The 72089-nt window shown below is 46.2% G+C and overlaps 1 protein-coding gene across 2 annotated transcripts; it reads right to left on the reverse strand.

Moving 5' to 3' along the window:
* Positions 1-13570: 13570 nt before the first annotated feature.
* On the reverse strand, positions 13571-53718 carry LOC138503198 (uromodulin-like). 2 transcript variants are annotated; one of them, XM_069622753.1, is made up of 9 exons: positions 53489-53718; positions 52529-52546; positions 50046-50234; positions 41426-41527; positions 38046-38266; positions 36258-36415; positions 31195-31422; positions 24830-24992; positions 13571-16899 (listed from the first exon to the last, which is right to left on the reverse strand). In XM_069622753.1, the coding sequence occupies exons 1-9, from the start codon at positions 53535-53537 to the stop codon at positions 16801-16803; spliced, it is 1227 nt and encodes a 408-aa protein (XP_069478854.1). In that variant the 5' UTR covers positions 53538-53718; the 3' UTR covers positions 13571-16800. The 2 variants fall into 2 exon arrangements, with proteins under 2 accessions (XP_069478854.1, XP_069478855.1); XM_069622754.1 differs by lacking the exons at positions 13571-16899; positions 24830-24992 and adding an exon at positions 28073-28272.
* Between the last annotated feature and the right edge of the window lie 18371 nt (positions 53719-72089).

The following is a 72089-nucleotide window of genomic DNA, read 5'->3' on the forward strand; positions in this document are numbered from 1 at the left end:
TTGTGCTTCATTTTTAATATTTAATTTCTGGTTTGGTTAAACCTTAACTTTATTTCGCAGAATGCAGCTGGGAGCCCAAGCCAAGATGGTGGAAAGGAGCAGGAGCCATGATTGGTTGAGAGGGAAACAAAGGTGTAATCCTAACATTCTAAACTGCCTTTCATTTAGTAATCTCTGTGAGTAGGTAGTGTTTTTGTGTTCCCCTGAATTTTAGGCCAAGATTCATCTGAGAAGAAATTCGGAACTCAGAAGAATTCTGATTAAAGTTCCAGTTTTGTCTCTGAAGCAAGAATACTGAGTAAAGAGTTTTTGAAGATTCAATTCAGTTCTTTTAAAGAAGAAATTTCAGCGTACTTATTTTAGAAAAACAAAGATGTTCCCAGTCTCACTGCGCCAAGAAATTATAATTAGTTGTTTGTGCAAAGAAAAGCCTTTATTGTTTGTGCGAAGAGAAGCCTGACACGTGTTTCAAGCTGTGTACAGCTTTTCATCAGAGGCTTAAATTGCATAGTACATCATTTCCATACAAATTGGGTAAAGTTAAAAATAAAACATACACATGATTGTTTTGTGAAAAGAATTATTACATAAAGAACGTGGGCACAAGTTGTGAGCAAGCAGTCCAGGGCGTGATGCAACCACAAAAAATATAACACATGTACATCACATGTAGGAAGAGTAAAAAAGTAGAAATGAAGTTACCACAAATTAACCAATTTCATTCGTAGTAGTCCGTTGACAGACAAACAAAAAAAGAAGAAAAAGAAACATGATTTTAGAAACAAAAGTTGGCCATAGCAGCGCAATCAAGTTCCACTTAGTAAGCTAAGTCTTAAATCAAAGACTGTAATGTATTCCAAAAATAAGTACCTTAGGTTGCAGCAATAAGAACTCCACATTTAGAGTAGGACAATGCCAGATACAGTTCTGTAGGCAGATAGATTAAGTAATTACTGTATTTTGTATTTGTATTTGTATTTATTCATTTGTATTGCGCACCAGACCCGAGGGTATGAGGGCGCATGAGCAGCAAGGTGATTCAAAGCTTGGTTACAGGTTGCTTATACTTTACATTACATAATTATACTTTACATTACATAATTACAGTGTGACGATGAAGGAACATGTGTACAGTTTGGCAGGAGAGAATGCAGTAAATGTATTTAAAGAATTACAAATATATACAAGTTTAGTATTACAAATTTACAGATTCACTTAAAGCATGCAACGCGGGGAGCAGCCGTGCGGTGTTAGAGGTGTTAGTGGTTCGTGTTCTTTATCCAATGGATGTAGTTGCGTCTAAAAAGTGAGTAAGGTTGGGGAGTTCTGAGCGATGGTGGTAGGGAGTTCCAGTGTTGAGGTGCTTTCACCTGGAAGCTGTTGCCACCCATTTTGGTGCGTTTAAACCTGGGGACGGTGAGCAGATTAGCATTGGAGGTTCTGGTGGGTCTGATGGGGGTGTGTTTGCATATTCTGTCTGCCAGATAGCGTGGGGCAGCATTATTCAGGCATTTGTGGGTGAGCGATGCTACTTTAAGCAGGATTTTGTCTGTTGTGCTGAGCCAGTTATGGGATTTCCTGATATTGGAAATGTGTTCCCTCCTGGGAATATTGAGTGCTGCCCTAAGGGCGTTGTTTTGAAGTGTCTGAATTTTGTTGGTGATTTGCTTGGTGGCTTCTATGTAGAGGGTGTTACAATAGTCCAGTTTGGATAATACCAATGCTCTGGCTAGTGTAGTGCAGCTGTGAGTGGAGAGGAAGGGTTTGGCTGCTCTTATGAGCTTACATGTGTAGGCCGTAGAGGATGCCATCGAGCTAACCTGTTTGTGGAAGGTTAGGGAGGAGTCAAGGTATATTCCTAGGGTTTTTACTTCTTTCGAGACCTTGATTAGGTTCCCATCTATGATGAAGTTGGCATAATTGTGGTCGAGTTTGGTTAGGTTGGACGTGGAACCAAGGATGATGAGTTCAGTTTTGTCATCATTCAGGCATAGACTGTGCGAAGCCATCCATGCCTGGATGATGAGATACACCCTGTTCACCAAGGCCAAAACCTGGTTGTAATCTCCCGTCAACGGGATGAGGATCTGTGTATCATCGGCGTAGTTAGTGTAGGTGATACCCAGGCCATCTAGATCATCAAACAGGGGCTTTGTGAACACGTTGTACAGAGTGGGGGAGACGCACGAGCCCTGTGGGACTCCACATGTAATGGGGATGGGTTCGGCGGCGGCAGAGGAGGAGAAGACTCGCATGGATCTGTTGTTGAGGAATGACTCAATCCAACTGATGGCTTCTTGTGAGAAGTGGGCAGCTGAGTCTAAATGATTACATAGGATTTTATGGTCAACTAGGTCAAACGCCGCAGAGAGGTCTAGCAGGAGTAGTAATGCAGTTTTCCCGTTATCTCTAAGGACGTCTATTTGGGCTTTCAGATCTATTAGGGCTGTTTCAGTTCCATGTTGGGGTCTGAAGCCGGATTGTCTTATTCCTAGAAGGTGGTTTGTTTCAAGATACTTTTGGATTTGTTGGTATGCTGTCTTGTCTAGTATCTTGAGCAGGAATGGGACGGTGGTAATCGGTCTGTAGTTGGTTGGGATGGACGGGTCAAGGGAGGGTTTTTTGAGGAGAGGGAGGACCCAGGACTCTTTTTAAGGTTACTGGGGACTGTTCCTGAGGAAAAAGAGGCATTGATGAGTCTGGTGATGAATGGCGAGAGGTCTCGTGCCGCGTCTTTAATGATTTGTGGGGGGCAGAGGTCACCTTTGCAGTTGGAGGGTTTAAGGCCAAGAATTATTTTTTCTACTTCGAGAGAAGAGACTTTGGAAAAGCTGAAGCGAGCAGTGTTAGGTGTGTGGTGTGAGGGTGGAGGGCTCGAGTGGGCGTTGATGGGGTTGGTAAGATTGGTGAGGGAGTCTTTCTTATTTTTAATTTTTGTTTGAAGGCCAGTGACTTTGTTGTTTAGTGCATTTTGGACACTGGTGCACCATTGTTTGTTTTTAACGCAAGTATCTGGGATAGTTACCGGGGTTTCCAATTCTTTCAGGATAGTAAATAATTCTCTGGAGCTGGAGTTGGATTGGGAGATTCTCTGGTTATAGGATTCTTGTTTGGACGCTATGATTTCTTTTTTATAGTTGGCCGTTATTTTGTTAAGCAATAGTTTGTTGTGGTCAGTCGGAGATTGTCTCCAGACTTGTTCCAGTTTACTCTTTTCCAATCTAAGGGTTTTAAGATGGCTGGAGAACCATTGGTTGAGGTGCTTTTTTGGTTTGGATTTTCTAAGTTTTAATGGTGCAATGGCGTCTAAGGCTATGCGCATGGTGTTGTTATAGCCTTCTACGAGGTCATAGGGATTAGAGTCTTGGAGTTGGCTTAGTGTAGGAAGAATGAGCGGGATCAGTTTTTCTACTGTAATATTTTTTTTGCTTCTCGTGTGGATGGCTGGGGCTAGTGCCATGTTGGTTGTAGGGCTTGAGGCCTCAAGTGAGAAGGAGAGGAGGTGGTGGTCGGTCCAGGATTGGGGAGTGTTGTTAGTGATTGATACGGCACAGTTATAGTCTGCTATCCAATCAAGGGTTCTCCCTTTGTTGTGGGTGGGGCTGGTTACTTTTTGTGTGAAGCCTAGTTCAGACAGGGTGTTACTGATGAGAGTGGCTTGATTGTCTTTGGGGTCTTTGTAGCCTAAATTGAAGTCTCCTAAGAGAAGGCATTGTGAGGAGTTTTTTAGGTTGTCGGTAAGGATGGCATTGAGGTCTTCCTCGAAAGATCCCGGGGGTCCGGGCGGTCTGTATAGTAAGTGAATGGATATTGTTTGGGAGTTAGCGATGGGTAGCTTGGCTGTAAGTGATTCACATGATGGGAGGTGTGTGGCGGAGTTGAGTCTGATGTTAAGGTGGGTCTTGGCAATGATGGCCAAACCACCGCCTTTAGCTTCAGTTCTGTCCGCTCGGATGATGGTGTAGTCAGTGGGGATGGCTAGCGAGAGGACTGGGCCTGCGGCTGCATGAAGCCAGGACTCTGTTATGGCTAGGAAGTCTAGATCTTCAGCTAAAATGAGATCAGCGATGTCCGTGGCATGGGCAATCATGGAGCGTGCGTTGATCAGGGCACCTTTTATAGGTAGGGTTTTGGCTTTGGCAGGGGTGGGGGTGGTAGCTGTGCTGAGCGCTCTATTGTTGGTTATAGTGGAGTTGATGGGTTTAGGTTTGGTTTTTTTTAGCGTAAGGTTAGCGCAGGAGCTAATGGATGTTCGGTGTGTGAGTATGGATTGTGTGGAGTCCCTGGCTCTAGGCTCGTGTACTTTGGGAAGTCTGGCTCGTAATCTGGTCAGCCTGTCCGAAAGGCATGGGGGAGCGAGTAGGGTAAGCATGATTGTGGTGCTGGGCTCTGTGAGGGTGGGTGATGCGGTGCCTAGGCTGGTCAAGTTAAGGGGTGAGCTGTGCAGGCATGCGGAATTGGTGATGTGGAGAATGGTTCTCAGTAGTATAGAGTAAAGGCCCGGGAGGAACATTGTGTGAGGGGGGTAAGGTGCAGTGTGTGTCCTGTCTAGGGTCGAAATCTAGCAGTAGACAGTGCGGCCTGCTTGGAGTAGCAGAATACTACCTAATCCATGTAGCGCAAGGTTAGCACAGCATTAGGTTTAGAATTGTGCCAGTGTACCAATTAACATCTTGGATCAGAGTAGCATGTATTCAGAATAGCGCCTGGATTGGGAATAGCACCTAGGTTCAGAGTAACACTAGTTCAAGATAACACCTAGATTTGGAACAACCCCTAAATTCAGAATAGCACTTAGAGCAGATTAAGCACAGCATTGAGTTTAGTGGCTATGAAAGTATGTTGCGCGGGGACACATTGGGCAGCAGGTCAACAGATCTAGAGGCAATTGGTGAGCAGATCAGCAGAGCAGAGCAGATGGTCACAATGCGGTTAAAAATGGCAACTAGAATTGCATAGGGTAGCCGAGCAGCAGTGAGGCACAGTGCAGTTATATGTTACAGGGATGACTAGCGACACAATAGTCTAAATACGACTGGAAAGCCAATTGCAGAAAAATATTACGTAAGTTACCAAAACAAACCGTAATGCTGTCAATAAAATCAATAAAAACATACCTCAAAATGCCTCGCAGTTGTGGAAAGCTAGTTTAGCCAAAGAAACCAGAAAAAGAAAATAAATCTCAAATTAGTATTAAAAAAACCACCAAAGTACCCATTAGATTAACTCCAATTAACTCGTGATTCAAAAGGACTGCGGACAATTCCTGACTGGTTAACCAAAAAAGCCAATTAAAAGTTAAAACTACAACATGGGGAGAGCAAAATAAACAGACCTACCTCAATGACCGCTTGTTTCAGTCTACTCGTGTTACCATTGCACAATGCACGAAAGAAAGGTAGGACTAAATATACTGGAATGCAGTATAGCACAATGCATGGCCTTCCAAGTAAGACAAACAGAAAGGGGCAAAAAGGATCGCCATGTTGGGTGAACTAAACACACCTTTAGAAAAGCCTAACTTAGTGAAACCGGTCCATAAGCCCAAATTAGCCAAAAAATAAAAAGGAGAATTTAGCAAACAATTATTACTCATGTTTTGCTGATGAAATTATTTTTTTGTTTTTTGTTTAAATGTATTTATTTATTTAAATATATTTATAATTTTATTTATTTTTATTTTTTTATTTGTTTTATATTTTTTGATATATATATTTTTTTTTGTATTTTTTTTTTTTAGAGACAAAATTAATTTAAAAGTAACAAGCCACCGCTACTCATGAATAATTGAAGTGGTATTTAAATAAGCCAACAATTCCAATGCACTAAAAAAAGTGTGGGGCCTGAGTGCGCTGCTATTGAACAACATTACAAATAAAGGCACATTGCACAGTAATAATACACGTGGAACAAGAATATAATTACAGGAGGGGCCCCCCCCAAGAGGATAATTAAAGGCACTTGTCAACCCCAACAGAGGAAATATGAATTATAAAAATATGGCAAACTCATGATCTGAATTAAGTCCTTCAGAAACAGTGCGATATTTACAAATTAATTTGGCCTCCAATTGTCGTAATTTTAGTGTAAGGTTACCACCCCGTGTGGGCAATGACACTTTGCACAGCCCCACAAAACGAATGTCATTTTTGCAGTCCATTTGATGAGATTTTTGCCAATGATAGGCAAGGGGGTATTTAGCATCTTGGCTCCCAATGGAAGCCAGATGTTCACGAATTCTAATTTTAAGTGGGCGAATAGTGCTCCCTATATATTTCAGGCCACATGTGCATATAATGCAATACACTACAAACTTAGAATTGCAATTGATGAAAGACTTGATTTCATGATTACCTCGTAGCCCAAAAGAGACTGCGGATGTTTCAAATGTAAAGTTGTACATATTGCAAACACCACATTTATGAAAGCCAAGGACTCTGGCGGAATTGAGCCAAGTCTTGGGTATAGATAAGGGGCTCATAAATGATGGACTCAATACATTTTTAAGGGATGTACCTTTGCTGTAAGTCACACTGACATTAGTGTCCAACCAATTTGAGATGTCTTTGTCGAGATGTAACAAGTGCCAATGTTTACTTAAAATAGCATGTATTTTGTGACTATCAGAGTTATATCTTGTGATAAACCTGATATTTTCAGAGTTTAATGATTTAGACCGAGTTTTCAGCACCAATAGATCCGCTCTCTTAACCTGACGTACTGTGGCTGATGCTTGTTCGACACACTTCTTATGGTAACCTCTATTCAAAAACCGGGATTTGATAAGAGCACATTCTTGATCATAATCCACTGATTGGGAGCAATTTCTCTTAGCACGAATTAATTCCCCTTTGGGAATATTGGCAATGACATGTTTTTTATGGCATGATTCTGCATGTAACGTGGCATTCACTGAGGTCGATTAGCGAAAGGTTTTGGTAATTAGGCCGTTAGGGGTTAGTTCTATGGAAAGGTCCAAAAAGTCAATGTGAGATTGACTAAAGGTTGAGGTAAATTGTAATCCCCAATCATTATCATTTAAACAGGATACAAATTCAACAAGAAGATCTTTTGTACCAGTCCACACTGAAATAACATCATCGACATAACGTTTCCACAAATAAATAAAAGGTGAATACATGGATTTAGAAAACACACATGTTTGCTCGAAACAATGCATAAAAGCATTCGCCAGTGCAGGTGCAAAGCTTGCACCCATGGCTATACCAATCAATTGCTTAAAGTACATCTGATTGAAAACAAAAACATTGTTTTGCAAAGTAAATAATAATAATTCCTTGACCATATCTAGATGCTCAAAATAAGAAGCAGAAAATTCTCGAAACAAAAAATCAACACTTTGTAATGCTTTGTGGTGAGCTATTGACGTGTACAGAGCTTTGACGTCTAAGGTAACCAACCAACAGTCTTGGTTAAATTTGAGGTGATCTAACATTTCCAAAATGTGCATGGTATCTCTAATAAATGCTGGGGTCCGCAATACCTCTGGTAGTAAAAATTCATTAATGTAGATGGATATTGGCTCAAGTACCCCACCGCCTCCACTAACTGTCGGTCTCCCCTCAGGTATATCTGAGACAGCCTTATGGATTTTCGGAAGAAAATATACAGTGGGCATGATGGGCCCGTCAACTGTGAGGAAATTCCTTTCAACATCAGTTAAACAACCTAATTTATGCCATTTCAAAATAAGTGCAAAGAACTGTAACTTTAAATGAACTTTCTCTTGTGCAGCACTTTCAACTTGAGTACATTTTGAAGCAAAAGATGCAAAAGAACTGTAACTTTAAATGAACTTTCTCTTGTGCAGCACTTTCAACTTGAGTACACTTTGAAGCAAAAGATGCAAAAGAACTGTAACTTTAAATGAACTTTCACTTGTGCAGCACTTTCAACTTGAGTACGATTTGAATTAAAGATGCAAATATCTCTGGTGAACTATTAAGAGAAAGCAGATATGAATCATTTTGAAAGGAATCTAATATATCCTTGTTCCATTGTTTTGATGATCCCTTTGTGTATCTAAAAGAACAGAACTATTGCTAAACAAGTATTTAAGTTATCTCTAAAGAAAGGAAGTACTTTTTACTAATAACAAATCCATCTTCTCAAGAGAACAGAGTCCAAGGAGAAAACTGATGAACTCACTAATTCTTATGAGTCTCAAATTATGTCAGCATTTGGAGGAGTTCTCATTTAGAATTAAAGGGTGCACACTTTAATTCAAAAGAGAATTTGAACTCATTTTAGAACTTTCTACATCTTTATCTCTCGAAAGAAGTTAAACTATGGTTAAAAAAACAATAAGAGACCTAGAGATATTTCCTCTAGGCATTTGCAGAGGATTTTCAGGTAACCTGTCAATGTTAGTTTGATACAAGAACTTGAAATGTGTGTTTAAATGCATACTTATTTAGGTTAAACTTGTTGATCTCTCATTCAGGCAGATACTGTCCTCCAGCAGGAAATTCAAGTTCCAGTGTCTGAATTTGTTATTTTATCCAAATTCCCCTTTTCTCCCGGGGTGTCACGAGCTCAACTGGTTTTGAAGTTAGTTGAGAACTCTACGCTTTGGTGGGTCTGTGGGTTTCAGCAGCTCCTGCGTTGGATTAGAAGAATAGACATGACACACAAAATGCACGGTAGTCGCTGCATTCATGTCCCATGACCTTGCCTTTGCTCTCCTGTCTACTTCAAACAGTCTCTGACATAAGCTGTGGTGAAATATAATTACTATTTTCACCCTCGCTTTTCGTACTGCAAGAATCTCAGTGATTCTTAATATAAACACGCAAATCTCTATCCTTTATATTTCTTCAAAAAGGACCAACTACTCTTATGTCCAGTGTCAACTATCATTCTAAATGTAAAACAAAGAAACATCCTGTGTGTGCGTGTGTGTGCTTGTATGTGTGTGTGTGTTTTTTAAATGCATTGTGCAAGGTGCACTGATCACCTATACTTCCATACAATCTCATGTGCATCTGTGTACTTGTGTGTGGGCTTGCATTTGCATGCATTCCCGTGTGCATACATCTGTGTATGCATGCCCTACCATCTCAGTGCACCTTCATTGTTCACTCATTCCTTAACTAAATACACATTTTCCATTTTTTTACATGTATTCCCAAAAATGTTTTCTCATAAAGTGTTTTTATTTCATTTATCCTTGTCATCCCCTATAGATATTCACTGTGCCTAGTTCAATAACATCCACCAATATATGAGCCTGCTTTTTACTGTAATTTGCACTCATAATTTTATTTTAGATCTCGGAGACACTTGTGACACTGGACACTTTTAATTTTAATTTTGTCTCTAAGTCTTCATACTTTACAGACATGATGTACAGCAAGGGAAACATAGTTTTGCTGCTTGGCATCTCTCCACGGTGCTTTTAATTTTCTGGTGCACATTTTTTTGAAACTTGCATGCATTGCACCTTGTGCTACCTCTCTTATGCTGTCTCTCTATGCCATACTCCCAGCATTATCATCATTCTGGTTACCTGAAGAACTCCTCTTGTGCTTCTATTTGGCAATCTGCCTTTTTTCGTCTTTTCATTGCACATTAAAAACCATTTTAATAAAAGAATAAATGCCTCATTCCCTTCTCATTTGCAGTCGACCTGTGCATATCTCAATAACCCATGTCCATTCTAAATGTCCCATTGCTTTCGCAACAAGGGACAGCTATTTGCCACACATAAAATCAAAAAATCAGGGCCACTCCTAATGTGTGCCATCAAGAAAGCCTCCATCATTATTTCATCAAATGACCAGCCAATCTCTTTATACTGAGAAACAGCTCATGCAATTTTTTAAACAGTGTCTCATTGAAACTTTCTCTAGCTCACACTCTAGCTCTAACTCTGCCCCACCGCCGTGGACAGCCTTCAACCACAAAAACAATATATTTCAAAACAAGTTTTCACTCACCTCATGCTTCAGTCTAAAGCACCAACTCTTCAAAATGCCCACCACTAAGGAGTTAAAATTGCCTTATACATCTCAATTAAAAATCAAATGCTTTGCTCAACATCTGTTTTTTATTTTACAACAGTGCACTGCTGTTTTCTCCTGCGCAAGTTTGTCTAAATTTTCATTGGGCTCAAAGAATTATCTCTGCAATTATAAATTACCCTCTAAAATTTGCTATCTTATCTCTTAGCCATTGAACGGGGCATCGTAGCTTTGTCCAGCAGCGAGTGAATCATTATTTACCGTGTATGTTCTGCACTGGCTGGCTGCCAAGCTACGCACTTTGCACTAAGAAAATATCTCTATTTCTGTAAAGTTTTACTTTCAAGACATATACTGCATCTCATTAGCTCTGCTTTTCTAAACAAAAAAGGAATGTAATGACAGATGTACTCCCTTTGCTTTGCAACTACGTAGCTGACTGTTAAAAGCCAAGTCAACATTTTTAATTTCTGTGCAAACTTCTGCCTCCTTTGTTCCTTTGAAGAAGGATGCAGTTTTCTATGGTATAAAACATTTTGAGAAGCTAAGAATGTTTACTGTTCATGAATACAAAAATTAACCCTGTGTCTACAATGGTCTGGCTACTGCAAGGATTTAAAGACACTGCATTTTTCAGGCTATTTTCTTCATTATCTCACCTAGTGTTTCTTTCTACCGTAATTTAAATGGCACACATAAGTGCACTCTTATCATCAGCTCACTCTTACATATTTTATTTTTCACATATCCTTCACTTTATTTTTTGGATTGGTGCCAACGTTTTTCTTAAATAAATAATGTATTTTCTTTACCTTTTTTAATTTATTTACACCTCATTTTTACTTCTCTTTACATAAAATACATACAATACACACACAGACAAACTGGCCGGACCCAACACAAATCTCAGCCTACGCTCCTCAAGGCTCTTCTGCCCCTTAATGTCTCTGATCAGAGTGTGAATTGTTCTCTTTAACGATCCTTGATTGTTCGTAGCCTAGGAATGTCCACTTGGACTCTAGAACACCTCCTTCTTGATGCCCCTTGGCAAAGGTTACAGGCTTATCATATGGATCAATCCACATCTATAGACCTTAAACTATGACACTCTCTGTCTCACCGTCTAACATCATTACTTCATTAATGAAACACTAAATCAACCTTCCTGTTACATTTCTAAAATTAATACAAAAAAGAAAACCCATTGATTACCTCTAAATTACCCTTAAAGAATACCTCCCCTCATTTTCTTCCTTCCTACCACCCCACCCATACATACCCCAATCAATAGGTGCCAAAGTGCCCTGCGCCCTGCCATGCTGTGAGTTCTGGGAGCCCCCTCCTGGCAAGGATGTGTGGGCATACTGCAGCTTACCGCCTCATCCTTACCAGGTCTCCTCTCCCAGCCCTGCCAGCACATACCTGTCTGGATCCATGACCCTGGAGAGAAGGACAGTCTTCAAGCAGGGCGCATCATCTCAGGGTCACTACGTGGTCAGCCAAGTGAAGAGTAGGGCCCAGTGCCCTCTTTAGGCCTCTGGCATCTCTGGATCAGGGAGGACAGGCTGGTCAGCAAGCAGGAAGGCACCAAGCCACTCAAGCTGGATTGCAAAAACATATTTTATTATTCTCAGGAGACAGCAGACAGCATACAGCTGAAAACCCAACAGCAACTCTGAGCCCTCTCTTAACTTCAGTACCTTACATACTGTTTCAAGGATGACGTAATTTAATAATGTATGTAATAAAACATTCTGATTCGCTCTGGCAACTAAAGACAACCTCTTCTCCAGTCCAGGGCTGGTTGCTAGGCTGCCACTCATCAGTTCCACAAAACAAGTCTGGACATATCTCACTTAGCTTAGCACAGAGCAGTGAACTTTCTATGAACTGCTATGAAAGAATTATTTATTTATATCAGCATGACTTGCAAGATTCCACCATCTTAGAATCTGCCTGACCATGTCTCATTCTAATGCCCGGTTATTTAAAAATGGTTGCCCAATCTTCTTTTTTAAGTAAAACAACTTTTTTGCTCAGATTCAAGCCTAGATTTTTGGTACCTATAATAAAGGTATGCTACCCAACATGCCCTCCGCTGCGTGTGGCATTCTGACCCTAAAAATACATGTCCTGAAATGTGCTTGTTTGGCCTAACAGGCGCTATAATTCTGATTTTTACAACACTGGAACTATTGATCAGCTTGACAAGTTATCTGCATTCAGTATGAGGAGGTTGGGGTCTAGCCCTTTAGCACCTCCTATACAGTTGAATAGAATGTTGCTCCAAAATCCAAAAGAAAACGAGTTGATACCTTAATTGGGCTAAGAAAGTAATTAATGTGCTTATTTGCGAGCTTTCGTGGAATTCCTCTACTTCCTCAGGCAAGGGTGGGATACTTGTCTGCGTACCTGATTTGTATTTTTGCTCAGAGAGGCATGTATTAGATGATTAACTCCCCCAGAGATTGCAGTCTTCAAGATTTAACTGGCACACTGTGTAAAGTGGGGCAAGGTTCAGTGGAACTGAAGAGCAGGGAAAGGAAACACATCCCAACCAGTTACAGTGCTCTTAGGAAGGCAGGAGGGGGTGGGCTAGTATCAATCATAGTAGGTGCAGTCTGGTTGAAGTTCAGTATGACAGGCCAGTCCCTTTGCAAGATCAGTGGTAGCACAATCATCAACATATCAGGCTTGTGCCTCTAGATAGCTGCTGAAAGAGGGGCTACGCAACCAGTTATGTGTTAGGCCTGTGACTCATGGAGCCCAGTGTGGCAACCTTGTGTCAAATACCATATCGGGATTGTGTTGCATCTATTTTTTCTTTCCCTGCTCTTCAGTTCCACTGACCCTTTCCCCACTTAATGCAGTGTATCATTTAGATCTTGAAGACAGCAATGTGAGGGGTTGTTCAACATCTAATACATGCGTCTCTGACCAAAAGACTATAACTCAGGTACACAGACAGGCACAGATGACAGGGTATTTCCAGGAGGGGGCATGCAAGGTGTAATGCTGTAATGTTTTTCAAAGGCTTCATTCCGTCCCTGCCTGAGGAAGTGGAGGAATTCCACAAAAGCTTTCAAATGAGCAAAATAAATGACTTTGTTAGCCTAATCAAGGTATCAGCTTGTTCTTTCATATACATCTTTAAACATTTACACACGTGTATATTGATAGCAATGTGGATTCAGCTGCGACCAGGTACAAGTACCACTCTATTTGTGAGAGACATGTTTTCCGGTTAGTTACTGTAGTCTACAAAAGGGTGCGGGGACTCGAATCTTCACTAATGGTCATTACCACATGCTTTATTTACCCATAAATTGAAATATAATGCATGTGAAAATTGACAAGGTTGCAAATTAAGCATTCATGTAAGTATCTTACTCATTGCAGATTGCACACCCCTAATTCAATACCGTTGTGAATCTGCTTCACTTTGTACTAAAAGACTATTTTGTGACTTTTGTGTAGAGGAGGTGTCACTTTCTGTCTTCAGACACCTTTACAAGGAATGGTCGAATTGGCACAGGGTTGGGTCCTGTGAGCAGTAACGCCACGTCAAGGCTTCGACCCAGTTACTGTCCATTCATACATCAGTCATATCACAGGCACAGAGGAATTCATTCACTCTTCATGCTTGGGCCGTGTGAGCAGTAATGCCCTGTCAAGCCTTTAACCATGCAACTGTCCATTCGTACAACAGCCATGGTTCCATGGTATTTTGCCGACGGTAATTACTTTGAAAGATCACTTTGAATGTATTTGTTTTTTAATTTGAGGGCTTCCCCACAAGCCTCTCCTTCCCCGACACTAGTACCCCTACCCCCTCCCCAGCACTTTTAAACACATAATCTACAAACCTCTACATAATTCGAAGTGTTTTCTAAATAATTACTTCAAAGTAATTACTGTCAGAAACAAAACATTGGATGCCAACAGCCATATCACAGGCACTCGGGAATACACTCACGTTTGAGCCCTGCCAGGTGTGATGCCACGTCAAGGCTTCACCCTTGTTATTGCCCATTTACATACCAGTCATACAACAGGCACTCGGGTATACACACCCCCTTCGGCCCTGTGAGCTGTATTGACAGCCCCGTTACTGCCTACTCGCCAACCAGCCATATCACAGGCACTCAGGAATGCACTCACGCTTCATGGTTGAGCCCTGTGAGCAGTAATGCCTTGTCAAAGCATCAGCCTTGCCTGGCCATTCAGACAACAGTCATAACGCAGGCTTTCAGGAATTAACTCACGCTTCACTTTCTCCTCACATTCCTAGTAACATTCTAGCATTCTATAGGCCTCTTGCGGGCGGAAGGATTGACAGTGGCCACTGGCACAGTATCTATTTTCAGACATTCACCGCAGCCATTTTATCACCTCCTTCCAGCCATTTCAGGACTGCTTCAGCGCACTCCTCTTCTGGCAGACACAAGCACTTCTCAAACACACATAGGTAAGAAGTGTTTCTGGATCAGGCGTGAATCGTCAATAATGCTTTCGTGTTTTTATTTTTCTATGCGCGGGGCACCATTGGAATGTGTGCTGTATTCAACAATGCATCCCGCACACAGAAGCAGCAGTGCTTCGCGAAGAAAATGAGAAAAATATGATGTTGCAGTCGTGCACACACATCTACACACACCAGTGTGAAGTTTCGAGATGGCTCACACAAGAGTACGCGCGCGCGCTCACACACACACACACGCGCACACAGACGTCATTCTGAAGGTAAAACATGGATCCACTGTTTTCTCTTTCCATGCACGCGTAGAAACCCGTGATGTTTAGAATACGCAACGATTGCAGTGGCCTTCGGATATGAATGCGCAAATATGATTTCACTGCACATGCATAATGTGGCATTTTACTTCGCATATGCACACTTGCGCGGTGTGAATTTATGCACACAGTACTTAACCTTCCATGTGCGTGCTTGAAGGGGGGGTTGTTTCATTTTCCACATGCACATGTATGCATGACAGTGAACTTCATAAATATTGTATACCCAGTGTTTCGTCCCGAATGGATGTATTTTACACCCGTGTTTTTCTCTCCTTTTCACTCGCGCGTTTTTTTCTTTCACAACGCCCTGTGTGATATGATCCTCGTTTTCACACGCATCATTAAGCGGGTCCCACTTGTAGCGCATTATGATTAGGGAATACCTACAGTGTTTGCTCAATATAGTAGCTTTGTAGGTACACAAGTACTCTTTTTGTGTGCAAAACTGTGTACGCATTTTGCGCAAACCAAGGCCAGTACACCCTTTCATTTCCATCAGGATATACTCGTACGTCCTAATTTCCATAGGAAAGCATCAAGGTTCCGGCAGTGAAAGGGTTAAAATACAAATCACTTACACTTGTGTGAACTGCAGAGGTCCAGCGGTCATTCACTCAACATGTCATGGACAAATGGACAATCACAGAACTGCAGCTGCCACAGATTAAACATGTTGTCATTCCAACTTTGACCAGGGGTGGGATGGTCACTTGGGAAACAGTGAGGTTCCCAGAGAGGCTGGTTCCTCTGGCAGTGACGTTTCTGAGGCAGGAGGACTGGTTTCTCTAGCCTCAGTGGTCTTTTACATGTTTGCCAATAGGCCAGCCCACCCCTGGCTTCCCTCTCTGAACTACTGCTATCACTAACAACTTTTAACATATGCATCCAAAATGCTGGCAATGCTGAAATAATGCATGACTTACCTCGGAGGCTGCTCACTTACCTGACCCTGAGTCTAACATCCTAGATACTGGAGTCTGCAGTGCAGGAGCAGTGTTGCAGTGTTGGCCCAGGCCAGGCTTGCATCGTGTCTACCTAGGCTTGAGTTTCTGGGCAGTGGGAAAACTATGAAACAGCATCAGCCAAAGAGTGCAAACTCGGAGCACACAGAGAGGATCACGCCTTGCAGGGCGACGCCACAATAATGGGGGTTGGCGCTATGAGGGGACACCGGAAACACTCATCCCATGTTGACGTGTTTTCAGAAATAGTGCTGTAAATGTCCCTGTGACAGTTTGTCAAGTGTCACACAGACCGATAATCATTCATTATAATTCAAAATGAACGATCTAAAGTGATTTAAAATGCCCTAAAAGTCTTTGAAAGTGTACCCCTGGGCAATTCTTTTGTGTATGTTTATGGTTCAGTTTGGGTGCTGCTGTTATAGATCCAGTGTGTTCCAACACATGCGAAAACAGCCTCGCTGATGTAGGGGTGTGGAGTACCCAGATGCAAGGGTCACTCACAAATCTACACTCATCTCATTTAAAGAGGACTTTTCACATATTTTGTTAAAAATGTAAAGATGATTTTGCCTGGTTTTACTCTTCAGTTTTGCACTACGCTTTGTAAATGTTTACATTGGTGGATTCCTGCATCCAATTAGCATTTTATTAAAAATGACCGAGAGAGAGAGAGAGAGATAGAGAGGGGTGGAGGCCCTGGAAATAATTACTGGGGACCAAAAGAGGCCCTGGAAATAAAGTTCAAAGGGGCCCCATGTGACACATTTTCAGCAAGCCCAATGCTTTTCCTATGAGAAAAATAGGAAATACCACACAAAAGAGGCCCAGGGTGCAGAGGCCCACCGGGAAAACTCCAGAGTTCCCTACAGGCCAGTCCATCCCTGGAGGTGTGTGTGTGTGTGTGTGTGTATATAGTGGGTGAAAATAGCTGGCCTTGATGTTGGTAGGCTCTTTATTGGGGAGCCATTGTGCAGTGAATGGCTATGCTACTCAGAAATGGAGATGCAGCGTGCAGGACAAGAGGGCACTTGATATGATACGCTATCAACAGGGGTTCAGGCCTGAGGGTCGTAGACTATGGTAGACACATGCATCCTCGCAGGACGGTCCGCCACCTCCACTGCAGGAAGGCTTGTGAAACAGCACACATTATACTGCAAGGAAAGAGGCAAAAAGCAGATCAGTGCAGCCCCTCCACAACGCACAACTGAGGTATGTTTAAAGAGGCAGCATTTTGCTAACAAGAGTTTTAAAAAAAAAATGTTGTTCGGGTTTCACAATTAACAGTAAATAAAATACAATACAAAGGATTAAATATAAAAAGAGCTTAACATTTCCTCGACAAAAGTTTAAAAACTTCAACATTGTACTTACATAAGTCATTAATAAAACACGCATCTACGCATGACAGAACAAAATTCATAGCATCTGAGACTTGCCTGATGTTATTAGCTTTAAAGTGGTTTTTCCACCTTAGTCGTCTCAGGTCCACCAATTTTGGGCAAATAAATAAACATGAGTTAAGTCCTCCGTAGTCCCACAACCAGACGCACAGAGCTTTGAGTTAAACAGCCACTTCATCCGCGCCGTCAGAGGCAAGACATTCAGCCGGATCATCGCAATGATGCGTCTTTGTGTCGATGAGCGGATAGCACTCAAAGGAAATGTTCATGGTAGGTCTGACGGGCCCTCCTCAAATGCCCCAACAAGCTTAACTTGTCCATACTATTTGTTGTAAGGACAAGGTTTCTCCTTCTGGCTTTCTTGGATAGTCGTTTAGAAATGATGCCACTCCTCAGCTCATCAAAACCAATTTCCCACTTTTTGCACAGGATGGAGCCACCCTTACACCAGGCATACATGGCAAACGGCTCTGCCTTCGCTAGTTCTTCTCTTGCATTCAAGACATTGGGATTCAGCAATGGATCAGAATGTAGTCTACAGAAATATTGTGAAAACCTTGATTCAGCCTGTACGCCTATGTTAGAAAACCCCAATCTCTAATGCAAGGGGATTTCCCAGATTGCTGGGCATCGCACCTAACAGCTTTCTTAGACAGATACAAAGTATATGGTCCAAGGAGGTACACCTCACACTTCTCCACATCTCACTTCCATATGATATGGCAGAATAGATCTTAGCCTCAAGGGCCTGAATGCATTTATCAAAGCAAAATGCGCCAAATTCTTTGTAAAATGACCTGAGCCCACCTAGACTAATGCTTAGTTGGTTTTCCACCATTACTAGATGTGCAGACCACTCGCAGTTGCTTGCGAACGTAACACCCAAATAGCAATATGAATCCTCCACATTTAGAATCGCCTCGTCTATAGACCAATAATATTTCTTTTCTTTTTTAGAACCAAACACAACAATCTTGGTTTTCTTTAGATTTAATTTTAGACCGTTGATTTTAAAATAGTTAGATGCATAGGCCAGGCTGCAGGCCAGCCCCTTAGGGGTCAGATCTAGTAATACTGCATCATCTGCATAGAGTAGAAAAGGGTATAGCACTCCATTCAAACTTGGTGGAAAAGAGCCCATCAGACACGAAGGCGGTATAAAATCAGATCAAAAGATAATAAACAAAAGCAGAGCCAGCGGGCAGCCTTGACGCACTCCTTTATTCGTAGAAAACTCACTTGCGGACCCTGTTACAAGGGTAACCGGGATCTAGGGCGTGTCCCCCTTAAGCCTGTTTCAACATGCTTGTGTTGACTGATTTCCCCAAACCTTCTACCACACTTCACCTCAAGTGGAAGAGAGTGACAGAAGGGCGCTACACAGGACCACTGACATAATAAGATATTAAGATGCCATTACATTATGCTAGCCTACAACCCCCATCCGCCATAGCCAGTATAGTCAATGGTGAGGGATCATGGGAACTGTCGACCAAAACATCTGCTGCAGGCTACCTACCCATGCTCTAGGACCTACTGAGCCTTCCAATTGTCCCTGGTGAGTTCACCTCTAAGCACTATTTTTTGTAAACAACATCAAGAGATTTCTAGTTATGTCAGGATTAGACAAGCTTTTACTACTCAGTTCCTCTATCCTCAATTTCTTGCTTCATATTTTTCTGTTTTGCCTTCCACTCACCCTATTTTTAAAGCTGTCGAGAGTGGTGAAGTGGTCCAGGTCAGGAGCTTTCTGATACACTATCTCCACGTGCCTCTTCCTTGTCCCAGTACTTACCTTTCAGTATGTCCTTGCTCACAGGAACTCCTTTTCAACCTGACTTTATCAGACCCCTCTGCTCCCAGGAGGTATAACCTCCCACTTACCCAAAACAGCAGTTCTTTTGTTCCTACCAGAACTTCTGAATCCTCTCCATAGTGGGGTGTGTCAGATGGCCAACTGGATTGGTTGTCTCCTGCTCCTGCTTCTGGGCCTGGCGCTGGGGGGCTCTGTGCTCTGCCCTGGATCTCAGGTGAGTGTGGATGCTGGGGAGAGGGGGGCAGTTGTGGGGCTCCAGCCCCCTCCCCGTCCATTGCCCGGCTTCGGGTGTTATCTGGCTGGGCCACCAACACTGCTGCAGTGCGGCGGCCCGGCCTGTGTTGTACCCGCTGGCTTGAGCCTCTGTTGTGTCGGCTCCTTGTTGCTGGTTGTTCCGGCTAGCATTTGTCTGCTGGGGCGAAGAGACCCCTAAGGCGCAGGCTCTTCCTGTTTGCCAGTGTCGGACCTGCACCTTCCTGCTGATTCTCAGCTGTGGTTGCCAGGCTGCTGCAGGCATGGAGCTTCCTTGTTGCAGGACTCCCGCATCGCCCTGACAACGCTTCGTTGTCTGCTGGGAGGGGCTTGGGGCACAGACACGTTGGCCACTGCCCTTTGTAGCTCTGCACTGCCTTCCCCCTTTGCCAATGTTTGTGGGGTTCTGGCGGCCTGAGACTCCTTGGATTGGTGGGTTATGCCCCTCGGGACCCCTCTGTAGAGGGGGTCGACGTGCTGGATGTCAGTGCAAGTATCGCTGTGGTGAAGGAAGTGCAGCCTGGCTTTCCCAATCAAAGTGGAGCCAGGCACTGCAGTGTTTGCGCACAGTGGCTGTGTGATCTCTGTTGTGGTGCCGGCTCCTTTTTGGAAGAGTTCAAGGTTTTCTGGTGGGTCATGGTCCTCGGCTGTGAGTTTGCTACATGGTCATTCCCCTGATGTTTCCCATTGCCTAAGGGGCTATGTGTGCACATTATGGGTCGGGTGAAGGATCCATAGGGAGGACCATTTTGGTGGCTGTCGGTAGAGCTGGGGCTATGATTGCAGGAATGGTCAGCCTACACTGGGTGCGCACCTACCTCCAGCTTGCTCGTTGAGTTCCTTAGTGCTGGGTTAAGAATGTGCTCCGACTCAATATGATGGTGTTGCTGGAGGAGGTTGCCCTACGGTATCTTCCTCTTTGGTGATGCCTGATGGGGCTTTATGGGCTAATGTTGCGGGGCGCTTGCAGGCCTTGGCGGCTTGGTGGCCAGTGTAGCTATGTCTCTGGGGCACACCATATGCAGATAACAAACAGAAATTCTAAAAAGATATTGATGACTTTTACATATGGCAGATCTATATGGGGTTTCTGTGGTTTCTGCTTCCTTCTGCCTGGGGGAGACATTTGGCTAAGTTGCTTCATGTGGTGGTGGCTTCTTCTTCTGCCTCCCGGTCTGTGAAACATAGGAGATTTTCTGCCCAGTGTCCTGGTGTTTCCAGGGGTGTTTCAGGGCTCTTTTTGTGGAGTTTCTGTCCCACCGAGCTGCTGGTCTTGGTATTTCATGGCCTACTACCATTTCTTCTTTTTCTTCCTACACTTCTGCTGCGGCTGTCCCCTCTATCCAGGGAAGTCCGTTGCTGGGTGGCCTTGTGCTCTGCCCTCAAGGACCTTCTTCGCTAGTGGCACGTTGTTCCGGTGGCATCAGGCCAAGGTGTCTGTCTCTGTTGATGTTTATTTCTGGTGCCCAGGACAGTCGGGGTTCTCTCCTTTTGCCTCTTCCTCAACCTTCGGTTCCTGAATGCCTTGGTTTGGACCCAGCTCTTTGTAGTGATGACCCTGCAGTTGGTCATCCTGGCACAGTTGCAGGGGGGCTTGGTTGGTTTCTCTCGAACTGCAGGTCGCTTATTGCCATATCCCCGTCTTCTGGTGTCATCTTCGTTTCCTGCGGTTCTCGTGGGGCAGGTTCTCTTCTGGTTCCGGGTTCAGCCCTTCAGTCTCGAGTTTGCCACGCAGGTCGTCGCAAGGCTGTTGGCTCCCCTGGTGGCGTCTTTGCACCTGATCGTTATTTCAGAGTCCCCCTTCTTCGATGTTTGGTTGATCCGGACCGGGTCCCGGCTCCGGATAATGGCACTTCTTCGTCTTGTCTGTCGTGCCCTGGTCCGGTGGATCTTTGTGTTTGATCTTCCGAGGTCTCCTGTCTCCATCTCAGGATCTTCGATTGCTCAGTGCCCAGTTCTGCATCCAGGAGGGATTGGTTCGGTTCCTGGTGGTCGGGTCTACCAGCTCCTGTGGCTCCTGTTTTTTCTCTTGCTCAGGACTTAAGACTTCAGCCAGGGTTCATTTGTGTCCCCAAGGTCTCGTGGGTTCCTGTTCTTTGTGGTTCCCTGGGCACGACTGCTCTTGAGACTGTTGGTGCGTCGCCTGCTGTCACATTGGCCCCCGGCATCCCTTTGTTCCAACTCTTTGTTCCTGATCGCCTCCACCCTCAGGGCATCTCTTCGCTGGTGGTAGGTCTGGTCCCATCTCTGGGGGTGGGGGTTATCCTTGTCCCAGGCCTTGATGGTGTGTCCTGAATTGGGAGGTGACTCTTCTGGCATTGTGTAATCTGGAGTAGGGGGGCTTCTTTGGCCTTGGGGAGGTCCTCCAATTGGTAGGTGTTGGCTGCCAATGTGCGGGCCCTGGAGGTCTTTTCTGCCTTCAACTCAGGGGGGAATGTTATTGTTGGGGCGGATGGTACTGCTCCTCTGGCTTGTATCCAGCGTGGCCAGTGCTGGCCTTGTCTGGCCTGGGTCTGGCCTTTTTTGTCGTGGCCTGATTGGAGGCTCTCCTGGTCTCGTTGGGGCTGTCCATGTCCGGGGTGGGCGATGTGCCTGTGGTCCATCTCAGCTGTATGTTTCCAGTCTCAGATATGTTTCCCCTTCACTCTGTGGTTTTTCTGGTGGTGTGCTAGTGATTCGGCCTCTCTGGTCGGTCCTCTTTGCCTCCCCCTGCAACGCTTGGCTTACCCGGTGTTGTTCATGGTCTCTGTCACCAGGGGGCTGGGGGTCGGGGAATGGTTCCTCTTCCTTAGCTCTGCCACCAGGGCTTCTTTGTGCCTTTCCTCCAATCCCCCTGATTACTTCGGTCCTCAGTAGGTTCAGGGTTTCCCCGGGGGTGTTTGTGATGTTCACCCATTTCTGGCCTTGTAGGGAATGGTTCCTGTGTCTTCTGGAGTTGCAGCTGGCTCCTCTGTGGTTGTTGCCCAGTTTTCCGTCTCCCTTGTGGGTGGATGCCCCCCTCTCTTCTCTCATCTATTGGGGGGGTCTAGAACATGAGTGGAGGGGTCTGCAGGTGTTAGGCGTCTCGCCGCTGTGGCTGGGCGGTCAAAGGGCTTGTCAGTCCTCTACGCTTATGTCTTCTGAACAGCATTTTGTGGCTTCTCCATGAAGGGGCTGAGATGGGGTTGGCTGTCCCTACTGTCCATTCTCAGTGGGTGGCCATTCTGCTTTCCTGGTCCCCTCCAGCTCAGAGGGAAGTTCTGGTCTTGTGGCTTTTGGAATGGGTGGCGGACTCTCGCCTTTTGGTCCCGGTTGCGGATCCCCCTTCGGACCTTCCGTGGCTGTCGGGCTGCAGTGGTTGACGCTGCCGCTACCTTTGGTTGTAGTTACTTCAGCTCGGCATCTGGGGGTAATTGTGACCCTCCTGTGTCGGCCTCTGTTTCTGGTGGTCATGGGGGTGGCTCTGGTCCTGCAGTGGGTCCCTTCCTTTATGCCTATGGTCTCCTTGCGGTTCCGTATGTGTCTAGTAGTGGTCCTTCTGGCTTTCTTTCCTGCTCCGTCCTCTCCTGAGGTGGTGGATTGGCTTCACTTGGATGTTGGATGGTTGAGCGGTGGTCTTGCACTTCTTTTCTGGATAGTGTCCTTTCGTCTCCCTGTTCATCTTTGATCACCTTTGGGGTGGTAGGTGTGGCCGCAGGGATTCCTCTCCTCCTTTCAGCTGGTGGATTGCGTCCTTGTTTTTCCTGCCATCTGAGTTTGAGTGCCTCTGCCCGGCGTGGTGGTCCACTAGGGGATGGCCACCTCCTGGGCTAACTTGCAAGGGGTGCCCTTATTGGTCTTTTGTCAGGCGGCCGCCTGGCTTCTCATAACTCTTTCGTTTGTATTTCCAACTCAACCTAGTGGGGCCCCAATATGCTTCCTTTGGTGTGGGGGTTCTGGGGGCTGTTTCTGGTTGGTGTGGTGGCAGGGGCCTGGTTGTTCCTGCTTGTTTTTTTCTGTTCCTGGAATTGATTGGTTTTGACTTGATTTCTCTTGACTCGTGTCTTTTGTGGTGTGCATGGGCATCCTTCCTGTTTCTGCTTTGGTACGACTCAAAGGTGAGTACTGGGACGAGGAAGGGGGAAGTGGAGGTAAAGCTCAAAAGACTTACCAGTAATCTACATTACTCCTAGTTGTTCTCTTCCACGTCCCAGTACAACTACCCTTCACTCTCACCCGTGGGTGGAAGTTGCCCATGACTTGGCTTTGGATTTATTGCTGTGGGTTGGGTAAGCGGGAGGTTATACCTCCTGGGAGGGGAGGTGCCTGATGAGGTTAGATTGAAAAAGGAGTTCCTGTGAGCATGGACACACTCAAAGGTAACTACTGGGAAGAGGAAGAGGTGGACTAGGAGTAATGAAGATTGTTGGTAAGTAATCCGAGGAAATGGGGGACAACTGAGAAAAGGCCTCAGATGTCATCACTGAGCCCCAATGTGCTCACACAGAATAATTTAACATGGCAGTCTAGTGGCTCCAGGTCTGGCTTCCCATTCAGCAACACTTTGCTTTCTGGGACTTGTGGTTCTGTTTTCCCTTTCATAAGTATTGACTTACAAGTTCCAGCATGCAATGTGCTGTTGGCTAAAATTCCAGGATTGGCTGAATGGGTCTCACATGACTTGATTTCCCTGGCCCGCTATGGTTACAGCATTTCACGCCCCGTTTGATCTTCTGGACACAGTTCTCGGTGAGGGGGTGGCAATCCCAGGATGTTGGCTCATTTTCTGACTCGAATGAGGTACCCCTCAGTATATGATTAGCAGGCACACTTAACCATTACTGATTCCCCAGCCCCAATAAATCCTTAGACATGGCAATTGGAGTCGGCCGGGTGAGGGAGTATGTGAGTCATCAACTCCTCATATGGAAAAAGGCAGATTTCACCCTTAGTTCTACGAAAGTAGTTCTTATAGCTACCCTGGTGTGGGCTAACCACCATAAATGGCTACTTCTCATCTTGTCCTATCTCAGCCACGAGTGGCTTATCTAGTCCTGTTTTTTCTTTGCATTCTGCAACTTCTAGTTTGACAAGCAGAACAGGAAAAGCACAACGACAACTACCAGGATGCAACGAATAACAGGAATAATCTCTTCTGGAACACATTGTGTATAGGCACATTATACAAACCCAATAAATAAATAAAATAATCTGATTTGAGGCATCTCCAGAGTTCTGAATCTGACACACATGCAGAGAGGAAAGTGGTGAGGGCCTGGCAAGTGTTCTTATATCATTCGTGACACCGCCAGCTAGTCCTGGCTTTTTAATTTACATGCTGTTGCGTCCCAGAATGTATAATCCCATGCTGCTGTAACTAGCTGCATGTCCCAGAATGCAAGGTGCTGTTGGCTGAAAAGGTTACCTGGAGTCAAAAGGCTCCTGGGTTTTCATTGTGTCATAATTTGCATTCTGGGAGTTGTGGTCTTGACTCGCTGCAATTGAATTGAATGGACTCAAGTAAAACTCAAGTAAAAGCAAAGCCCCAGGGTGTTTCTCATGAACCAGAGTCATCTGGAAACCTTATACACGGCCTAACTCGTAAGCTACGGACACACACAGAGCAGAGCGACATTTTAGCGCATTGTTCCTCACCTTACTGCGGCAGTTTTCCTCTGCGGTGTCGCAAAGTCTGGAGTCGCAGAAGATGAACACTTTATTCTGATCCACAAATCTGAACATCCCGAGCTGAAACTTCACCTGAGCGGACATTCCATTCTCTGTCACCCAGGTGTCAATTCCCTGGTCGGCCGCGTGCCTGCAAGAAACAGAGGCCCCGATCAGAGGCTTCCAGACGCACTCACAGCCCCAACATGCAAGTGAATAGGTAATGTGGGCACAGGGTTCCTGTCTCCGCACATTCCCTCCTAGGAATGCACCTCCCAGCCCTACATTCCAAACTATGCACTGCAGCCCAACACCGACATTACACAAGTATTGCAATATGAACAAACTCTGGTTTAATTCGCGTGTCCTTAAAGGACTGAAAACTCATAAGAACATGCAGCAAAGTAGACAATAACGTTGCAAAAAATAATCAACTTCATTATCCAACGCTTATGCCCATTGGGTAAAACTCTCAGATGTTGCTTCTGCAAAAGTATCCATTGCTGTTGCATAATATATTTATTTAAGTAATTTTGCTATTGAAAGTATATTTATATGTTTGTTTTATTGAATTGATAAAGGGCTATCACCGAAGTGCTGTATAAGATGATAAGCAGTACAATACCAATAGTAGAGAAAATTACAACCGAGGTAACATTTTATTGCAGTGATAGAGAAAGAAAGTGTTGCTTAAGGTGTAAGCGAAAGATAGAATAGGAAGAAGACCATCTACCAGAAAGAGGCAACTTGGCCCAGGGCTTAAGTGCCAGAAGGGAAAGGGCCGGAAACAAGACTGGGCACAAGGGGGTTTAGGAACTGTAAGAAGGAATTAGATTTAGCGGGCAGAGCACAAGATGTTCTGTAGAGTGGGCCAAGAGAAGAAAGCAGGGAGTCCTTTCACCAAAATGCCAGGGGTAGCGGAAGTGACATCACACGACCCTCGACCTCTGATGGCATCACAGGAAGCGATGTCATTTGACACCACCCCAAAGTGACATCACGAGAAGCGATGGAACGCGATCTTTCACACCTTGACAAAACAGGAAGTGGCATCACATAGCATTGTTGAATTCACTACGAAAAATATGGTTATGATATCACCATAATGTTATATACATGTCAAACAAGAATGGATCGCCATATGTATCATTAAGATCACTGTGTACAGGCCCATATTACTAAATTACTGTGAAGGCAAGCAGACGTCCAAGGTCAAATGATAATGATGTGTTATTATAAAGCACTTACGCGCTAGCGCTTTATATAGAATAAATATACACCCAGCCTGTGTTCGTACTCATTTATCGACCTCAGAAGGATGAAAGGCTGAGTTGAGGTCTTTAAGAACAGACTAAGGGCCTCATCACGAGTTTGACCTGAGCCCTTAAATGCGGCAGTAACGGTATTACTGCCGCATTTAAGGGCTGGCCAAATCACAAGTTGGGCGGAAAATGTCATTTTTACCTCCAGCTTTTAGCTGGAGGTAAAAATTACCATTTTGGGCCGTTTTCGGCAGTGTTACAGCCGCCGTAGGACCCAATGAGGAATTGGGGATTTACTGCCCCCCCACAACTCGTGATCCACCGGACCGAGTTGCGGTTGCTCTATTAGCGTTGGTCGGTCTCCCCGCGGTATTACCGCTGCCATACCACCCGACTCATGATGAGGTCCCAAATCAGTTACTCACCCACTGAAATGTGCCCAAAATCCCTTTAATGAGTCTAGCAATTATTGTATAGAATTCCAGAAAGACACATTATTTGTTATTCCTATTCTTTCTTATTTAGGGTCACCGCCCAAGGTGTCACACTTGTGGAACCCCCTTTGTTTTTAAGAAGCTTGAAAAAGAAATCCAGCCACTCCAGACACAAGGATCCACAAATGGAGCTGGATGCAGCCCAGGAGCTTATATTTAAAAACAAACCCCACCCCCTTTTTTAGGGGTAGCAAGGGAGCCCATAGGGGTAGCACGGGAGACATCAGGGGTCTCAGTTGCGAGTCCTGGCGACCCCCAAATGACGTCCCTTGAAGAAAGATGGCGGGAAAGCCATGAATGCAATTAGAAACAATGCAAAGACAATTAAAAAGATGACGAGAATCAAAGTGCTGCCAAATAAGAGAAAGAGATCGAATCATAAGGGAAAGACAAAAGAGCACACAAACAGAAGATTTACAGAGCGCGATTGATGCGATGCAAGTTTATAGACAGAAAGGCCTATCAAGGGAGCTGAACACAATAGGCAATACGAGAGGAAATCAAAGAGGAAATGGATTTTGGGAGAAAGGGACAGGTTTTTACGAATATGATAAAGGTGGAAACGACAGAATCAGGGCATTATTAGAGATATGAAGACCGAAGGAAAGTGAAGGATCAAAAGTAACGCCAAGATTGTGTGCAGATGAAGAGGGGGGAGGATTTAAATGAAGGAAAGGGGAAGGAGAAGGAATGGAAGACGCAGGGATTAATAAAACTTCAGGAGGAAATAGAAAGATCTGAGACTCGTCAGCATAGAAATGACATGAAAGATTAAAGGGAAACATGGCAGCAGGCAATGGAATAATATAAAGGGTATAACTAGAGTCAGTGGCGTATAATGCAGCCACTAAAAACCTTAACATTGTTTTGATCAGTTTTACTTTACCGAAACGCCTGTCAACAATCAGCAGCGGAAACCAAGATCCTCATGGTGACACCCACTTTTGCAAACAACTAACATTGAATTATTTCTGAATATGTTGCAAGAAACAACACATTTTCACAATCCACAGGAGATAATTGTCGGCTCAGTCAATGCTGCTAGAAAACAGAAAGCAATGACTGAGGCTTTATGTTTTGTTGCATACACTGCAAGCTGAAGCCCTTTTAGGGACTCTCACTTTTGGCAGATGAGGCGCATTGAGAATACATTGTTTGTCCACGATCACACGCTTTGGTAAAGCAATGAAGCTGGGATTTGATGCCAATCTCCAATTTAGGCACTTGGCCACATATGCTTCCTGCTTTATTTGTCACAGATATGTGTTAATGGGCACCTAAAAATTCCCTCTGGGTCTTACAACAGCACTATGGAGGCATTAAGACAAACACATCGCAGTAGGTGGGTATTTGGTAAGAATCCCGCTCACCCGTGCTCTGGAATACTGGTAATTTTGGTTGTGACTTGACCTAAATTGTCAAGCAATAAATGAGGAGTCTTGTCACTTGTTTCTAGTGTATAACAGTGATTTATTGCACACTTAAAGCCGACACATTTTTATACCAGACATGGGTCTTTTTCAAGGCGTGTGTGTTATACGTGTTATTGTTGTTGTGGGTGTGAGCTCTTGAGCAAGGACTCTTGTTGAGTATCCTGGCAGGCCTGGGGGTCCTCTGCACAAAGATGAACGATCACAGCGATCTTTCGATATCTGGTACATCGTAGTAGGGTCACCTGTTTGTAGTAATTATTTCACAGTGTGAAACTTGTTATGCATCCCGCTAACTACCAGTCACCGAACAAACATTTGCATTTCTTAAGGGACATCCAACTAACAATAGCCTGTCTCAATTGTCTGCCCACTGTTGTGTTTGAGCAATCTAATGTTAATTGTTTCCCCTTTTAAATGATCTGCAGAAACAAAAAAGCATTTTAAACCAGACCATTTGCCACCATGTGTTTTTTTCTTTGTACTTGAAATGCAACATAAAAAACAGGCACAAATGGAGACCTTCTGTCTCGCTTAGCCCCCATTAAGAAACAGCACTGGTCCCTTCTGCCATCGATGTTGTTGTGGAAAAAACGCAGCAATACCTCTGCTAGTCTGTGAAGCTAAGGGTCTCTTTACCTAATCCCATTGCACATTCTAGTGGAGTGGTGAACTTCTTACCTTAGCAAGCCACCACTTCCCTTTGCATTTGGAAAATGCTCATCCAAGTCTGTTTTTTTCTTTGCATTCTGGGACTAGTGGTTTTGCTTTTATCATAAATAACCCAGGCCTACAAGTCCCTGAAAGCCAAAGAATTGGATGAGAAACCCCCAAATGGAATGGGAAATGTCAGCATGTATGTGTTGGGGCATTAGTGACTTACAGGCATACGTGACTACCTGAAGGCTTTTAAAGAGTCTTTTTACTGTTTATATTCAGAACCCCTTAATTGAAGGGAAAGCCTCTTCTCTTAAGGTGCTGGATCGCAGCCAGAACAGAGGCACTCACATAGGTACTGATTCCAAGGTGCATATTAAAATAGGAAAGTGTTCTTCCATGAAGGAAGAACACTTTTCTTAAAAACACTGTAGTATGTCAAAGTGAAAATGTGGTGGCCTAGCATCAAGGCCTTAACTTTTGCATGTGCACGATTAGCTGCGTGACAACAGCCTTAGCAACCACCAGGAAGCCACAGGGAGGGGATTCTCCTTTGAAAAGCCCTGATTTTGCACATCCAAATAAAGGAGTTAATACAGCACCGAAACTCTACTATACACTTTTCCCTTTATATAAACAGCACTTTTCTAGTTTACTGAAAGCTTAAGAAAACGTTATTTAATGTGGCAGTCTTTCTAGAAATCCTTGCAGTGGCACTGGTGCACATGTTGCTATCAAAAGGATAGATTTTAGCAGCTTTTGCTGCTGGAAAACATAGCATCTCCCCTCCAATTCTTCTCTGAGAATGGCAGTGCCGGAAACTGGATAGGTGAATGTCTGCTTTCCTCACTACTTTCATCACAAGCTCTGAATCGGGCACTGAGTTGAGGTTAGAGAAACATGGCTCGTATTATGAATGTCCTCTCAACCCCTTTCTGTGGTATTCAATCATGTTTGCTACCATATGTCGGGTCCTCTAATAGTTTTTGAATGCCATATACCTCAAAGGGCCTAGTAGTCACCTGATATAGAGCTGACACCAGCCACACCATGTAAAATACCAGAGCGATGCAATCTAGCAACTCTGAACAAAAAGCACTTGGGGGCCTTCTCATGTACTTAAAGGGGCGGATGCCAAGCGGGAACCTAAAATAGCTCCCTCCCCTTGTGGGAGGAGGAAACCTCCAAATCTGACCTATGTGTTTCCACTTCAGATACCAACTTAGAGTTCCCCTACCCACATCTCACCTGCCACACTTTGTCATTCGCCCCAATGTTCTATATACACCTGTTGGTACATTTTGATGCTACTCATTTCTTTAATAAAACAGGTCTATTCTGCTTAATCCAATAGAACGTTACCATATAGATTTTGTTTTACTGCACAAATAATAGACAGCATGCATCAATAACTGATATGAAAGGGTAACTGTGGGAATATTCTAGGGTGTGTATGACAGGAGTGAGCGAGAAATGGGTTCGGATCTGCTGTTCAATCCTAGAGTTCCACAAGTGGGCATCCTTTTAGTTCTTCAAGAACCTGAGACTGGTGCTCTACACGATCAAATCAAACCATGCCAGAATACAGCACTGTTGATTTGATTCGGGGCCTTGCTGTCATGTTATCCACCGATAACCCAAACAATGTGTTGAGAGGGAGGTTATGAATTAATCTTAACGGTAGGCAGTGAATAAGTCGGAAACATTATGTCCAAAGACATAATGTCGAAAAAAAAAATGTTTAATTTTTTTTCTCCAATTTGTCATTGTTTATTTTACATGTTTTTTTTTTGCTTTCGTGCATTTAAAAAAAAGGGGGTGGGTTGGGGGCAGAAACCCCCCATTTCGAACAGAACATTTTAAAAAAAGGACATTGGAAGAAAAAATATTCGGACATTTTTTTTCGACATTTTGACTTTCAACATTTTGTGATTCGACTTTATCACTATAAACCAATCTTAGCCACCAGGCAGAAGGGGCTATGCCATATGCAAATCAGTGTTGGTCCTGCCACCAGTGTGAGCAGTCCAGACCAAACTACTAGGCCACATCCCCTCTCCAGGGAAATGCAAGCAACTCAGACATGTTTCAGCTTTGTTGGGGCTGATCAGTTAGGTGCAGTTTGGTTCCCTGTGGTGCAGTGGGCAGGGACCCACATCTGGCCATACCTTCTCTGACTTAGGGAGACAAACTAAAACCCCAAAATGTGAATCGGGAAAGTTATGAATTCATTTTAGCCATTCCTCTGAACAACCTTGTACACCATTGTTTTTTAGTCCTTTAACATCAATGCAGAAAGGGATCAGCCTTATGCAAACCTGTATTGGTCCTGCCACCAATGGGAGCAGTCCAGCCAGAACAGCTATGCCATGCCCCTTCTGCGCAGAAACACAAGCAACCGCAAACCTGTTTCTGCCTTGTTGGGCCTGATCTGTGAGCTGCAGCTTGGATCCCTATGTCTTTATCCCTCTACACCCTGGCACAGCTCCACTACCAGTTTTGCGTCTTACCCATTCGTGATGAGCTCCAAACTGTTGGGAAGGCTGGGGTCGCCGGTTGGATTCGAAAAGCAATGCTCTGTCCGTAGAGAGAACCTCGGCATGTCAACGAAGGCTGTACTGATCCCCACGTAGAGAGGAGACGCAGAATTCAGAGGCACGAATGGGCTGCTTGAAAAATGTGTTTGGAGGTCCAAAGGCGGCGTGGTGGTAAAGCCGAGGTCACTGAGTCCTGACGAGCTGGACGGGAAAGCAAGGCGGTGTTAAAACGAGGAAATATACCAACATTCCATACCGCGTCATGTCTATTCATCGGTTTCCATTTTTTTGCTGCGTCTTTTCATAGGAGGCCAACTTGAAGCAGAAAAATGGAGGGTGTGGATGGCCGCCTATATTATTACAAAAATGAAAATGCTAAACATCAAAATAAAGCATGAAGTAAATACTCAGTAAAAAGACGCACAATGAAAAGACCACTGATGAACAGTGCCTAATCTTTAGGTGTAGGACCAAGTACCCCATTTCCTCGCAGACCCATTTGATTGGGGCACGTTTGGTCGTATGATTTTTACCACATTTTTCTGGAATGCAGATGGCAGGTAGGTTTAGGTATTTAGAAAGGAGGGGGGATGCGCTGGTGTCGCAGAGGTTCTCTCCCCGCATTTTTTGCAGTGAAATGTGGTTCAAAAGAAATTCGACCAAATGGGGCACAAGCACATTTCTGTGAGGAAACCTCATAGATCGCTAACATGAGACCGCCTCCCTGACTTGCTATACCAGGGGTCTGCAAACTGTGGCCCTCCAGATGTTTTGGACTACAACTCCCGTTATCTTGCACTATTCACTATGCTGGTTGGGGCTGATGGGAATTGTAGTACAAGGCATGTGCAGAGCCAAAGGTTGCAGCCCTCTGTCCTATACCTAGATGTGGACCTTTCAACTTGCAATCACTTCCCAGAGCATACTTCCTATTATCTAGGCATCCATTTTGTTATATGGCTTCACAGTTCCCTATAGGGTAACCAGGAACCCTTACACATATGTCTACTTGCACTTCCACCCTATGGGGTTTCATTTGAACACTGAAGATCAACATATTCTTCACAGCACTAAGTGTACAACCATCAGACCAGTTCATATCATGCCTACTTATTTTGCTCGTCTTGTTTACTGCCCTTAGGTCCATTTCCATCCCCTACTTTGATCTGTTTAGTTTGACTGACCTACTTACTAGCAAACCTTCACAATACCTTTTTCATAAAAAAATGTTGTACTGGCATCTGGCTATGATCAATTCTGCCGTCACCTTCAACCGTCTATAGATGTAAACCTATGCGGGAGAGTTCAATTTACCAGGACACACAGAACAGGAAAACAGCTTTCAGGCACACTTCCTACCTCCAGCTGAGGTTTCCCTAATTGCTTACGGAAGAAAGATACACTCTGCAAACACTGGATTTAGGGATAATGGCTAAACTGACATTTCTTCTGAGGGAAGACACAGCCTAGCACAGCTATGATATGCCAATACACAAGTGTTTCAAGGCGCGATACCTTTTCAAGGTACTCATTTTTGTGCACAGGGTGGCTAAAATTGAGTATATTTTAAAGTCCTGTTACTCCGCTACATACAGACCCTGTTTTAGATTAAACGTATGGGACTTGGTTAGGGAAAATCTGTGATACAGATCCTTGAGACTGCTTTGTGGATCATTATCTGCGGACTGTAGCAGAGTGCCCACTGATATTTAACACTTGGGGAACTCTCTGTCTCTCTTCCTCTCCTATTTCAGTCTTGCATTACGTCCTTTTTTCTGTCTATACCGCTTCTCTCATCAGTCCTCTTCTATAGTCCTTGAACCGTCATGGTGCCCTCAAGAGACTCACACAGGTATATGACCAGTCAGGAACTCTCCTAGTAGGCTCTCCACAAAGGCTCAAGCCATACTCATTTTCATAAAGAAGCATGGGAAGAACCCCTCTCAGCTCTTACAAGGAAGGGGGCCTGGTACTTGATAATGAGGAGCACCGCTGTCACAGGATATTGTATGGACTGCTTACTTATTTCCTCAGGAGTCCAGACTAGAGGAACATTGACCTGACCCAAGAGAACTCAGGTGCAGTAAAGGACACACCAGGCTCAGGGAGTAGGTGGACATGGATTATGCTCAGGAGAGTCCAGAGACCAAGGAGGATACACCAGACTCACTAGAATCTCAAACAGGGGGATACCAGAATGTAGTCATGACAGTCTACATCCAGGGAAGGATACATCGAACTTAGGGGAGACCAGATTCTGAAGAGGATATATATAGGCTGAGTGTAGCCCATCGGCAAATGAGAATAAACCCGGACTATCAAGGGAAAGAAACTTGAGGGAATCCTGTCTAATAGAAAAATAGCACAAACTCTGGGGAGCCCAGATTCAGGGGAGGAGGACAGATCAGATTCTGAAGAGTCCAGACCTATTGGACATACATCACACTCAGGAGAGATCAGGCAGAAGCAAACACGAGTCTGGGGAGTCAATACTTGAGAGAGGATAAGGCATGCAGGCCTCAAGAACAACAAACATGCGTTTAGCCAATCAAGAATTAAAGAGAGATAGTTCCTGCTTTAAGAGTTCAGGACTGGAGGAACATAGACCAAACTCATAAGAGTCCAGATTTGGAAGCACGTACACCAGCGTAGATCCCAGACTGGGTGAGTCGAGATAAGACTCTGGCGAGGTCCACATTGTGAGAAGATAGATCCGACTTGTAGTCCAGATTCAGGGAAGGACAGACCACTCAAGTTAGCCTGGATGCAGATGGGGATAGACTAGCGTAAAAAGAGCCTAGAGCAGAGGGAATGATAAACTAGGCATGTGGAGGACATAGACCAGAGGAATTTATGGATGCAGAAGAGAAGATTTCTGGGAGGTGGATGGTACTCAAAGGTGCACCAGTAAGTGGAAAGACACCAACGACTTCAGGTAGTCAAGTCCGACTCCTAAGAGGCAAGGCCAGGAGACCATAGACCAGCATACACTTTGGCTGGATTATTTCTTCAAGGGGGACAGTATCTAGGATGGTTCATTCATTTTCAAGTTTTGCCAAAAGAATCGTGGGTGGGGAATTGTAACAGATACTCTGTTGATGGGGTCCCTTTTACATTGGGGTTGTGTTGCACTGTTTCTGACAGAATATGGGTACATGCACTATCAGATCCAAGTCTTTGAACCAAATTCTACAGCACAGGAGTGGTAGAGAACATTGTCATCCTTCAAGTCAAATCCCCCACTGATAAAGCATATGTGTTAAACAGAGTCACCCTTGAGAGTCATGGTGATCCATCCAGGCAGTGGATACATACAAAGGTCCAGACTGAGGATAGCTTGAGAAGCAAATCATTTCAAGCTGTGGTTTTGAGCTAATTATCAGCAATGAGGACTAGCGATGGGCCAGAACTTTAAGGAAGCACATAACCACAAACAAAGGAATCTCTTCATCAGTGGTCCTGGTGTACTAGGATGCCTGCTGGATGGACAGGTCATGTCATTCACAAGGTCTTGAGGACCAAGGCTGTCATCTGGTAGGACATCTATTTTAACATTCACCAAGCCTCTTTACCTCGGCTGTCCACGGGGTAGACAGCTCCTTTATCATTCACCAAGCATCATGGCTCACACTGCCACAAGCCGGACAACACTTGTATCATTCACCATGCGTCATGAGCCGGGCTGGCCAATGGCTAGGTAGTTCTTTTATCATTCACAAGGCTGCATGATGTAGGTTGCACGCAGGTTAAACAGCTGCTTGCTTAGCAACTCTCATCATTCACTATGGCTCGGAACCCAGGCGGCCTGCTGGTTGGACACCACTTTTGGCCTTCTCTTGGTCTCATGACCCAGGCTGTCCTCATGTTGGACTGCTCTTTTGCGGTTACTAGCTATGATGGCCCAGGCTCATCAGGGGTCATCTAAATCACTGATGATCTTCTAGTTCTTATGCCATTTGGACATGCTTTTTGCAATCACTGACATTGCAAAAACAAGGGTGATAACGTGCTGGTTCTGGATCATTGATAAGCCAGGCAGATCACCAGCTGGTTCTTGATAACTGTTAAGCCATGACTAGCTGGTTCTCGACCATTACTAAGCCGGGTTAATCTCCAATTATTGATATGCGGGGCCCCCAGCTAGATGTTTTTTTTACCACTTGCAATGATGATGTAGACTGTCCACAATTTGGAATGATCTTTCTGAATCCCAGGCACTGAGGATCAGATTGCTCCCTTGCTGGACTGCTCCTTGCACAGATAATTCAGCTGGAATTGATTTACAATCTACCTGCTGTCATGCACAGAGAGAAAGTTCTATTCCCGCGTAGAAACGGTTCTACGTGATTTCGCCAACCTATTTTTGGTTGTGGTACTTTTCATCGCCGGATTTTACATCGCCAGAAACCCTGTTTTTGTTTTTTGTTATTCTTTTTATTTTTATTTTATTATTTTTTATTCCACCCCCAGACCCCCTCCTTACTATTATAATAATACCCCAACCTCAACAAAACACCCCAAAAAATAAAAAAAAAGGATTTCTGGCGATGTAAAATCTGGCGATGAAAAGTACCACGACCAAAAATAGGTCGGCGAAATGCGTGTATACCGTAGAAACATATCAAAACCTAAAAAAACATATCTGTGCTGCATCTACCCAACTGGGCTTTTGTGCTCAGAAGAATGTGCCCCATTGGTTAAAGAGCTACATAAGTTCAGGTAACATTATTTTGCTGGGTGTGTCTGAGCAGGGTCTATTTTTCCTCCTGTCTGCAGCGCGCCGATCCATGTTGTGATTGAGGTACGAACAGGCAGGGTGGCTGGTGAGTTTGGCCAATTCAGTTGATCAACCAAACCCACTGATCAGAAGGAGGTTCAATGACCAGAAGTAAGCTCATTGGCCACAAGCTCGTCCACTGGCCGAGTGCGAGACACTGGCTGGAAGCAGGCAACTAACCAGAAGCAAGACCATTGACTTTAAGCAAGACCATTGATCATACTCAGGCCCTTGACTATACAGTCAACCCAAAACCCACCTGTTAATCGCAGGCTGTAGGTCAAGCTCCAGCCTGGTCTGCACGGCCCGGGCAATGCTGCAGGAGAAGCTCAGGTTCAGGGGGTTCACTCGCACGATTTCAGTCAAAAGAGGGTGCACCTGGAGAACATTGGAGTACCTCACATAAGAAGTGTTCACCTGGAAGGAGAGATTGAGAGTAAGACCCCTGGCCTCTTCCGTGTGTTGCATGGGTACAGAAGTGGCATACAATGTATTGTCTTTCAAAATGCAAAACAGAAGGTGTCTCCCACTTGTTCCTCACCCCTATGGTCACCTAAGCGCTTTGAGGTAGCCACACGCCGGCCATGGGCGCTCTGCAGATAACCACAAATGAATTTTAAAAGAAGGAAATTATAAAGGCCTCCCCCCAAAAGCAAGAATCTTTCCAAAGTATATACAAATGTGAAATGCTGAGAGCAAATGTTTAATTCAGCTTTTGCTCCATCTCAGTAGCGAAGAACGTCTATGATTACAAGTGACACTAAACAGTAACAAGAAAGGGCAGGTGAACATCCAAATGCATGTTTTGAAGGATATTGCGATCAGGTAATAACTTGAGTGCAGTTAGGTGGGAGGGGGCACACACAAGGCTTAACTGCCCTTAGCCTTTGTTAGCACCCTTTGCTTTTCTCAGGACTATTAATAATGGTTGAAAGCACTTAAGCCACTTTAATGCCCTCACCCGTGGACATGGTGCTGAAGTGGGCAGCATTTTACCATGCACAATTGGATGACAACAGTTTGAGCATTTAAAAGGTCAAATGGGAGAATACATTTTTCTTTCTCCATGTAATGTTGGTGCATCATTAAGAATAACAGCCAAATAGTGCAACTCCGCATTCCAGCTGTGAAGGTGAACTTTAAAACAGGGAGGAGGCGTCCAGTCCTCTTCGGTTCCATGTGTTAATTACTCCGCAAATTGCCACACAAAAATATTGCCGTATTGTTGCGGCGATATTAAGGCATGGAACCTGCGGGGGACACCCCCGCAACCCCTGTATTCTTTTAAAAGGGGCGGGGGTCACCCTTGTAACCCCTTCTCCTAATATTATGCCCACCAAAAATATCGCCTATGGCCGCTCCCGACCACCGTACATACGCCGATATTTTTGGTGGGGATAATATTACCTGATACGGTCTTCTTCACGCTCTCACCTACTCTTGCTGCCAGAAGTGTTCCTCTTTTTTGTTTTATGATATGATATGTTATTTAAAACGCACTTAATACCTAGAGGTTTTTAAGCAGGGACCCGGGTATCGAACCTGCATTGCTCCGTGTTGTCTTATTTCCAAGGCCAGCCCATTGCCCCTGGGCTATCCTCCCGAGATGACCCTTTTGGTTTTTATTTGTACTGAATGAGGGAGTGAATGAGACAATTTATATTTCATTTCTATAGCTCCCATTGGGAAGACTTAATTGCCTCCTGGTTATTTTTGCTTTTTTTCATTTTAGTTTTGGTATTTTCAGTAAGCATGATTCTTACAGCTTTATTTTCAGTAGTGCTTATTTTTGCTGAGCTATTTTTACTGTGTTGTTATATTATGTTATTTTATTTATAAAGCGCCAAAGCCCTAGGAACCTATTTCCTAGCTGTGTCAGAGGTTTCTTTGTTAAGTTTATGCTTAAGGTATTGAGTTCATGCCTGTATTATATATTTCATTTTCAATTGTCTCTCTATTATCTTCGACCACCACCGCCTGTGCATCTTAATATATAATGCCTGGAACCCTGGTGTTTTTAGGTCCACGATCAATGCTGGTCTCTTACCGAGATCTCATTACCACACCATCCGACCATTAGCAGGACCTCGAGCGTTAAGACAGACTTGTTGTCCTTGATGCCCTGGGACCAGAGGTTGCAGCTTTCGTTGGAGTTCCTCAGGGCCATGCTGGAGCCATTGTAGCCAAAGCTCTCGAGCAGGCACCTACTGATGGAAATATTCATCGTGGCACCCCGACATGTGACCACGGGCTGGAGGTCTCGGCGATCTGGAAAAAAAACAAGTAGTAAGTAAGCATTACCCCGATTATCTTTTACAAACCATCATCTTTTTGGCATGACCTCCGCAATGAACAGAGAAGGTTTCAAGCATCTGTTGGTAACCAGCAACTGGTGAAGGTTAGATTCGTACCTGAAATTGCCACTGCAAACTAGTGGTCTGTGGCTTTCTGAATTATTTCTGAGATATCGAACGTGCTGTCCCCCAAACTCTAGGAGCGAGTTATAAATAGTGAAGCCTGTGATACCCCCAAAGGTCAGACCAGGGTGGGATGAGAAGAGCAGACAGACAGGTGGAGTGGGAATATGGGGTGCCTCTGAATCATCATGTCTAAACCACAGAAAAGGGAGTCCCGGAAAGAGGTAAAGGAATCCGCAGTCACAGACACATTTGGGGCCAGGCCATCATAGATGAATCTGAAATCAGACTGTTGCAAACTCCCCTGAGATCCAATGGTCGAGATTGGACTGCCACGCCCTTACCTTAGACCAGTCTGGTACAGCCGCACCTCAGATCCCTTTGCCATAAACTCACATGAACTCAAAGTGCCAGGTTATAAACTGAGATCAGGTGGTCACAGATTCCCCCCATGATCAGATGTCACAAACGCCCCAGGGTATGCAGTTTTATAACGAAAATGTTATAAAGAATGAACATATATTGAATCCTTTATAACAGAACATTTTATGAAGAATGCACTTGGGGGTGGGGTATTGTGGGGAAACGTTTGGGGTGGGTTTATAGGGGTGTTTCGAAATGGGAATTTGGGGGATCCCCCAAAAAAGAAAAAAGAAATGTGTTATATTTTTTGTTATAAAAGTTTCTTTATAAGTGCATTCTTCATAAAATGTTTTGATATAAAGACATGTAACCACTCCCCAGAGATTCAACATCATAGGATCACACAAGCAGGTGACTCCAGGGCAGAGCCTCCTCCAATACCCCCAGGAATCACTAGTTCAATCAGAGATGGCCGGCCCCCCATCGCCTAGAGAGATCATAAGGTGACATATGACAGGTTGGAACCTCAAGATCCCGAGGTCTCATTGGGTGACATCAGAAAGGGCCAGGCCCGCAATATCCAGAGGCAGTGCTTAATTTATGAAAAAGGTAGTGCCACAGCCCAAATATATTTCAGCACACCTGTTACGATATGGGGCCGGGCAAGCTACAAGTCCACTGCTGCCACCACCCGCACATGCATCCCACCGTGTCAGCATATTTGGGGTTAAAGCTGAAACTCTCAGCGGCTCATTCTGGATGATGGATGCACTACCCAAGGAAAAGGTGCATTTTACAACATAACACAAAATACAGCCCACTAGGAATGTCTTGAAATAAGAGAAATAGATGAGTGTTTCTTTAAACACAACATCATTGTCAACATTTTGCTTTGATTCTACAAGTTTCAAGTGGAACATGTTGACCATCTACCCACAGAAAAAAAGAGCAAACATGATTTATTCCTTTAGAAAATTGACGAACAAATTCAGGAAAAATCATTACTGAACTGATGAACTTGCCTGTCAAACACTGCAGCTAGATGATCTTGTCTGGGCTGGCACTCATGACAAGCACTTCTCTTTGGCAGTGCCTTTACCCAGGCACTGTCCCTGTGTTGGTGCTGCTGAACGTTGACTGTCCTGCTATTGCCATCTCACACTGCTGTGGCAATGTTGCTGGTTATCTCAGTAGCAGAGCCCCATTAATGCCATGCAGGCTGACTGAGGCACTGTTGCCATGCCCAGCACAATCACCTAGCACCAATTGCCATCTTCCAACTCATGGTTATCCATAGAAATTGATAACTAGTTCTGCCCTACCCACTTGGGTCATCAGGTTCATGAATAACAAGTAACTCGCCCGGGAGGCTGTTGCTTGTGAGACTATGACTGACTGACAGTTAAAATATGTAAGCTGCCAAAACACTATCTCATAATCAAAATGAGTCTGAGGCAACAAGTGTCAGGGCTTAGAAATAAGTGCTGGGGCTGAGCAGGGCCGGCCTTAAGGGCAGCAGCGCCCTGGGCGAATTGGTGCCCCCCCTCGCCCACTGCGCGCCCCTGGTTAACAGGGGGCGGGGCAGAAGGGGGAGGGGCCAGGATGAGGCACTTTTTTTTTACCTCCTCGCTCCGGCGAGGAGATTAAATAGGGCGCGTTAGCACCCCATTGTCATTAAATGAGCCCGCCGCCGCGGGTTCTTTCAGTGACAATGAGGCGCCTGCCATGCCTTCTGCCACCACACCAGCTTGGGGGAGCCCTTGAAAGACTCCCCGAGCTGGCGTGGTGTGGGGCTAATGGTGCCTTTTCTTATGAAAAGTGCCCGCGGCGGAGAGGCGCATTTAACACCCGCCGCCGCGGGCACATTTTACAGTAAAAGACTGCCTGCTGCGCCTTCCCCCGCAACGCCAGCTCGGGGAGCCCTTGGAAAGACTCCCCCGAGCTGGCGTGGTGGGGGCTAATGGTACCCTGAGGGGTTGACACCCATGCCAGTCGCCCGGCTCACCCCCCCAAGGCCGGCTTTGGGGCTGAATCCCGGAAAACACCACCACAAATGAAGCACTGTGCAGAGATGATATGTGGAGACATCAGAAAAAATCTGGACTCTCGGGTATGATTAGGTGACATCTGAAAGGACTGAACCCCAATATTCCCAGGTATTCCCTGACACCAGAAAAGGACTGCACCCCAAAACCCTCATCATTCGGAGACATCAGAAAGGGGCTGGACACTTTCTGATGTCATACTAATGATAAGCCTCAGTTATCAGTAGGTGACATCAGAAAGGGCTGTAGCCCAACACCATCACGTATTATTAGATGCCATGAGAAAGGGTATGGGCTCCAACAACCGAGGTGCAGCACTATGTGACCTCAGAAAGGGCCTGGTCCCTAACATTCTAGGTAACTTTATGAGACACCAAAAAGGTGATGACCACCAAAAGGCCCCTGGTATGAGCATGTGACACCAGGCAAGACCTGATTCCCAACATACCAAGGGTTGGCATTTGGCAGAAAGAAGGACATGACTTCCTGCAGGTGGCATGAAAAAGATGTGACCCAATAATTACCAGGGAAGTGCATGTGGCACCAGATACAACCTGACCACAACACTGGCAAGTAAAAGTAGTAGCGGCGAGTAGACTTACCCAAGAGTCGGTACATGGTCCGATTACAGCGACACTCTGATACGCCATTGATGTCCGTACAGATCTCATCACTTAGACACTCTGGGGAGCACGATGGTTCCACTGCAAGAGAGAAGAGGCAGCAGGATAATGGCAAGAGGGAAGAGACTGTAGGATAAGGCGGAGATCTCTCTGTGGCATGAGAGAAGAGGCAGCAGGATAATGGCAAGAGGGAAGAGACTGTAGGATAAGGCGGCGATCTCTCTGTGGCATGAGAGAAGAGGCAGCAGGATAATGGCAAGAGGGAAGAGACTGTAGGATAAGGCGGAGATCTCTCTGTGGCATGAGAGAAGAGGCAGCAGGATAATGGCAAGAGGGAAGAGACTGTAGGATAAGGCGGAGATCTCTCTGTGGCAAGAGGGAAGAGGCAGCAGGATAATGGCAAGAGGGAAGAGACTGTAGGATAAGGGGGCGATCTCTCTGTGGCAAGAGAGAAGAGGCAGCAGGATAATGGCAAGAGGGAAGAGACTGTAGGATAAGGGGGCGATCTCTCTGTGGCAAGAGAGAAGAGGCAGCAGGATAATGGCAAGAGGGAAGAGACTGTAGGATAAGGCGGAGATCTCTCTGTGGTATGAGAGAAGAGACTGTAGGATAATGGCAAGAGGGAAGAGACTGTAGGATAAGGCGCAGATCTCTCTGCGGCAAGAGAGAAGAGGCAGCAGGATAATGGCAAGAGGGAAGAGACTGTAGGATAAGGCGGAGATCTCTCTGTGGTATGAGAGAAGAGACTGTAGGACAAGGCAGAGATCTCTCTGTGGCAAGAGAGAAGAGGCAGCAGGATAATGGCAAGAGGGAAGAGACTGTAGGATAAGGCGGAGATCTCTCTGTGGCAAGAGGGAAGAGGCAGCAGGATAATGGCAAGAGGGAAGAGACTGTAGGATAAGGGGGGGATCTCTCTGTGGCAAGAGAGACGAGGCAGCAGGATAATGGCAAGAGGGAAGAGACTGTAGGATAAGGGGGCGATCTCTCTGTGGCAAGAGAGAAGAGGCAGCAGGATAATGGCAAGAGGGAAGAGACTGTAGGATAAGGCAGAGATCTCTCTGTGGCAAGAGGGAAGAGACTGTAGGATAATGGCAAGAGGGAAGAGACTGTAGGATAAGGCAGAGATCTCTCTGTGGCAAGAGGGAAGAGACTGTAGGATAAGGCAGAGATCTCTCTGTGGCAAGAGAGAAGAGGCAGCAGGATAATGGCAAGAGGGAAGAGACTGTAGGATAAGGGGGAGATCTCTCTGTGGCAAGAGAGAAGAGGCAGCAGGATAATGGCAAGAGGGAAGAGACTGTAGGATAAGGCAGAGATCTCTCTGTGGCAAGAGGGAAGAGACTGTAGGATAAGGGGGAGATCTCTCTGTGGCAAGAGAGACGAGGCAGCAGGATAATGGCAAGAGGGAAGAGACTAGGATAAGGCGGCGATCTCTCTGTGGCATGAGAGAAGAGGCAGCAGGATAATGGCAAGAGGGAAGAGACTGTAGGATAAGGCGGAGATCTCTCTGTGGCATGAGAGAAGAGGCAGCAGGATAATGGCAAGAGGGAGGGAAGAGACTGTAGGATAAGGCAGAGATCTCTCTGTGACATGAGAGAAGAGGCAGCAGGATAATGGCAAGAGGGAAGAGACTGCAGGATAAGGGGGCGATCTCTCTGTGGCAAGAGAGAAGAGGCAGCAGGATAATGGCAAGAGGGAAGAGACTGTAGGATAAGGCAGAGATCTCTCTGTGGCAAGAGGGAAGAGACTGTAGGATAAGGGGGGATCTCTCTGTGGCAAGAGAGACGAGGCAGCAGGATAATGGCAAGAGGAAAGAGACTGTAGGATAAGGGGGGATCTCTCTGTGGCAAGAGAGAAGAGGCAGCAGGATACTGGCAAGAGGGAAGAGACTGTAGGATAAGGCAGAAATCTCTCTGTGGCAAGAGGGAAGAGACTGTAGGATAAGGGGGAGATCTCTCTGTGGCAAGAGAGAAGAGGCAGCAGGATAATGGCAAGAGGGAGGGAAGAGACTGTAGGATAAGGCGGAGATCTCTCTGTGGCAAGAGAGAAGAGGCAGCAGGATAATGGCAAGAGGGAAGAGACTGTAGGGTAAGGCGGAGATCTCTCTGTGGCATGAGAGAAGAGGCAGCAGGATAATGGCAAGAGGGAAGAGACTGTAGGATAAGGCAGAGATCTCTCTGTGGCAAGAGAGTAGATGCAGTATGATAAAGCAGAGACAACCTGTTGCAACTGCGGGAGAGAATTCACAGCAGGATAAAGCACCAGGCAGCAGGGTAGGAAAAGAGACAGCAGGAGTGCGAGACAACCCCAGTTGAAGAGAGAAGAAACAGCACAATGAAGCCACTTGGATCAGAGATCTCAGAGACAGTAGAGCAAGAGTCAACTCCAGTGGTATAGAGAGCAGATGAGGAACCCAGGCCAACTCCACCAGTTGAGAGCACAGATAGAAGTGTGAAGAGACCGCTCCTGGAAGTGGGGCGAGACAGCTGGACAACACATGCACTGGATCAGATGCAGCTGCCCTGAAAGAGGTGGGACAGTGGGAAGAGACAGCGGGACTAATCATTGTGTGGCAGGAGAGAAAGATCCTCTGGAAGAGAGCACAAACAGAATGAGGAGATGGTGCCCATGGGTGAATGGCGTGGCAGTGGGAGGACACAGCTACCCCGAATGAGAAGAGACAGCGGGATGCGGCATAGGCACCTCTGGAAGAGCAAGGAGACAGGAATGCACATCGGGTCCTGGTAGAAGAGAGAGCTGTTCTGGAAGAGAGCATAGACAACGCAATGAAGAGGCAGAACCACTAGAGGAAGACAGTTGGAAGGAAGGCCCTTTGGAACATAGACCTGGTATCCAGAAGAGAGGAGACGATGAGACAGTTCCACTAGAACAGAGAAGATGCTGCAGGATGGGAAAGAGACAGCTGCCTGACAGGCAGAGCTGCAGAGGAAGCAAGTCATCAAAACAGAGACTGTTTCACTGTGAGGCCGGGAATGGAGAGGAGGGGATTCACTGAATGAGTGTTGAACATGGTGTCTGTGAGAGCTAGCACACATTGCCCAAGTGTCAGGAGAGAGGAGCAGCTGGCAGTAAAACCTCACAAGATGAATTGAAAACAGCGGTGAGCACTGAACTCTGACCACGTGTTGTCATCACGCCTGCGTCAGCCGCTTCTCTTACGTTACATTACGTGGATTATAGTGCGCATACTTCTGACTCTTCTCTTGGTGGCCTTCTATGCTAGGGGTGGGCTTATTAGAGGAAATGGTTGCTCTGGGCGTGGCTGACACCTCTGGGGCATTCATGAAGGAAATAAGGAGCGCCGGGCAGACAGAAACGCATGTAGATTACATTATGTTACATTTTGAAGTGCAGTCTGTAAAAAGGGTAGTTCTTGATAAAAGTGTGTGTTAAACATTGCATAATGCCACAGATCTGCGCCATTTCACTTTACTATAATGCATCTCATAGAAATGCAACAAGCAACTTATCAAATGCACTGCCCCACAGGACAAAGGCAATTTTCTAGAGCAACAATCTTGTGTTTGAGAAACCTTGGTTATCCGCAATGGGCCTCATTAGGAGTTTGCCGGCACCCTTGTTTCCGGATTGGCAAACTCTGAGTCTGCCTGCCATGGCCGCTGTGCCCGACAGGTTGGACCCTGCCGGACACAGCGGCCATGATAGGCAGACCGGCCACAGAAGCACCAGCACCGTTAGCAAAAGCGCTTGTGCTTCTGTGTCCCCACTCCCATAGAATGGGGACTTACATTTTACCAGTGCCTGACTTCCCACCCCGCCGGAGTTGTAATCTCCCAGTGATGGCGGCCTGGTGGTGCAGCAGCATGGTTGGAACTGAGGTGAGCTTCCAGTGATGGCGGCCTGGTTGCGCCTGCGGCATGTGAGGAACTGGAGGTGAGTTTCCAGTGATGGCAGCCTGGTGGCGCTGCAGCATGTGTGGAACTGGAGGTGAGCTTCCAGTGATGGCGGCCTGGTGGCGCTGCGGCATGCGTGGAACTGGAGGTGAGCTTCCAGTGATGGCGACCTGGTGGCGCTGCGGCATGCGTGGAACTGGATGTGAGCTTCCAGTGATGGCGGCCTGGTGGCGCTGCGGCATGTGTGGAACTGGAGGTGAGCTTCCAGTGATGGCGCCCTGGTGCTGGTGGTGCTGCGGCATGTGTGGAACTGGAGGTGAGCTTCCAGTGATGGCGGCCTGGTGGCACTGTGGCATGCGTGGAACTGGTGGTGAGCTTCCAGTGATGACGGCCTGGTGGGGCTGCGGCATGCGTGGAACTGGAGGTGAGCTTCCAGTGATGGCGGCCTGGTGGGGCTGGGGCATGCGTGGAACTGGAGGTGAGCTTCCAGTGATGGCGGCCTGGTGGGGCTGCAGCATGCGTGGAACTGGTGGTGAGCTTCCAGTGATGGCCGCCTGGTGGGGCTGCGGCATGCGTGGAACTGGAGGTGAGCTTCCAGTGATGGCGCCTGATGGGGATGCGGCATGCTTGGAACTGGAGGTGAGCTTCCAGTGATGGCGGCTTGGTGGCGCTGCGGCATGCGTGGAACTGGATGTGAGCTTCCAGTGATGGCGGCCTGGTGGCGCTGTGGCATGTGTGGAACTGGAGGTGAGCTTCCAGTGATGGCGCCCTGGTGCTTGTGGCGCTGCGGCATGTGTGGAACTGGAGGTGAGCTTCCAGTGATGGCGGCCTGGTGGCACTATGGCATGCGTGGAACTGGAGGTGAGCTTCCAGTGATGATGGCCTGGTGGGGCTGCGGCATGCGTGGAACTGGAGGTCAGCTTCCAGTGATGGCGGCCTGGTGGGGCTGGGGCATGCGTGGAACTGGAGGTGAGCTTCCAGTGATGGCGGCCTGGTGGGGCTGCGGCATGCGTGGAACTGGAGGTGAGCTTCCAGTGATGGCGGTCTGGTGGGGCTGCGGCATGCGTGGAACTGGAGGTGAGCTTCCAGTGATGGCCGCCTGGTGGGGCTGCGGCATGCGTGGAACTGGAGGTCAGCTTCCAGTGATGGCGGCCTGGTGGGGCTGGGGCATGCGTGGAACTGGAGGTGAGCTTCCAGTGATGCCGGTCTGGTGGGGCTGCGGCATGCGTGGAACTGGAGGTGAGCGTCCAGTGATGGCTGCCTGATGGGGCTGCGGCATGCGAGGAACTGGATGTGAGCTTCCAGTGATGGCGGCCTGGTGGCGCTGCGGCATGTGTGGAACTGGAGGTGAGCTTCCAGTGATGGCGCCCTGTTGCTGGTGCTGCTGCGGCATGTGTGGAATTGGAGGTGAGCTTCCAGTGATGGCGGCCTGGTGGCACTGTGGCATGCATGGAACTGGAGGTAAGCTTCCAGTGATGATGGCCTGGTGGGGCTGCGGCATGCGTGGAACTGGAGGTCAGCTTCCAGTGATGGCGGCCTGGTGGGGCTGGGGCATGCGTGAACCTGGAGGTGAGCTTCCAGTGATGGCGGCCTGGTGGGGCTGCGGCATGCGTGGAACTGGAGGTGAGCTTCCAGTGATGGCGGTCTGGTGGGGCTGCGGCATGCGTGGAACTGGAGGTGAGCTTCCAGTGATGGCCGCCTGGTGGCGCTGCGGCATGTGTGGAACTGGAGGTGAGCTTCCAGTGATGGCGCCCTTGTGCTGGTGGCGCTGCGGCATGTGTGGAATTGGAGGTGAGCTTCCAGTGATGGCGGCCTGGTGGCGCTGTGGCATATGTGACTTGGGTGACATAGCTTATTCTACTTTCACATTTCAGGTGGCAGTCACTTTGCTGGTGTTTGCTAAACATGCCTCAATGCTCTGACCACCAGGATGTTAGACTGTGCGGCACTGTTACCTCCTAGCACGGGTGAAATGCACATGCAGCTGTCTGCATCTTGGAGAGTTGTCTGAACAGGAGGTGAACTCCAGGTGAGGGCCACACGATGGCGCTGTAGCATGTGTGATTTAGCTGACATGGATTATTCTACTTTCACATTTCAAAAGGGAGTTTTTTACCCAGCCTTTTATAGACCCAGCATAACGTTGCTGGTATTTTCTAAATAGGCCCTAACGCTCCAACTACAAGGATGTGTGACTGCACTGCACTGATGGCCCCTACTAAGGGGGAACAAACATTGAAGTGTTTGGGCTTGACATACTGCCCTCTTCAGTAACAGGTTATATTGTAACACAGTGGATGAGCGGTGCTTTTGCTTAGGTACTGTGACTATATTTCCATGTTAAACAGTCTTGATCGCTGCATTATTTGCATAACACACAAGCTCGGTACTGAACTCATGCCTCAATTCTCCCGTGACAGCGCTCGCTCTTCATCCTGCAGGACGGCTGCAAGAACAGCGCAGGATGTGGCAGGGAGAGCTGTGCACCAGTCTCGTCCGTGTGAGAAAGAGCGTGAAGGTGGCCGGCACTATTACTGCAGTGCACACCTGCTGTAAACCCGCAGCACTGCGCCAAGCTGGGTTCTATTTGAAAATGATCCTTTTGTGCAAACCTGATATTTTGGAGATGAAACCTCGCATTGAAGCCGTCAGAATCATTGGAGGCTGCAAAGTTGAGAGCAGAGAGACGTTTAAAATCCGAGATTAGGAGCGCGTCTTAAAAGCGCCCATGTGTGTGTTTGTTTCCTGTGGGAGGTCGGGCGACAACCATAAGAGTCACTCGCTCACTCTAGAAGTGTTATCACCTTCATGTCTTTTCACAGCGGATCCTCCACAGCAGGCACTTGTTCAAATAGAAGGATTTAGAGCTTTTCCGTGGGTATTTTGTGTTTCAGCTCCCTGTTGGCTGGCCATCTCGTGATTATCAGCAGGTATGTTTGAAGAGGAAAACATGTGTCAATGAGGAAGAAGCTGGTCACACTGCCCACAGCTCACTTATTTGGTACATTTTTTTCTAATGATGGGTCAGAGGATTTTTAGTTAGGCCACACCAGGCAGTTTTTTCCTGTGACCTCTTCAAGGCCATATATCACTTCAGGTCATTTTCTGTGGTGACTGAAGACCAAAGTTCATGTGACATCATTTCATGGGATATCGTCATCATGCTAGTTCTATTTTTGAAACTTTAAGATTCCTACAGATTTCTGGTCACAGAATGTTGGCATGTATGTGTGATGCCAGCACTTGAATACTGAAGGCTGCATCTTCCTTGTGATGACGAACAGTGGCATGCCAGGTTTCAGCATTTGCAGCTGCACTTAGCATCTGATGCCAGTACCTCTGTCTGTCACATTGCACCTTGCATACAGTAGTTATGCCTGGGTTATAAGGCATCGCGTGACATGAACCGGCAGTACTCTGGCATTTGATGCTGCATGTAACCACGGCGAGGGTGTATTTTGCAGGCAGTAACCGCACCTGGCTTATGGGACTTGGCCTGGTTTAGAATGGCAGCAACTGTGCATGTCAGCCGGAACTGGCTTAAGATGACTTTGCCTCTTGCAAATAATTGCTGCACCTCTGGCACCACAAGGCCTCAACCATGTATTCACATGGGCACTAATTAAAATAACCTTTTGTCTGCTCATATAACCTTTGTATTGTATTAAGTTTACAAAAACTCAGTAAATGTTTACATCAGTGATGTTTCTTCCTGCTACTCCACGGGAACCAGCATTCGTGTTACATCATTATCTGAGATGTTGGGGGTCAAAAGGTCATTTCACGTCACTTCCTGTGATATGATCAGATTCATGATGTCAGTTCCCCTGGCATTTTGTTGAAATCATGTCCCTGCTGTGTATGTGAAGAATATGTTATTGTCTGTAAAAAGAGCTTGTCAGGGTTAGAGGTGAAGTATTTATAAATGGCATGAATTGTTCATGGTGTTTTGAATAGTTATGGCTTGCGAATATTTTTTGGGCTTTGAACAAGGCCATGTTTCTTTGGACTTCTCCAATTTCAGATTGTCTGTTTCTAATTTTCTTAATTTCATTAGGCCACCAAAGGCCAGAAAACAAGCAGACTTTAAAGAGCCACGAGTCTCTGTAGAATCCTGTGGGCAGTTGGATCTTAGGAGCGGCTAAGAGATGCAGATCGACCACCTCCTCATACGCTCTGAGGGTAATTTTCTTGCATATCTGGGACCTCTTACCCATTTTACGATGTCTTACTGGGACTTAATGAGCGTGTGTCAGTTTCATCTTTGAGATCAAAGGTATGTAGTTACACATACTTTCAGAGCAGGAACACAGTTGCAGAACAGGTAGGGCCTGCTTCTGACAACAGGCATAAACATGGGCACTCGAGGTGGGCCTGGCTGCTCTTTTCGACTGTCAATATCTGTTTATTTTATATCTTTGTATCACATGTGTATATTAAGAAAAGTACCAATCTTAAAAACAATGATTAAGAAAACAAGCTTCTGATCAACACAATCCTACCATGAACAAATCCTGTTTTTTTGATTGAGGATACAATTTTAAGCTAGATTGGTGCTAGGTGATATATTTAATGTGCTGTTAAGTGTACATGTCTGCTTGGTTGTAGGGTTTATATATGTCTTGTAATTATTGATAAGGTGTAGAGTGATCTTAGAGGACGGTGAGGCATTAGAGTAGGCCTGGTGCTCGAGTTGGGTTACGGTTAGAGTCTTGGCTCAGACTTACCTGAGCAGCAGGATTGGGCCGGGTGCCAGAAGAGCCCACTTGGACAGCAGGCGCTGGAGTTCAGGACACACCCGGTGGTCTCATCTGGAACGCAGATGGTGTTGTTGTCACTGCACAGGCATCCGCTGCCAGAGGTGCAGTTTCCAGCACAGTAGACTTCAGCGCAGAGGGGGGGAAAGGCATCGCCATCTGCAGAGGCAAGCAAGAGCAGGGTCAGCATCTGAAACATCAGATAATATGGAGGCAAATATGGGCTCCGAACCCATGCAGGTCATTGGCTGCCTGCTCTTAACACACATATCTTACAAGGCCTCAGGCTTTAAGCTTACATGCCAGCAGGAATCATCTTGAAGGAAGGAGAAGAGGACTCCTCGAGTGTTATGACCTTCTCCATTTCTTTAGCAGGGACTTGGCTTTTTGGCTGACTACAACCTCTAAAAAGGCGTTCGAACATGGGGTTAAAGTGTTCCTCATTAACCATTTCAGGGAGTACAGATAAATCTGCAATGAAAATATGAATCTGTTTTCTTTACAGTGCTAAACCCCTCCCCACCTTTAAGTCAACAGAGAAGAAGCTCATTTTTGGGAGAGTAGTGAATGCTTCTTGAAATGACGACCCCACTGAAGACAATGGGTGACATTTGACCTTCTGGGGGAATGAACATGAATCCAGACAGGGTGACACACCACATATGAGGAAGAGTTATGATATTAAATGATAGGTTATTTAAACCACGCTTAATACCCAGACGTTTCTAAGCGTGGACCCGGGGATCAAACCTGAGTTGCTCCGTGTCGTCTTGCTTCCAAGGCGAGCATGTTGCCCCTGAGCTATCCCCCGAAACACCTGTGCTATCCTCCCGAGAGTTGCAATGTATGTATGTATTCTCGACTAAAGCCTCGGTTACTGGTGGTAATGGGGTTATATTTTCTCCTTATTTTCGGCAAATATTTAAGGTTCAAATCAGTCTTGTTGGGAGTATTTTTGTTGGCGATTGCGCCCGTGCTCACGTTGGATTCATCAATGTGCTTTAATGCTTGCGCCCTGCCCGGCTTTGGAGAAAAGGAGAGTGTGGAGTCGAAGACGACACCAGGGTTCTTAGCCTCGCAGGTGGGAGCAGGAAGAGTGCAAGGGAGGCAGGCCAGAGAGTGGCAGGAAAGAAGGGTGCAGGTGTGCCGATGAGGAGAATCTCTGTCTCACTGGCATTAAGGTAGAGATCATTGGTGGCACACCACTCATGGATAGCAGACAATCAGAGATGAGAAGGTGAAAAGGTGGCAGAGGGAAGCCTCAAAACGAGCTGAGCGTCATCCGCGTAGCACTGAAAATTAGAGCAGAGAGCAGCAATGCGGTGCCCAAGGGGTGCCAGGTACTGGTTGAAGAGCCAGGGAGAGAGGGTAGACCCCTGGGCAACACCACAGGTAGAGAGTGAGATAGATGAAAGGAAGGAGCCAAGTTGGGCCTGGGAGGGTCAATCAGAGAGGAAAGAGGTCAGCCAGGCCATGGCCTGATCGTTGATTCCAAGGTTATCACTGAGACGGTTGAGCAGGGTGGCATGGTTGACAGTGTCAAAGGCAGAAGGGAGATCAAGTAGAATGAGGACAGAAGGGATGTTAGAGTCAAGGTTGGAGAGCAGGTCTTCACGGATGGTCAGGAGAGCAGTTTCCTCCGTGCTTCTGTCAGCTCTAAAGCCAGACTGATGGTCTTGGAGACAACCAACAGTATCAGTGTGAAGGTTAAGCTGGGAGATGGTAAGCTTTTCCAGGAGTTTGCCCTTGAAAAGAGTGATGGAGATCGGGCGATAGTTAGCCAAGCATGAGGGGTCGGCTATGGGTTTTTTGAGAAACTCACAGCTGACATTTCAGTACATAATGTATAGATTTCAGTATGCAGTACATGCATATATGAATCTTGAATTATGTCCCAACGCCCCCCCCCATACCTGTTCCTCTACCTCTTCTTCTGGTTTCGAGACGAGGAAGGGAATCGTTAACGTTTCTATGTCCCCAGTCACACCAGTCCTTCCTGAAAGACTGCTCCGGAGTTCAGCTCTCACGGGGTCAGAGGGTGCTCGGATTGTCTTGTTTGTTACGGCGTCTTTGAGTAACCTGGCAACCCACACGCGTGACGCATACTCTCGGAAGTGCTGTGCTGCTGTTACCGTGGACTGTGACTGCAGATTCTATGTTCGTAGAAAGCCCGTCTTGTATCTGCTTATAGGTACGCCTTCTGCGTGGACCCTAATGTTAGTTTTAAGGCTTTCTCTGGAAAGCTCAGCTTGTAACAGGCTGGGAAGTCTGTGTCAAACTAGAATAGGTATTTTTGTCTTTTTTTGCCCTTTTTTGTACTTGTACATTTCATGCAGTGCATTTGACCCGAATATTGACCTTTGGAAATGTACCATACATGTTCTAAACAAATAACCATATGACTGCCATTGTCCCACCTTTCTCTCCAAAAATTCTTTAAAAAATGTACTTACCAAAGCAGGGGGCGGCTCCTGCAGAGAAGAAGCAAAGGAACAACTTTAGAATTTCAGAGCGAAGACATTTTTTAAAGGGGACGTAAGTGCTTGGCACACCTTCCCCTATTTATGAATAACATGACACACACATAATAGCTGAATATCGTTTGAAATTAATGCAACTTGTGCTATCATCCACATGAAGGATACCAGGCTGAGTCGACCCTGCTGAGATTCAAACTGCCTACCGGAAGGTTAACCAAACAATATCCCTGCAGCAGTCACTCAACCCACCGAGTTTCATTTAGCCACCTTATTTCTGGCTCCAGTGGGTGGGGCTTACTTCTAGGCGGGAAAGAGTGCAAGTAGGCAGCGTCATAGCTCCATGCTTTAATATCTTGTAGCAAAATAATGATAAAGTAAGTTATTGATTACAAAATAATGCAAGACAAAATATTGCCTTTCAGATTGGATAAGGGGCTGAGGTACATGGAGGCGCAAACCGCGCACCTGTAGGGGCTCTCTCTGGGCATAGAGGCAAGCTGTGCCCGTGTGAGGGAGGCCATGGCATATGAGGAGTAGGGCAGGGGCCTATAGCTCAGGGACGGGGCGAGGGTGGTGCTACACGCACAGGCAGCCGTGGGAGCTCTGAGAACACGGACAGGCTGGTGGAGTGACCTTGAGGATTGTAAACTCCCATTCACTAACAAGCAGCGCGAGGTGCAGCTCTACTGGGCACACACTGCTAGCTCGCGCTGCCCCCCACTCTAGTTTCTGCAGCCTGTCATGCTGCCATGATGACTTGATAACAGTGCTACATACATCCACGAACAGATAACCGCACCCCAATAGCCTCTTGTGTATTTGCCCCCCCTTCATTGACACCTCGCCCCACAACTTCCTAAGGCCGTGCCTTGCAGTCACACAGTACAAGTTCAACGCAGCATAACCATATCCTGGACCCCAGCCCCTCCTCACCTGCGCCTCCCAGCAGCGCGGCCAGCACCACTCCAAGCACGGGATTCATCGGGGAGCGCGTCTCATCCCAAGCCCGGGAGCTGGGGGAAACGCCACCGCGAAGGCTGGGTGCCTGGGAGGGTCAGCAGTAGGGCCTGCAGTTCAGCTGGGGTTCAGCCCCCTCCTGTCTCCAGCACAGCAGCCCGCTTCCAGGCTCACCGCGAGCTGCTCACTGAGTATCCACGCAGCAGTGTCAGCCTGTTAGTGACTTTTCGCCTGCATAGATGACAGCTGCCCCGCCCCCACTCACCTGTTCTACAACATAGCGAGCCAGGAGGGCTTCCTGCTACCTGGATCACCCGGTTTTATGGTATGTATGTGTTTTTTTTACTTTTGAGTATCTGTTTCACCTTATTGGCTTGATTTTCAACTTATAGTATTGCTATGTTTTTCTTAAAACAGGCCAAGGCAAGGCTACATTTTAGTTTTGGCTGAAAGGTTGCAAAAAGCAACTTTGCCAGAGTATTCCCCTGTTCATGGGCTCTAGGTTTGGTGTAAGGATGCTTTTTAGTTCAGCTCCTTTTTACTTTGGTCTATCGAAACTATAGCATTAGAGTACAGATAGGGAGGAATCGCATATGAGAGGGACACACAGCTTGGAGGTGCTGCTTGGTTATTTGCCCACCCATTGACTGCCCATGGCTATGTTAAACCCTATGGCCATTCCCACCCAGTTCCTGCCCCTCCCTGCCCAAAACACCTCCTCATGGGAACTCTTTGAGCTCGCTTTAATCAAGCCTTACTCTCAAACTTTGCACTCAAAGGGCCTGCCACTGATTTTTCAAAGCAGTCTTTTGAGAATTAATGGGCCTCATTATAAGTATGCTTGTCCAGAATTGTGCCAGTAATTCCATTTGCCAGTATGTTTCCGGACCAGCATACTTCACGTTTGCTGGTGAGGAGACTGATTTACCTCCAGCCAAAAACTGGAGGTAAGGCAGGCACCCCACTGGCAAAAAACAGCTGGTATTACCAGCACTGGTATTACGAGTCGATACTACCTTAAATCTCCCCATGGAGTCCTATAATAATAATAATTTGGCATTTATATAGCGCTACGACCCCTCAGGTATCTGAGCGCTGCTTATTATTACCCACGGTGTGTGGTGCACGGATGTCAACGCAAGCGCTCTCCTCGCTGTGCCACTTGACCGGCTTAATGGACCTCATGGGAATGGGGATTAACAGCCCTTCCTGCCATTTGTAATCCGCCGGTAATTCCGGGAGACCAAGTGGCGGGAACAGTAATACAGTTTGGGGGTATCCCGGCAGGATGCCACCAAACTTAATTGGAATTATAAACCTGCTACTGGTGTAATACAAATACCCAACCTGCCTACAGCCACTCGATTTATAAGCACTCTGCGTGCCCTTCAAGAAGTCCTGTTGAAACCAATCAATGGCAAAGCCAACAGTTTTGACTTGTTGTGTACAAGTATTAGACATTTGCCAGGCACTTCTGTTAAATGCCCAAGGACTCACACCATTTTGCACCTGCTACCATCAATGGGCAGTTAATACCACTACGCAAGTGCCTGACAAGCGCCTTTCACATGCCTACACAAAAGCCGAAACTGTTGGCATTTACAATGCTTGTGTCGTTCCTGATGTGCATGCATCCAAGCTTAGCATCAGTGGCAGCTGGTGATTTTTTTAATTGTAGGAACGTAAATGTTTTTTCTGAAAATGCAGCAATGACCGCACATAATGATGGAGCCTGAACCAACCAAGTGGGGATTCGGGGGCTTCTCTACAGAAAATTTTATTTTAAATCATGGCCTAAAATGGTGCATTTTACAGCCTACTTTCTGTGAAAAGCCACATAGTCAGCATTCGATTCTGTAGGGTAACACTTCAAAAAATCCAATAGATGCAAGTCACCAACAATGTACTGGAGCATTTCCAACTCATTTCTATGATGCCATTGCCCACAATATATGCCAGTATAAAACACATTTTCATGCTGGTTGTGCCCTAACAAGTCCATGCAGGCTGCACAAATACATGCCAGTATTACCATAAAAGAACAAACTCCTATTGGTTTTGCCAGTAAAAAATGCCATGCCACAGTTAGAAAATATATCCAGACTAGCTACACCAATGTAGGCCGGTCTAGCCACATATACCATCATCATGTTTAGTTTACCCTTGATACTCAGTAAAACATGCCATGTCACAGGAAGAAAATGTAATCGGACTGATTACAGTAATGCAGGCCACTCTAGCCATGTCACCAACTAACAGGAGTGGCATGGGATATCAGGATTATCTCAGTTCTATGATCTGGCCTGGGTAGAACCAATATATTTATTTTAACATCAAAGATCACAGTACTAGTGTTTCTATGTGGGGAGCTATAACATAATGTATACATCTAGACAGGCATTATCTCGTCATAACACCAAAAATAATAAAGAAGAAGGTGTCCTTGTGTAACCAATCAATGAGATGAAAGCATTCAATTCAAATCAATGGACACTGTCAAGTAATTCAACATTTTTATTTGCATATAGAAAAAGCATTATAAAAAACGGATCTCTTTATTCTAAAAATCATCATGTGTGTCACTATCAGTGTACTTTTCAACCAATTCGGAGAGTCAATGACTCAACTGGTATGGCACAACATTCTCATCTATTCCCATAACACACCACACGCCAGACGTACCTCATTCATACTCAATCACACAACCTAATATCATTCGTTATTTCATTCAATTATAACATTTAAATCACCAATCTAAAAAAACATACTAAAATGTTACAATACAACCTCTGTTCATTACAAATATGAACTGTAAGATCTTCACAATTGAGCCACCGTAAATTATACGGTCTAATACAAAAAACGCTCAATGCAATATTTATCCGTGCTGTCAAAAGCAGCATCAAATTCCCCAACCCAACATGTTTCTTTCTGTGCAAGTAATATTCAACAGAAATTCTTCAGGGGCATGTAGGTCCAGCGTTGTCAGGGGAATGTGAGTGGGAGTATAGACATGTAGAAAACATCAGAGACTCGCCTATAAATATAAACACAGAAACACAATCAATTGAACTTTATGTACAAATCTATCAATTAATCATTGCTACCACCGCACCATTAATGAACGGAGTGCAGAAAGACGTGTCATGATGCCCGCTCCCAGGGAGCCGGTTCAAGCCCTGCGTCCCCGAAAGCGGACATCCAGTCCCCAAGGAAGGACCCAGCAACCCCATATAGGGGCCCTTTGGACAGTGTCCTGGCGCCTATGGCACCAGGCTCATAAAAGACACCAGTCCTGGCGCCATAGGCGCCAGGCTCATTATGGAAGTTCTTGGGTGCACTCACCTGATGCAGACCATGCTGCAGGATCCCGGCCTCCTTGAGGCCCGAAAGGAACTACTTTACCTGTGGGACTAATTTACCATCCGGGCATGGTCGGGGAAGGATACATACCTGATTGGAGGAAGGATACATACCTGGAACTTCTTCCAAGGCTATTTAAACCCCACCCGAACAGCCACACGTGCTTCGCGTTGTTCTGCATCTAGCAGCTGGATGCTCACTGTGTCTGCTCCTGCATCCTGACTTCTGCCACGCCTGCCAGCATCCTGCATCACCTGCAAAGGAAGAGAAGAAGAGAACAGAAGAAGGAAAAGTCCTTACCTGCTAAATCCGCATCCCGGAGACATCTCACCGACAATCCTGAAAAGGAAGACTTTTATTTAAAAGCTCATCACGTCGATCGCTGCAGCACTGCATTCCACTCACCTTTACAGGGCGCCTCCATGTTCAGCAGCGATCATCCGGATTCGCAGTCCCGCCCCAGCGCCTAGGGAGAAAAAGACCAGAACAAAAGGTGAGAGAGAGAAGGGAATAAGGAAAGCTAAATCTCCATGTTAAGACTTACCTGTTGATTCATTCCCTCTTCATTTCGGGTCCGCGCCACATCCTGGCATTTCCGGACCCCGGCCCCTAAGGGGAAAAAGAGACATCAGCGTTAATGAGCAAATGAAAAGACATTACCAAAAAACGCTCATTAAAGACTTACCTGATTTCTACAAGGATTTCACCTCTCATCTCGGGTCGGTGCCTGTTCCCCGGCATTCCGTACCCCGGCCCCTATGGGGAAAAAGACACTAGCATTAGTACATTAATGCATGGACACAAGGGGAACCTCTTATCAAAAAACTTACCTGGAAGCCAAGCAAGTTTGGTTCTCACCAATCCGAAAATCCAGTGAAGTAACTGGATACCAACGCGCCCCTGCATCAGAAGCAGGATGGAGAGCTCGTCCTTCCAGACCCTAAGGTGAGACGCTACGAGGAATCACAGAAGGGTTTCGAGGAGGGTGAGAGGGGAAAGTGGGAGGCTGATTGCATTACCCCCCAGACAGTTAATCCCCTATTTTCGCCTACAGAAGGATACTTCTGCGAGCCAGACAAGCCAGATTTGGGGGCCCGGTCCAGTCCGTCTTCCGAACCCTGCGCATCACCTTAGAAGAGGTCACAGCAGCGTGAACCAGGCCAGCGCCTCCGTGGGAGTCAGGTGAGCGTTACAAGAAGGTTGTTAATACCCCTTTACTTCCTTCACCATTAAAAGGATCATGACTGGGAAACCATATGAATTGGTACATTCCAAGAAACACCACCACCACTGACACCGTGTGACACACCAATACAACCGAGAATAGGATTCTTAAACCGCAAGGACATATTGTAACAAACCCACTTCAGGCACTGGGATTGTACAAAGATCTCAAGCGGTTATAATCATGCGTTATATCACTCTAGCCATGTAACAACACTTTTCATGTTTTCTTTAACATTGATACCCAGTAGAAAATGGCATGCCAGACAGAAAACATCACCAGACTGACTGCAGTGAAGGCCAGTCTAGCCATGTAATAATACACATTATGTTTGCTTTAACCATAATGCACAGTAAAGAATGCCATGCCAGAGTTAGAAAACATAACCAGACTGGCTGCAGTAATGTAGGCCAGTCTCGCCATGTAACAACACTGCATCATGTTGGTTTGCTTTATCCTTGATGGCCAGTAAAAATGCCCCCTCAACTCTTGAATCAGAGGCTCGCTCCCCAGCGCGCTTGTAACCAACCACATGCGTTCATTCAGAATTCATACACATTCACTTGCGCACCCATAGACATTCACAGAATTCATAACTCTGTCACCCGTGCACCCATAACATAGTCTGTCTCATTCATATGTGCACCAAAACAACACACACTCATTCATTCACACATGCAGCCAAGCACACAAACACATTTTTGTTTTCTTTACCTTCTGCCCCAGCCCAGAATCCGCTCCCGCCACTGTCAGGGCAGGCTCCCACCATAGCTCTCAGGCTCTCCGGCACCCGCGCAACATGAGCAGGAGCCAGGAAGTAGGGAGAGCTTTCCGATTCCTGCACATGTGTGGAGGAGTCGCTCTGATTTTGCAGGCAGACACAGGAGCACCCCTACATACCTTCACAGCTCCAGTACCCCATCATGCAAACCCAACTGGCCATGCAAGACTGGGGAAGCAATACACCCCTGGCCTTGCATAGCCCATTGGACAAGCGCCCTAAGATACACAAACTACGAAAGGGAAACCTTGTTCCTTTTGACACTTCAAGTTCGACCAGGAGCACTCCCTCGGCTGCTTAATTCAGCTGAGAGAGTGCTTAGTGTTTTCACTGGGCTTGTTTGGTGGCTAGTCAAAAACAGGTGACTCTGCGCCTCATTGCCCATTATGGATGAACCACCTTTGTTTAGCATATGCATCCTTTCTTGCTTATGTTGGTGTTGACACGTATAAGTGCCAGCTTGTGGCTAAAAGCTAAAAGGCTAAAAATGGCTACAGGGAAAGAGAGAAAATACAAAGCAGTCCTTCTGCTTCATCGCTGTCCTTTGTCACAGTTCTTCCTTCTCCTTGAACAAAGTTTACAGTCCCTTTGCACAGCTCTCTGTTGACAGTACGTCCAGTGTCAGCCCTTATCCTTGAATCTTTTGTCACAGTCCTTCTCTATCATTCAAGTCTTTCACCTTCCCCTATGTTGCAGCCATTTTTCACAGTCCTTGTCCTTCATCCAACTCACTCATTACAGTCATTCTTCTGCACAGTACTTCATCACATTCCTCCGTTGTCAAAGACATTCTTCATAACAGACCTTTATTATAGCCCTTCTCCTTCGTTAAAGTCTTTCCATCTCCTTTGTCATAGTCCTCTAACGCCATAGTCATTTATTTGTTCATTACATTCCTTTTCCTTCATCATAGTCCTTCCCTCTTGTAAATCCCCATCCTTTGTCTCAGTTCTCCTCTTTCACAGTCCTTTTCCTTCATCACAGTCCTTTGCAAAACGTATTTCTCTTTCATCACAGTCTTTCATCCACCACCCTCGTCCCATTCCTTTCTCATTGTCAATCCTTTGCCACAGTACTTCCTCTTCATCACAAACCTTCTCGTTCATCACAGTACTTCTCCTTCACCACAGTCCCAAATCATAGTCCTTCTACTTCGTCATATTCCTTAATCATAGTCCTTATACTTCACCATAGTCCTGCTACAGACATCTCCCTCTTCACATTTTCTTCTATTCACAGTCCTTCAGCAGTCTTTCTTCTTCATCTCACATCTTCATCAAAGTCCTGCTCCTCCATCAAAGGCCTTCTACTTCGCTGCAGTCTTTCCCATTTTTTCACAGTCATTCACCAGAGTCCTTTTCCTTCATCAATCTTCCATCAGTGCCCTCACCTTCATCACAGTACTTTGGGCCTCATTACACGGTAGGCGGAGAACCATGGCGCAATTAGCGCCATGGTTCATGCCGGTAAAATACCGGCACCGCCTTGGTGGAAAGGGGAATTACCGCCCCATTCCAAGGTTGGTGGGGCAGTAATTCCCCCTTCCACCATTGCCCTTCCCCATTCCCATTTTTGCCCCATAGGGAATAATGGGAAAGGGGAAGGTGCTAATTACGGCACCGCAAATTGCGGTACCGTAATTAGCTCCCTGGGTCCCTTTGCGGGTTGGTTTTTAACGCCTGCAAAAATCAGCCGTTAAATTCCCCAACCCGCAAAGGGACCTCGTAGTAAGGCGGTAAGGATTTACCGGCATCGGTAAAATACCGGTACCGGTAAACCCTTACTGCCTACCGTGTAATGAGGTCCTTTGTCTTCATTGCAGCCTTGCTCCTTCATCACAGTCCTTTATCATAATCCTTCTCCTCCATCAGACTTTCTCATAGTTGTGTTACTCCATCACAATCCTTAATCATAGCCCTTCTCCTTAACCATTAGTCCATCTGCCTCGTCACATTCGTTTTTCTCCACGGTCCTCCATCAGTCTTTCTTCTTCATCTCAGTTCTTCATCAAAGTCCTTCTCCTTCCCCACAGGACTTCTACTTCAACACAGACTTTTCTATTTGTGCCAGTCCTTCACCATAGTCCTTTTCCTTGATCAGTCTTTTCATTATAGTCCTTCATCAAAGTATTTGTCCTTCATCAGAGTTATTCAGCAATTAATCTCCTTCTTCACATTCCTTGCCCATTGTCACATTTTCTTCGTCATCACAGTCCACTTTATAACAGCCCTTCATCACATTCCTTGTTCACAGTTATTCTTATTCATCAAATTTCTCGAAGTAGCTCTGGTAAAAGCTAGCGACATTGGCTCATCGCCTGCAACCTCAGTAAGAGACCTCCAAGGAAATTGTGTGGTGTCGTGAGTCTTGGGTCAACTTCCAACTTCCAAAAGTAGCACAAACACAGTTCGCCACAACACAGTTTTGTAAAAAACCCTAACAGGTTAATAAACAAAAAAAAAAAAAAATTCTTATTCATCATAGTTTTGCTCCTTAATCACAGTCCATCATAGTCTGTATCCTTCACGATAGTCCTTCTCCTTCTACACAGTTCTTCACCTTTGTAATAGTTGTTTACTATCATCATAGCCTGTCTGTCTCAGGCACAGTCTCTCAGTCACAGAATCCCCTTATATGCACCTTTTCAATATCTCCTTATCTATCTTTTCTTCTTTTACTCTCTATTTGTCTTTCTTTGTCTCTCTCACTCTCTGTCACACTTTTTTGCTTGCTATCTTGTTCTTTCATCGTCATCATCATGTGTAGCACAAGCCCTCACAATATAACACTAAACAATCTCATCATAGAAATATGCTCTAAAATATAATGGTTCATACACAATCCATAAACTAAGGCATAACCATACAAATACACAAGCAAGACACATTGAAAAGTCCATACATCATGACCCACTTCCCTTTCTCACCGTTCTTTCTGCATCTGCCTTAGCAAGGCCTTCAAGTCTGTGAAGCAGAGGCACTTCTTTCCTGCCAGATTGCAGAGATAGCAGACCACTACTTCTAATTCCAAAGCCTCTTAACTCGTTTTAATATTGCTTTGACATAAAGAGGGATAGGGGCTCCTTACGCCTCCATCAGCGATAAACGAGAGAGGCATAAGAGTAGGAAGTGCACCACAGTCGCGAAAGGTTTATTTTGCTTAAGTTATTTATTTGTTTATTTGTATTGATTCATAAAAGAACTTTTGCAAAATCATTCACATACAAATCTTTCGCATAAAAGCTTTACATACTACATCACGTCACATCACATCTTTGATCGTAGCCACATACATTCTTTATAAGTCTAAAAACACGCTGATAACGTACATACATAAATACTAACAACACATATCTCTTAACCATATAAAACTCATTCGTAAGATCCGACGAACCAAGCAGATCATGACATAATTTCATTTGATAAATTGCACAAAGGTTTATTATCACATTCACAGTCGCCAGCCCTCGGTGCCGCACCCCACTTCCCAGTTAGATAGGCCAGAGGGAGGCATCCCAATCTAAACTGCAGGAACTAAATACATACCTGCAAAGTGTCACACATCTAGCGTGGCACACACATTTGGTATGCACTCTATCACATTCCAACAAGCCAAGGAAAATGTCTGCGCATGTCGGTTCATGGTGCCCTTCCATAGCCCGGCTCTCTTCTCCTGACCCCAACATCCGGAAAAAACAGCTGCTCTCTGCTGCCCAGCACATTCGGTTCAGCTTTTGCCATCATGCTTTTCCGGCACAATGCCCTTCGTGTGTCCCTCAAATTCTCATACAAAAAAACATGGCGATGCCATTATAATCATATTGGGCACATGGAATTATCAAACATACACAAGCTGAAAACCAGCTCTGCCACCGATTTGCAATGTTGGCACATACTGTCCACTGTTCAGCCTTTCTAGTGCTGACAATTACGTGCATAGGGAGGGCTTTTCTATTTAATTCAGGTTCCAGAGTCCTCCAGTAGTCCATTTCTGCAGGCCCTATGCCCAGTGATTGGTCGCAGGAGGATTACTCAGACTCAGGGTTAGTCACCTTAGAGAGGCCTCTTACTGGGTGGTCTTTCTCCACACGTGGCCTTCATTTGCTGAGGTCAAAAGAATGTCTTCTTTCTGTCACTATAGAGCAGGTTTTGCCATCTGTGAGCTGATCGAGGGGCACAAGCTAAGAGGGCAGGGTGTTCATCACCCAAACTCAGAACTGCCAATTGCCAGACATCTAGTATCTGTGTGACACTCAAGTATTTAATTGCACTCTACCACAACCCATTCAGCCAAGGAGAATGCCACACATAGGGGAGGTGCCAGAGGAGGGGTACAGGAATGCCTTGATGTAATGCTCTGCTGTTTATTAGTAATCTTTTCTTGTCCAAGATGTCCTTTCATAATTCATGGTTGTAGACCATCTTGATTGTAATACATTCTGGAGAACAGGTTATTTGAACCATGTTCGTTCCCAGTAGAGGTGCATCCAGCGACGGTATCAAAGGCCTGTGGAGGGGAATTCCCCCCTAAACCTCCTTTTGAACATCAGAACCCTGCCAGAAGATTATTATTAAATCAGACGACTAGTTAGGAAAAGTGACTCCCTCTAGAAATCCGCCATTTACACAAAAACATGTCCTGCGGCATTCAACTGGGCCCATCGCCATTGCCTTTGTTTTGCTTTTGTTAAGACCAGCTTTTTGTGAATGTAGTAATTTCAAAAGGCACCCAGTAGTTTATGCATTGTTAGTTCTATGGAAGCGAGTAGCACAGTGTCCTCTTCAAATAGTAGGATGGGAATGTCCTGGCCTCTTACCCTGGGCACGTCCATTTCGCTACTAACCAGAAATTCCTCTAAATCATTTTGGAAAAGGCGATTTGGGTGGGACCTAGGTACACCGCTGTCTGACGCCTATCCTTACAGAGAATTGACATTTCCGTTCTTCATTCACACCATATCTGACTCTTAACATATAACAATCATAAAGCACCTGTAGTATCTCCATGTACCCTTCTTTGAGGCCTTCCCTCCTGAGTAAAACCCACAACAACTTCTTGTTATTTATGCACGGCTTCACTATTGGGCGTGTCAGTGCAATCTCACATCAATGCTGCAAGGCAGCTTTGGAGGAAATAAAGGTAATATTGAACATTGGGCCTCATTACGGGGTTGGCGGTAAACTCTATTACTGTTACCGCCACTTGGTCCCCTGGGGTTACCATGGTCCCTTGTGGTGGTAATTCGCCATTTTTTGAGTCCATATAGCTCCATGTGCATTTTTGGAGGAAATGAAACCGGTGGAATTACTGCGCTGTAAATCTACCGATTTTGGCATTAGAGGGGCAGATTCGCATTCAGCTTTTTGCTGGATGTAAATCCCCCACTTCACCTCCAAAGTTATAGTTTAGTGCAGTGGCGTAACACAACATTTGGGGGCCCCTCTGAGGGCTTTGCTGAGGGTCCCCCCAACTCGGCAACAAATCACAGGTCTCGCCACACTCTGGGCCTGCCTAGTTTACCATGCTTGCGCAATATGCACAAACGTGCTGCTGCAGATGTACGCCGCACACTGCACTAGGAGAAAGATATAAATATGTGTTTTAAATGCATTATACAGCACACTTTCTGAGAAGAATTGGCTAAAAGGCCAGAGCATTTGCAATTGTTTTACAGGGTAACACCAATCCAAAAACCCAATACATGTAAGTCATCAACAGTGCACAAGAACATTAATGCTTTAATTAATATAATGCTTTGCTATTTAAAATGCAATGCCACACTGAAAACATATCCAACTGGCTGCACAATGTAGACCAGTCTAGACACGTAATAACATATTACAGTAAAGCATGCCAAGCTACATTTCGACATACCTAGACTGGTTGCACCAAAAGGGCAGTCCAAGCAATGACACTTATCATGGTTATTGTATCACAGATACCCAGAAAAATATACAATGCAGAAGTTAGAAACGTCTAGACTGGCAGCACCCAAATGCCACTCTAGCCAGGTAATTACACTTAGCAGGACTGCTTTTTCAGAGATGCCCAGTTAAACACATGTCAAGCCAAACTAAGAAATGACTAGATTGGCTGCACCAAAATGTCTCTCTAGCCACTAATACCACATATATTATGCCTGCTTCGGTTGGGCATGAATGACTATTATGATTTATTTCACAATATCCGTCTTACCCCCCACCCCCCACCTTGCTCCACACATCCCCTCTCCCTCCCACCTCCTGCCCCAACCCCCAAAATCAGCTTCTCGGCCCAGGATTACCTCAACGTCCCTTTTCCTTGTCGAGTAATGAAGATTACCAATAAGTAACCAACGGATTAAACACAAGTAGTGATGCAACACCATTGAGCTGACTGGACTTCAGCCCTCCCCCCCAACCGCAGCCTAACATTTTGGGCTATGTTGACTCGACCGGGCTGACTTACAGAGTTGTTACCATACAGAACAGGACACAGATGTTAAACAGCACCTGGGGTTCGCTGTTAACAAAGGCCCGGCAATTACTAACGTAAAGCATTTCACTATTAGTACCTGCATTCAAATGCATAATTCTTTAGGCAATTGAAATCTTGATGTGGGTTTAGTACTTGCATGCCAGGGATGTGATTGGAAGGGTAGAGAGGACAGGAGACCACTTATTCTCACAGCAGTCCATAAGCAGGGGCTTTCAGACTTAAATGAGAGAGTTAACTACTTGAAACATTGAAGCTGCACTGGAATAGTCTCATTAGAATGCATAAAGAAGTTAGATGCCCCCACACAAATAAGTTTGCCCCTTCCCCACCACCTGTGAAGTTAGTACCTCTCGCAACATTTGAAGGGTTATCACCCCCCAAAATGTTGGTTTTGTTGCGCCCCTGAAAGAAAAAAACACACACACACACACACACACACACACACACACACACACACACACACACACACACACACACACACACACACACACACACACACACACACACACACACACACACACACACACACACACACACACACACACACACACACACACACACACACACACACACACACACACACACACACACACACACACACACACACACACACACACACACACACACACACACACACACACACACACACACACTTTAAGTGTGCACCCTTTCACCATACACTCACACAGGCAGCCTCTATGCATGTACTTGTGCACCCTTTCACCACTCACTCACATAGGCAGCCACCTATACATTTAAGTGTGCAGCCTTTCACCATACACTCACACACGCACACGTCATGGGGTTGAGGGGAGCCCCATTACTTAGAAAAGAAATTGTTCTTTTTGAAGTCACTCCGACTGCATAAAGAAATTATTTCCATTAAGGACCGAACCATAATGGAAATAATTTCTTATATGGAGGACTCCAGCCTAGAGGCTTTCATGACATGGGGTGGGGCAGTCCTCAGACACTATTATGTATCAAGTCTAGGCATTTTCTTGTTGATACTGTGCCACAAATACATTATTCACTTACTCCCGCTAGCCAGGTATCTCAAAACTAGGTGTTTCTCCCTGATCACCCCCAAGCCAGACCCTAACACAACCATGACTGCCAACACATACACAAGCTGGGCACATCAACAACCAAGACCACCACCCTGCACACACTCATCAGAACCACACCCGCCCAGAGTCACACTCCTGCACACAGCCTTACACCACACACCCTCCAACTCACAAACAAGAGGAGCTCCCTGGCAATCCAAAATACACCCCTCACACTCTGCCTGATTTACCCTCGCATCCTCATTCATGAACCCTCCATACACGCCACAAAACCTTTTAATCTCAAACCCTACCCACAGACTGAACCCCACCTCCTCCTCTTACCACACAAGCTCTGACTCTCGGACCAGAGGAACCCTCTGGCACTCCATAAAACACCCCATTCCTGCCCCTTAGCCAACTTCCTTTGACTACCCCCTTATCTCCAACCCCCCCTCTCCCACCTACCCTACCGGAAGGCATACACGCACCCTCCTCCACACACCGCACAGCTTCCAACTTGCAGACCAGAGAGCTCCCTGGTGCACCAAAAATCACCCCTTCCATGCCCCTTATTCAACTATCTCCACCCACCACCTCCTCATTTCCAACCCTCTTTCCCACCCACCCTACTGGAAAACCTACACCCTCCCATTTCCACATACCAGAAAGCTTCAAACTCCAAAACTTTCCGGCGCTCACAGAAACACCCTAACCATGTCCCTTTCCCAGCTACCTCCACCTGCACCCTCTCCATCTTGCACCCCCAGATCCCACCTACATGGCTGGAAGCCCTACAACTACCCACAGCCGCACACCACGCAGCGTCCAACTCCCAGACCAGAGGAACCGCCTGGCAGTCCAAAAGACATGAACGCCAACCAACAGCACAATCCTTGCACCAACTTTCAGGAACTCACCCTCCACCTCAGTCCCCCGGTCCTTGGCCCTCTCCTCCACAGCCAGAACTGTAGGGACCTCCTTGCATCACACCTCATCCAACTCTCATACAAAGGGATCTCCCCTGCATCCCAAAAGCCTCACCACCTCTGCAACCCACCAACCTCATGGCCACTTTCCTATCCACTTCTGACCAATCCCACTCCTTCTCCAACCCACTCCCTCTGCTACCCACCTCAGCCCCCACCAACACAACTAACATCCCTGCATTGGTCTACCCATCACACCTTTCCTAGCCCCACTTTCATGCCCCCTCTGTTACCTATGCCACCCACTTCCCTCTTTGTACACAGCCTTTCCCCCTCCATCTCCAACCACCTACCACAATTTTGCCTCACCCATCCTCTGGGCACCAAACCCAAACACCACCTAGCCCGACACCACCAAACACCTCTGCTCCACTTCTCACCCCCCCACTAACCTCCGAGCCAACCACTACCAACCTACCCTCTGATCTCACGCCAGTCCTCTCTCAAAGGCGTACAACGGCGTGCTCCATCTTCCCACTCCTGATCCACCACCAACACTCTCCTCTCCCATCAACAGAATACCTTGGGTGAACAATGCTGTCCCTCCAGTCACACTGATCAACCCAATCCAAATGATCACATCGTCCCTCCCAGTGACCAACTTCATCCCACCGGCCACACTCACCACCCCAGTCCTGACATCCCTGGACACCCGGAGTAGCACAGTCCCCACAACTTTCCATAAACTCTCCTGCCTCCTTATCAATGCCCACTCCGTGGCTAAAAACAGACACAGCATCTATGACCTCCTAACTTATGACAATTCCAATCTCATTTTCATCATTGAAACATGGTACTCTGACGATTACAAACCAATCGAATACAAAGCATTCCCACCCGACTACTCACTCATCACCCACAACAGACCCTCTAGAGGAGGCGGAATAGTCATCCTCCACAAACCACGCATTTCCATCCCCTTCCCTGAAACACAGCCCTGCACAGCAAACTGCAAATCCCTACTAGTCAAACTTTCTCTCCTGCCCACTATCTTGCACAGCTTTCTACTCATCTAGAGGCCCCCCGGATACAACATACGTTTCGCCAGCAGCCTAGGCGACTCGCTAGCTGCCACATTAGTTAACCACCCATCACTCACCCTACTGGGGGACTTCAATATCTGGTTTGATGTGCCCTACACCTCCATGACTCAACCCATGGTCGACAGCCTAGAGGCACTCAACTTTACCCAGCATATCACAGGACCCACCCACACTGCCAGCCACACTCTGGATGCCATTTTCAGCTCCTCCAACCTCATTTCCACGTGGGCCCCTAAGCCCCTCATCTGGACTGACCACTCAGACATATCTTTCTCTCTCTGCACATCACTCCGCACCCCCCACCCCCAAGGATTCCTCTGCCCCTCCAAACTAGCTCAAGTGCTGGAACAAGTCAAGATATTACCTGACCTTGCAGAAGCCCTGACCCACACCCATCAAGCTCTTTGACTCCTGGATAAATAACTCACTCCTTCCTCTCACCCCCTTCAGCTCCGCTCCCACTGCAAAGGACCAAACCCCAAATAGTCCACCCTCAACCTGAAGGCATTCAAAATCCAAAACCGTTCCTCGAGTGCAAATGGCAAGCCTTCCGAACCCCTCAAAGCAGATCAGAGTACGCCCACCATCACCGAAACAACAAATCAGAAATCAAAAAGGCCAAAAAAGTCTATTACAACAAAAGAATCCTGAACTGCTGCCGCAGCAAGGAGCTCCACAGGATCATCACTGAATTATTGAACCGTTCTTGCACCTCTGCCTCAACCACCTACTCACAAACGCTCTTCAACACCCTCTCTGAACACTTCCACAAAGCAGTCGTAGGCAGGATGGCAATCCTCAACGCCAAACATTCCTACTGCACCGCCCTCCCAACACCGCCATGCAAGAATCAAACCCTCCTGCCATCCTAGAACCCTTATTTTTGCTCTTTCAACCCTATCTCTAGAGAGGAGTTCACAAAAGCTACTATCCGACAGCTGATCTTCCGGCTCCCCCCTTGACCCGTTTCCCACATCTCTCCTCAAATAAAACTTCACAGCCACATGTGCAGGAGAACTGGCAAGGTCCATCCTTAGTGACTTCCTCACCTCTGGCATCTTCCCAGAACCTTTCAAAATCATGCATGTCAAACCCCTTCTAAAGAAAGCATCCCTCGACCTTCTCCAACCAATCAACTACAGGCCCATTTCCAACACCGGATTCTTGCCAAAGCTCATCGACTGCACTGCATAATCTCAGCTCAACTGATTCGTGGAATCCAACAACCTCCTAGACCGCGCGCAATCAGGTTTCCATTTTTGCCAGGGAACAGAAACCACACTAATCTCTATCTGGATTGACGTTAACGTCACTGCAGACTCAGAAGGATGCTCAGCACTTGTTTTTCTTGACCTCTCTGCAGTGTTCGACACCGTTAACCACACAATCCTCCTTGACAGATTACACTCTCTAGGAATTCGACATTCAGTGCTCAAATGGATTGCTTCATTCCTCACTAACAGACACTAACCCCTTTCCTCTCCACCTCAAGCCCAGTGAGCACTGAAGTACCCCAAGGCGCCTGCCTCTCACCCCTTCTCTTCAAACTTTACATGACCCACCCACCTGGGCTTATCAGCGCTAACAATCTCAACTGATATAATTACGTGGGTGACACACAAATCATTCTGAGATTCCTTAAATCGACCTCCGATCCTCGCCCTGACCTAGCAGCTTGTCAGACTGACATTGACCTCTGGATGACGAGTAACCATCGCCTTCTGAACCCAGGGAAAACGGAGATCATGGTGTGCGACAAAACCGTTCTCTTCCTGCAACTGTCTCCCTGGCCACCTTTTCTTGGTCCTCCCCCCTACCTCCACCACTTTCAGAAACCTTGGCTGCACAATGGACTCGGACCTAACTCTGTCACACCACATTAACAATGTATCAAAAACCTGTCACTATCACCTTAGGATTCTGAAACGCATCTTCCCTTTCTTCTCCTACCCTAGTAAACTGGCTTCAATTATGTCCATTGTCATTTTCAGACTTGACTATGCGAACTACCTTTAACAGGCTGCACTGGCTTACCAACTAAAGAAATTGCAAAGAAACCAAAACTCAGCAGCCAGACTGCTTCTTACACTGGGACGAAGGGATCACATCCCACCTGCTCTCTGCACCCTGCATTGGCTCCCAATTGGACAAAGGGCTGCTTTCAAAATCCTGTGCATCACTCACTGAGCGGTGTACCAGGCCGGCCCCAAATACAAGAAAAGAGTATGGCTTACCTCTCAACTCGCACACCCAGGTCAAGCACAGCCCTCCTCGTAGTGGTTCCCCCTCCAATTCAGCCAGGATTGGAGGCTCTGCCTTCTCTATCTGGGCGCCAACATTGTGGAACTCAGTGCCTCCGCACATTCGACATAGTCAAGACATTAAGGCTTTACGGAAAGCACTCAAAACCTGGTTCTTCACCTAAAATCATTTGTACCACTCGACCGGCCACCCACAACTAAGAAATGGCCTGGAACCCCATCATTATGGGCAGGTAAGAACAACTGGGAGATGGAAGTGGCCCCAGTGATCCCTTAAATCCAACGCTATGGACCTGCTGTCCCCCTTAATGCCCAGTCGCTCTCATGCACCAACACGTTGATTGTGTTACCTTAAACTTGTCTACAATTTATTGCCCAGGAAACAAACCCAAGGCATAGTAGCACTTATGTCCTTACACTAGGACTGCCCTAGTCCATAGTCTCCCATCAGGTACGCACTGACCAAAAGATGTTCATCTCTATGTTAGGGAGAATTCTCACTTATGGCTAATTTCACTTACCTATTGAGTGCCCCAGCAGCTTTGCTGGATTTGAAGGGTTTATTTCTTTTTACCTGCTAAGAGTGAGACTCTTTTTCCCACTCTTAGGCATCTTTGCTATGTGTGCTCTATGCTATTTTTGTGTTTAATGCCTATGGGATCTTTTCTCTCACCCATAGGAACCATCTTTATGCACATGTGTTACACAGCACCCTCCGTGCAGTGACACAGGGGTGTCGTAGCGACCCCCAAACATAGACTCCATACCCTGGGGCTGCCTACTGTCTCCCAGGGCATGTAAAGTCCCCATTGACTTTACTAGTCAATCCCTATGAACTAAACCAGTACACCCCATCTTAAAATGGAAGTGCTGGAATGGGTTAATAGTTTTTCCCCTATGTTCATTTTCGAGAGGGTACCCTACAGTCCCTCTCTCAAAAGTTTCTGGCTGGTGGCAGTGGTTACTACCTTTTATATTCGAGCGCAAATATTTTCCTATGGGATTTTTCCATTGTTCGAGGCTAATACTTTTACTGACAGCCTCTAACATACCGCCGGTTTATTTTATTATTAACTTTACTCTGGTAGGTTTTATTTGCCAGAATTTTGATATAATTTCTTTCTCGTGTCTTACTCTAAACTCCTAACCCATGTCGGGGATCTTTTGTTCGCTCGTTTGGCGGGCTTCTGCCAAGAGGCCCTCCTTTCGGCGCCTCTAGGTCTGGGGTGGGTCTGTTGTTTGGGAGGGGGAGTAGAACCCCTGGACAGAGTGCCGCAGCAACTCACGTCTCACCACTTTTCTTCCACACGACAAGAGGAGATCTTCAGCGAAAGAGCCTCCTTCCCTTGAGCTGGTGGGGCCAACCAGTTCACCTATCGCTTCCTCGGA

Source organism: Ambystoma mexicanum, chromosome 11 (assembly GCF_040938575.1).
Source record: "Ambystoma mexicanum isolate Mex_15411 chromosome 11, UKY_AmexF1_1, whole genome shotgun sequence".
NCBI classification, from domain to species: Eukaryota; Metazoa; Chordata; class Amphibia; order Caudata; family Ambystomatidae; genus Ambystoma; species Ambystoma mexicanum.

Bases quoted from the DNA above. Each gene is read 5' to 3' on its own strand.
- LOC138503198 (XM_069622753.1), bottom strand. From the start codon at position 53,537: ATGAATCCCGTGCTTGGAGTGGTGCTGGCCGCGCTGCTGGGAGGCGCA. The intron at 31,423-36,257 runs GTGGGTTTTGGG...TTTCCCGTCCAG, and splicing joins CTACAGCCTGCGATTAACAG to CTCGTCAGGACTCAGTGACC. The intron at 24,993-31,194 runs GTAAGACGCAAA...TGTTTCTTGCAG, and splicing joins TTGGAGCTCATCACGAATGG to GCACGCGGCCGACCAGGGAA.